This window comes from Sprattus sprattus (assembly GCF_963457725.1).
Source record: "Sprattus sprattus genome assembly, chromosome: 11".
Taxonomy (NCBI): Eukaryota; Metazoa; Chordata; class Actinopteri; order Clupeiformes; family Clupeidae; genus Sprattus; species Sprattus sprattus.
This window is the reverse complement of record NC_137909.1, coordinates 17,617,666-17,689,754: the sequence shown is the minus strand read 5'-3', so window position 1 is coordinate 17,689,754 and position 72,089 is coordinate 17,617,666. Positions and strand designations below refer to the sequence as shown.

At 41.6% G+C, this 72,089-nt stretch overlaps 3 protein-coding genes across 6 annotated transcripts in view; 1 reads left to right on the top strand and 2 right to left on the bottom strand.

The window, feature by feature from the left end:
- mast4 (microtubule associated serine/threonine kinase family member 4) overlaps positions 1–28,680 on the bottom strand; it is a 105,243-nt gene extending 76,563 nt beyond the window's left edge. For all 4 annotated transcript variants that reach the window (XM_080847752.1, XM_080847753.1, XM_080847754.1 and 1 more), the window contains exons 1-3: positions 28,202–28,680; positions 7,192–7,345; positions 2,322–2,446 (exon numbers count right to left, since the gene is read on the bottom strand). In XM_080847752.1, coding sequence (XP_080703878.1) covers positions 2,322–2,446; positions 7,192–7,345; positions 28,202–28,486 — 564 coding nt within the window. In that variant the 5' untranslated portion in view covers positions 28,487–28,680. The remainder of the gene's footprint in view (positions 1–2,321; positions 2,447–7,191; positions 7,346–28,201) is intronic.
- A 23,847-nt stretch (positions 28,681–52,527) lies between these two features.
- Positions 52,528–64,240, bottom strand: srek1 (splicing regulatory glutamine/lysine-rich protein 1). Its single transcript, XM_080848196.1, has 12 exons — positions 64,005–64,240; positions 62,890–63,023; positions 59,576–60,009; positions 59,045–59,215; positions 58,545–58,723; positions 58,259–58,389; positions 57,672–57,795; positions 56,110–56,217; positions 55,763–55,900; positions 55,561–55,632; positions 55,250–55,376; positions 52,528–54,316 (listed from the first exon to the last, which is right to left on the bottom strand). Exons 1-12 carry the CDS (start codon positions 64,130–64,132, stop codon positions 54,158–54,160), a joined length of 1,905 nt encoding a protein of 634 aa, XP_080704322.1. The 5' UTR covers positions 64,133–64,240; the 3' UTR covers positions 52,528–54,157.
- A 2,602-nt stretch (positions 64,241–66,842) lies between these two features.
- tmc2a (transmembrane channel-like 2a) overlaps positions 66,843–72,089 on the top strand; it is a gene marked incomplete at both ends in the record, with an annotated part of 13,184 nt that continues 7,937 nt past the window's right edge. Inside the window, 12 exons of the mRNA XM_080847494.1 lie at positions 66,843–67,255; positions 67,396–67,542; positions 68,223–68,313; positions 68,405–68,486; positions 68,826–68,932; positions 69,020–69,118; positions 69,313–69,455; positions 69,585–69,732; positions 70,051–70,239; positions 70,433–70,612; positions 71,105–71,263; positions 71,809–71,937. Of these exons, the coding sequence (XP_080703620.1) occupies positions 66,843–67,255; positions 67,396–67,542; positions 68,223–68,313; positions 68,405–68,486; positions 68,826–68,932; positions 69,020–69,118; positions 69,313–69,455; positions 69,585–69,732; positions 70,051–70,239; positions 70,433–70,612; positions 71,105–71,263; positions 71,809–71,937 (1,887 nt within the window). The remainder of the gene's footprint in view (positions 67,256–67,395; positions 67,543–68,222; positions 68,314–68,404; positions 68,487–68,825; positions 68,933–69,019; positions 69,119–69,312; positions 69,456–69,584; positions 69,733–70,050; positions 70,240–70,432; positions 70,613–71,104; positions 71,264–71,808; positions 71,938–72,089) is intronic.

Genomic DNA, 72,089 nt, shown 5'->3' with positions numbered 1-72,089 from the left:
CACACACACACACACACACACTGATCTCATAGTCATACTGCTTCCTTATTAACTCAATTCAAATGAGCCAAATGCAAAGTGTTTCACCTCCAGCATACTGGAGCGCACTGAAGGCATACTAAAACATAGGGGCTGCTTAAAGGACTGAACGCATACTAAAACACAGGGGCTGCTTAAAGGACTATCAAAGGAAGGCCATGGAATTTTACAAGGCCTGCCATTCTCCTTTATTTAGAGTTCTGCAAACTAATGTGTTGCTGGTAATATTCAATTTGTATCTAGGCTATCCAATAAATGGCCATATACAAAATTCTCGGGTAGGACTGGTTGTGTTTAAATGACAAAAACACAAAGCTTAGCGTCCCACAAAGACAAAGCTCAGTGTCACAGATCTTTGAAGAAGAAAATAAATGGCCCCCAAACACATAGAGTGAGCAGCCACCAAATAAAGAATCATAAAGAGATATCTACACACAGTCCTCTCATTTAGATGGGAAATCAGACGGCTTCACACACACTGCCCACGGACTATCTGCCTTTATCTTCCGAAGCATGAAAGTGCTAATGGGAAATGAGAGGGATGAAAATCTCGGCCACATACAGATGTGCTCTGACTGGCTAACAGTGTTTTCAAGAGACATGAAAACACAACTGTGCTTTGTTTGTGACGGAGAAAGTATCTAACTGGAAAGAACATATCTATCCTAGGCCTTTAGATCCCTTCACTAACATAAATGCTCATTAAGACAGAATTACATGTTGTCATGTTCTCATACATGGCTCAACCGCTCCTCTTTATCTTAAAGGCAAAGAGAGACAGATGTCCTGATGCATCCACATTTCTCTTCAGACTGTTTTTGTAGTGAATGCCACACCAAGTGCCTTAACAATTGCAAAGTGTTTGAGCAACAAAACGCAGCACTGCCCCCTAGTGGCCAGCTGTAGAAGGGAGTGAGTTCACGAGTTCACTGTAAACAAACAGCAATTGCACTATGTGGAGTGAAGTCAGACTGAAACCTCTCAGACTACACTTCATTCCTCTGAGTAACAGCCACGGAGACAAAACATGACATCAGCTCCTGACTGGGCCCCTGTGCGCTGGCAGAGTAGTGCCAAGGGACGCCTTTGCAAATCCTTATTTGTCTCAGACTCCAAGTCCTCCGCAACCATGTCCAGATGGCCCCAGTGCACCCGGGCAGTGTCGGGGTGGATAACCGTGTCGGTTTACGAGGCGAGGGACAGAAGGTTTTATTCATGGAGTGTCAGACTGCTCATTACTGTGGCCTGTCTGGCCCTGTGACAACCCCCAAACACATGGGGCAGCAGTAGCATCAGCCTCAATCTGTTTACGGCCTGCTCCCTCTGACTCAGGTTCACAGTTAGGGGCTGACACATGTCCATTGTGTGCTCACACGCCCACAGACACGCACATACATAGTTATTTATCACAAACACACACACTCAGGCAAGAAACGAAAAGGGCAATCACACAACTCAGACGCACACTTGTACTGGAACACAAGAGTTTCATTAAATATGTTGTGTTGCCGGTCGTGGCAGCAATATCCTTTTTGCACATTGCATCGTGTGCTATTGGCATCGAGCCTGACTAATGGAGCAACTGTTTTAATCTCTTAAGACATTTCTACGTGACGTCTCTGGGGTCAACATTGTGTTTTTCCTGCCTGCCCCTACAACGTGTTTGTCAACCTTTTCGATACAAGCATGGTGCATGCTTATTGGCTCACTGACACCTTAGGTAGCAAAATTTGGTACTGCATTTTTCACTACAATAAAAGTATCTAAGTTTGCTACCCTGCACTAGTGGGGGTTAATAACTCATATTCTCCCCTGGTGTGCCAATTTAGCAAATCGTCCACACTCACACAGTGGGCAAAACTGATTGGCTGCAGTCGATCCAAAACGCTGCGCTGAGATAACTCCCAAAAACAATCCCTTTTTGTCTTCTGTTTACACTCTATCTTATCACTTTACTAGTTTGCCACTAGAGGATTGATGGAAGTTCAGAATGGATGTAAACTTCAATCGAAAGGAACATTAACACACAATGATACACTATTGTGCATTCACAATTTCTCAGCAATTGTGAGGTCATTTGACCAATTTTGACCAATCAACCAATCATATTCCTAGTTTCCAACCAAGCTTAATCACAATCCAATCACATCACAGTATCCATACATCTGCCTCCAGTACATTTTCCCACAGAAGATGCCAGAACTACAGCACGCCCATGAAGAGGTGCCAGGCACAGGTCATCCAAAGAGCATTGAGGAAGGCAAGGAGGGGAGTGGACGTACCAGACTGGCAGTGAGGGAGGGGGCCGAGTTGCCCATACTCTGAGAGCGTATGCGCACGAGGTTGGAGGTCTCGGACGGATGCTGCCATGCTGGCTGGCTCGACACGGAGGGCAGTAGGTACTTTCCTGTGGAAAAAACAGAGAGAGACAGAAAGAGAGAGAGAGAGTGAGCGAGAGAGAGAGACACACACATTAATGAGTGTGAAAGTGTGGCTATGACCAGGTTGAGGGTGCAGAGATGTGGGGGATTGCACAACAGTTGAGGCACTTCTCCACCCTCCACATATCTGTCTATTTTTGAAGGTCGTTGAAGGTGGATAACTATAGGTACGCAATCACTGAGCTTTAATCTTTTAATCGGTTAAAATGTTTTTTTCTGCAAAAACTTTCAGTGCAGACATTTGTACCACTGTCCTCAGAACATTCTGATGATGGAACAGCCATTCTCCCATTAAATTAAAAGGTCATTAGGGAATGAAAATTTTAAGTGTTTATCAATTCATGTTGACAGGCTAGATACACCAAAAGAGGCCACCGGATAATTCAATTACTCTAAAATCAAACATTTAATAAGGGTTTAAATAAGTGAACTGTTCAAATTACATAGACAGTTTCTTTTTACCCAATTACAAAGCTGTAACTCTAAATCACTCATCACAGTCTCAGCACATGAAGTGACTGTTGGGACAACACAGACTAAAAGAATTAAATCGGGTCACCGTGGACACAAGCCACTTACATCACTGCAGCGACACTCTCGGATGTTACACAACAGTCACACTGTTGAACATGAGATGAAGTCAACATTCATTGCTCAAGACAGGCATTACAAAGATGAGCTTAGTGCAGTATACATTTCGTTTGAACTTCTGCCTTTTCCCAAAAGCAACGACATTGAGAAACATATGTAAAAGTTTGTTATGCAATATGTGCAGTAAAATATCCTCAGACATCATCATCTCAAACTCAAATCAATAATCTTGCATGATGCTCACACATGATAGCATTTAAAGACTTCACAAGAGCATACAAAATCGAAACACAATATAAATGCACTGCCTGTTTTTGTATTCAATTTAAACAGTTTTAGAAACCTACAAATATGAAATAGCTTTCTTCATTTCTATGGCTATACCAAGGACAGGCAACTCCGCTCAGCTCAGAAGAGGGGGAGTTACAGACTCCTAAAGCTAGGTGGCAGCAGCAAGACAACCAAGCTCACAAGCCAACATTCCAAACAATTTCCTATTCTAAGGATAGAAGAGCAGTTTCTCCTGCCAACATTTTATATAAACACCCCGGCACGAGGAGGGAAACCTGTGTAGGTAATGCACTAATGATGAAGCACATTGGATTACCAGGAGTAGTATAGATAAATGACACACGTGGTTCAGGAACATGTTGTGTCTGTCCTGATTTAAAACTTAAATCAGGGAAAGCCATCTCTCCGTAAGCTCTCCGTAAGGGCTTTACTGCCCCCACTTCCCTCCCAACCTAACATTTCCGGATCTATTAAAGGGGATCCAGCTCATGACTTTGGCTGCCTGGATAAGCTAATGATATTTTAATTAAAAACCCTGATTAAGCCTGCATACCCCCAGTGCCAGTGAGGTGTACAGGGCTGTGCGGATTAACACACACACACACACACACACACACACACACACACACACACACACACACACACACACACACACACACACAGTGTAAGGCCTAAGATTATTCACCATTAATTCCTCCTCATCGCCAGTACAGTTGGGCCTCCGTATCTACTTACTTGATAGTAACAAACACCATATGTGTATACCGCCATGTTTTTTGTGCATACCTATGTTAACGTTTAATTTATAAATTACACACAATAAGGTGGTCTCTTATTCGAACGAACGAGATTCTGACATTGTTGCTTATCCCTCAACAGACGATGAAAAAAAAACCTTTTACCTTTTCCCTTCCTTCCTTTCTTTCATTAAATCCTAGTACCTCCCTTTGATTAAAGCATGAAGGAAATAAGGATAGAATGCAACAAGGAGGATTGAAGGACAAGTGTTTTGGTGCTTAGAGACACAATTAAGCACAACAGTGCGGAAAGGCTACTCAGAATGGTGCAGAATTTAAATCTTATGAAATATGTTTTTTTGTTTCATTTTCCACTTAAACCGCAGATAACTGAAAATAAATAAGCGGTTATGGCGGTTCCACTGAACTGCAGGGATTTCAGTTCCTGGGGGGGGGGGGGGGGGGGAGACAGGAAGATGTATTTCACCTCGACATGAACTTCAAACCACAATACCCTTTTTCACGGAATCCCCATATTGGTCCTCTGTGTGTCATCTCCGAGCCTTGAACCATGCTTCAGTGACATAATCCTACTGCAGTGTCAGCAGAGGGTTAAGATGTAGGAATGTTTGAAACAGCAACAATGATCTAAGCCTGGCAGTGGAGCCAGTGAGAAGTAATTCGCATTTGGTCTCCATCAGTGCAATGAGTCTTCCCCTGACAAGACACACTTTTCAAGCACGGCATCCATATTATGATGTCAACTGCCTGACAAGAGGTTTTTCCTGGAGAGGCCTCAGGGCCTGTAGCCTGGCAACGAACTTTCACCTTTCATTTCCAAGGGGTGTAATTATTACGAGCGCGACCTTCAGCTAGAACCTCAAGTAGATACAGCCTGTCTGTTCTCTTGGCATCAGACTAGATTAGGTTATGGCAATCAGAGAGGGACATTTCACCTGAGGTGACCCAATCGTGGCGATAGCTATAAGGTTGCATGCTCTTTTCGGGGCAGAGCTGAAGATTGAAAACATCATTAGCTTGTATATTTGGTGCAGTCATGGTTCAGAATGTCATTTAGAAAAGGTGCAGTGAAAAGTCAGAGCAAATTAACTCTGCCCAGCAAAATAATCACGTCCCTGGTCTGACACTAACAAGATACAATTTAAAGCAGTGCTAGATTCTGTAAAATTGGAAAGGTACAATTTGTGGGGAGGTAGTTAGGCCACTACATCATGCTCCTCATTATTTTGGTTCAGTTTGAGGTACCTCATTATGCTAATATAGAATACATTTTTTTGATTGCTTTTACTGCTGAATAGGAACATTACATTCAGCAACTACATTTAGAAACAGACAACGGTTCTCTAATCGCAGTTACAATGCAACATCATCTTCAACTTCCAAATATAAATTTGTATGTATACTCTGATTCACGCCTCAAATGTCTGATAGTAGCGCATAATATAGTTCCAACCGGACTTTGCTTATCTGACTGATCAATGATTGCTTTTTCTGCTATGTCTGCTACTCATCATTATAATAATCCTGACCCTCATCACCCTTATCTTCCTCATCCTCATCACCAGCAAAGGCGTCATAGTCATAGTCATCCTCATCCTCTTCCTTCATACTCATTGTCATTGTCCACAGTTAGTCAGCAGCTGGTCATGTTTCAGTTTCATCTCCTCCACCCCAGCCAGGCCTCCTCAAGCACACCCAGCAGCTTGATTGCCAAGAGGCCCTAGAGAGCCGCCAAGCCGAGCGCTATACAAGTGTAAATTACCCCAGTCGAGGGTTTGTGACGTCCACAGAGCACTGCACGTGTGCGGGTCATAAAAGCACGTTGATCTGGCAAGGAGCATCAGACGCAGCCGTCTGTTTTTCGAAAAAAACTTGAGGACTAGGGGATGAATTTTTTTTTGTCTGAACCTGCCACGGCAATGGAATTCAGTAGCGGGAGGGCAGGCAGAGACGCACCACACCATAAAGCCTGTGTGTATCGGCTGCACTCCATTCTCTCTGTACACACCGAGAGAGACTAAGACAGAGACTCATTTTGATTCATCACGCCGCTTTTCATCGACAGAGATGTTTGAAATTCATCTCTTTTCCAGCGCCTGTCCTCAATCTTTGATGAGTGTTTTTCGATGCTAAGCAATTTAAAGTGCGGGTAAGATGCATTTTTATCAGTGTGAGCTCCTTATGATAACCAAACTCATAATAGCACCTCTCTGCAGAGAGCAGGATGAACCAACTTTACCCGCCAAACATTTTCTTTTTCTCTCTCCCTCTCTCTCTGTCTGTCTTTCTTTCCTTCCGTCTCCTTCATTCTCTCTCCCTCGGGGACAGCAGGCCCTGCAGTTGCATCCTGTGCAGTACCGCGACCAAAGAGCAGCACAGAGCAGAGAGAGGGCAAACAGGATATGTGGTAGGAAAATAGTAATCCTCTCACTTCGTGAGATGGTTTCCTCCCAGGCATCCTTTACAAGGGGCGGGAAATGCCTACTTACTGCATCACATCAAATCAGTCTAGCTGTATGGCAGCCTGGGTATCTGTGTGCGTGCATGTCAATTTAGGCCCCCAAAATACATTTGAAGAACTTGAGAGCACATCCTCTGTTGCATGAAGTCTACATCTTGCACGCACAGCATGACTTTTTGTCTATGTGTGTGTTCCTTTCTGTCTGTCACTTAGTCTCTTTAGCAGAATTGTGGTTATATGTACCTATGAACATGCACGTCTGTGTCTGCCTGCAAACGTCAAAACATCTGTCCCTCACACTCTCTCTCACACTCTTGCTCCCTCTCTGCAAGCAGCCTGTCTATCTGTGAACAGCAGCTAGTCAGTCAGTCAGTCAGTCAGTCAGTCAGTCAGTCAATCGGTTCTGTCAGTCAGTCCGTCCTGTCAGTCAGTCCGTCCATCCGTCCGTCCGTCCATCCGTCCGTCCATCCGTCCGTCCGTCCGTCCATCCACAGCCGCTACCTGTCTCTGTACATCTGGTTGACTGGTCTGTCTGTGTTTGTCTAACTGACTGTCAGTGCCTCTGTCTCTCTGTCTGTCCGTTAGCACTGATGCCACTGATGATCCGCACCTGTGAGCGCTCCCCCCAGGCTCCCTCTGCGGAGCTGTCGGCCGTCCTCGCTGATCTGCCGTTTGAACTTGAGGGCCACGCCCGAGCCGTACGACACCTCCGGGTTGCTGGACTTCCGGAAGGGCATGGAGGGGGGGTACAGGATGTTATCCAGCTGCAGAGGGGAGAGGAAAGAGTGGACATAAACACAGAGGTTCATCAGGGATCACCACTTAGCAGCCCTCATTCAACGGAATCTCTGATCATTATCACACCTAACCCACATGACCATGACCTAGTGGATCATTCCTGCTATCAGTGAACTGGGATATGCAATACTGGCGTGCACTGGCTCCATAAAACACCAAGTAAACTCACATTCATATGACTGTCATTAAAAAAAAGCACCCTACCAAACTGAAATGTCTTCATGCAAGCGAACGCTGAGAATGTTGGCTTTTACTACGTTATATAAAAGGCAGAGGTAGTTGTAAGTTGGCTGACGGTGAAAGCACATAATGGCAGAATCAATTTAGAGCAAAGAAGTGAGGGGATTGGGCTGCACTTCCTTATAGCCTCTCAAAATGTTTACTTGTTACGTAATCACCAATTTCCTCTCATTCAGGCTTGACAGAGGCTTTCTGCAGAGATCTGAACATCCTCAAATATCGCACATGTATCACACACACACACACACACACACACACACACACACACGAGTGAGCAAAAAAGATAAACAATCCTATTCCATGCACATCGCTGCCTCTTAATCTTTGGAACATAAATGCATTTGCCATTATAATGGAAAATTGAGTGCATTGTGGGAAAAGGGGAAAACGGAACATTTCTAATTTTATTTTATTGTGCTTCTGAGCGAGATGTTCGCTTGGGAGAACTTTGACCAAAACAGTCACCACATTTATCAGTTCAGGCAGACTAACAATAATGTTATAGTGTAATATGACTAAGTCAAAGTTCAATCATACCATAAAGTAAAACTTAAATACAACATGTGTTGATACTCTACAGTTACATAATAGAATAGTGTGTATTACAATGCATACTAAGTTGTTACTTTTAACATAGGCATGTATTCACCAAAATATATTTCCACAGTCTTTACAAAAACAGCAAAAAGTGTGAATTAAAAAAAGGTAAACATCTTGTTAAACACAGTTTAGGTAAGTAAGTACAAAGCATCAGAGTTTTATTGCACACTATTATGTCTGTACACTCTAGATAACCATTAGATAAACCATTAAAAGAGCAATGTAATGGTGTCACCCAAAATGAAAATGTGTTTATACCCATATTTATGTCTACAGGCCAAATGTATCAATCTTTCTATACAACTTGCCGTAAGACCGTGTACACACAATCCCACGATTTCTGTACAGAGGTTTTTTCAGAGGAGTTATCAAACACAACAAATGCACAAAGTACACCCATTCTCTTCATCAATATACATGGGAGTCAAATCAGTGTAAAATCTGGTGCACATGAACGTGGATAAAACCAACAATTACCATATGGGTCAAGACCCATAGTTGGTCGGATTACCATGTAGATCTTCCAGGTAAACCTCCCCAAGGAAGGAGCACCTATAGATAAAGTCTCTTGTTAAATCCTTTTTCTGTGCATCCTTCAGGGTTTATCAGGGAAATCAGCTGCCATATGGGTCACGTATGTGTTCAAAGTGAAATTAGGACTAATATGAATAATAAAGCAAAGGATAAATGATAATTGACAATGTATTCGTAGAGAGATCGCATACTATTCTGTTTTGTAATCCGTGCCCTGCTTAAACAAAGAATGAATGAATGAATGAATGAATGAATGAATAAAATCACTCAGGCAGTTGCAGTACAACATTTGTCAGTGTCACTAGAGACTTCAGTTTGATCATTTAAAAAATAACAACTTATCATCCTCTCTTGGTGTCTGTATTTCAATAGAAGCATAATCACTTACAGCAATTACGTTGGGAAAACCTGGCATGGCTGCAAAACCCATCTAACCAGGTGATCCTTTTTCATACAATTGGCATGGTAGCCATGTTGACAGTTTAGTTACGGCAGTAATAGGCCTACACAATACACATGCAAGAATTATTGACGGCAGAAATTTAGCCTACTTGCCTTTTTTATGTATAGGAAAGTGTTCAGCATGATTTAAAACATGTGGGCTATGTAAATTGGACAGTTAAAGAAAAAATAAATGATCAACTTTTATATCCACAAAATGTACTTCTTTATACGGCGACGTGAGTAACAAGTCCGACACCATACCCCCCCTCAACCCAATGTAGGGCGTACAGATGGGAAGAAAGACTGAGTTTCATGGCATCAAGGTCATGTCCTGGAGGCTTCCGCAGACCTCCAGGTGGTATTGGATCGTGTTGCCTGGAGCCGGGCTGATGTCCCCTGACTGTGCCATTATCCGGCACAACAATGAGTACTATGACACAACATGGCTGACCGGTCGCAGGCAGGCTGCGCGGCAGCCAGGAGGGACAATGTTCCAGCTCGTAACACCTCTCTGAGCAGAACAATAGTGGTGTGGAGGAAACGGTCCTCCCAGCGAACAAAAACACTAGCAGGGCCCAGAGTGCGCTTACGACAACTCGGACGGGGAAACACCCACCAGTCAAGAGGGACTGATTCATCATCTCGTTTCTCTGTGGAGCGAACACACATTCAGCCACAGAGCAGCAAATGCTGCTGCATAGATTAAGCTGAACAGGACACATACATAGACACAGACACAGACACACAAAAAAAACTTCCCAGCTCGAAAATAAGAGCAAAACATTCCTATGTTGACAGATGACATAACCTTCAGGGTCAGAAGGGTTCCACTACAGAACATGTTCCTGTTTCAGTTTTGTTAGTAAGTGAAGAGGGAACCATGTCTGGTTTTTGGTTTCGATTATGACTAAACTGCCCAGAACCGCACCAGTAAGGACAATAGTGTCCTTGGAGCCTCCACATTCCCTTTAGGGTTTTCTGCATGATGGAGGAAAATGGAAAGCCCTGCTATACAATAGACTATCTCTTCCCCCCCGAGGCTGGTTTGCCCTGGGGGCTCTGGAAGCCCAGTCAGGAGACATTTCCTCCCATTCAAACGGGCAACGTCCTAGTGATGAGTACACAGCCAATGACTGGCTCTTGCCACGACTTACTCACTACTGCGCTGGCCGTGAAAACAAAGATGGCATTGTTAAGACACGTACATCAAAGAGGGAAAAAATAAAAACACGTCTAGCGCAACGTTCATCCTCCTCACCCACCCCCATCCTGCTAACCGTCGACCTTCTCTGAAACTCATCAGTCCCTGAAGTTCACCCCAGGCCAAAGGGAAGACTAGTGAAGGTGTGTTCCTGCCTGTCTCTGCAAAATAGAGGACATAATCCAATCTGCACTGCCTTTCCACTGGTGCAACCCAAAGAAAAAAGAGAAAGAAGCCAGGCACGCAACTAATTCTATTGACATCAAAGGAAACCAGCTGTAATATAAACAGAGGTGCCCCTGACTGGTTCAGCTCATATCAGCTGGGATTGATATGACCTGGGGCTTGGTCGGGAATGGAGATAGGTGCACTTTTAGCATGCAAGCAACAACTACAATGCCCTGCAGTCAGGTTTCAAATGGGTGAACATAAGGCCGTTTTATACTTCAGGCTAGAATAGCAAAGTATTTTTTTTTTTTTTTTTTAAAGAGACAGGAAACTCATATCAGACACAACACAACACCAACTCTGTACTTACATATATTAACAGCACACTAAAAAACATCTAGGAAGATAAAGAATGCTGAAGGTCATTTGATTCTGATTTATGACAGTATAATCCCTTTTGCAGCGATAAAATGAATACAAATCAGTGACCGTCAGCTAAACAAAGTGATTTAATTAGGCAGAGTAAGCCAGTGGCACAGTGCAAATGAAAGCTCGACCATTGAAAGAGTGCGAGTTGTGCCGGTCCGTGGCTAAAAGCCTGTAGGTGTCCAGGTTTCAACTTAAGTTACTCTAATCATAAACGAGGACTGAGGCCAACACTAAAACTGGACTGCTGATTTTGACATAAAACAGCCGTTTTACCGCGGGACCAATCAGTGGAACAAATACACCCCCTCTTTGGGAGCTCTCCCCTGGGGGTCCCTACCCCTGGGTACCAGCATGCAGTGTTGCCTAACTAGTGCACAGACTGACTTGACTGACCAGCAGTTCATAATCATCTTCATCATCATCATCATCATCACCACCATCATCCTGACTGGATGGATCTGGATCGATTTTCTTTGTTTCTTTTTGCATCACTGATTGTACCTTAAAATTGATTCATGGTATTCCATTTAAAAATACCATTCCCATTCATACATTCATTTGCGCAGAAGACACTGGAATATGACATTCTACTGGACATGGGAACAAGAGTCACACACTTATCTTTCCATCATCTAGTGATACAGTGCTTCTTTGTCGAGGAAGCATCACTGCGGCATGCTGGATTATCATATTGTTTCCCTTTAGATTCTAACCAAATCTCCCATGGTTTCTAACCAAAGCAGCCTAAAGGCTATGTATCTGACTACCAAACAACCAACCAACAAAGAGCCTTTAATCTCTTACACCTAAGCAATGAGCTCATCACCTGGCCCTCTGCCCATTCCCTGTAAATATCTCCCTTATGTGTTCAATAAAAACAGATGGGGAGTCATAAAGATAACATCATGCACTGGAAGCTGGCACGGTGGCTCATGTGCTGACTAAACGCCATCTCGTGTTTACACTCAAACAGCTCTGAAGAGCTCTGGGCCAAAGCTGAAGGCCAGCGATGATTCATGGGCTCTAGGAAGGAGAACATGCTCCTTCTCCTAAACACACAGGTGTGACCATCGCTCCATTCATCATCGAATGCGATCAGGTTTCAATGACATAATCTCGTATGAGAATGGGTGGTGTGCGTTTTGATAAATCGTCTAAGCCGCTGTACTGTGCCCGAACACCACCACCCTCCCCATTGAATCGCCAGTAATGACTATTTGAGAGCCATCTTTGATTACTCGTGCAGCGTGACAAACGAGAGTGATCCATCATCCAAAAAGTAAACAAACACTGTGAGAATTAAGTTAAATGCAAGTATCACGCCACTGTTCTTGGCCAATACATCAAGACAGACCGCCCTCATTACAACCATCCAACCATGTGATTAATCCTGAGCCTCCCACGACACAAACAAAACACATCAACGAGGTACATCATACTCATAGATCCCAAAGGGATAAAACCAGCTTTAAATAGACGGCTCCCCTGATGAGGACTGTTTTGGCAACCCTCAGCACTGTGGCTCCAATTTGGTGTTGTTTTTGGTGATAATTGCCGTCCTGCCAATTGTGTCTCCTTGGAATATAAGAGCAGAACACCTTCTGACTACCCCCGTGCAGGAATCTGTCGTATTACTATCAGTCTCCTTCTCTCAGGAGGCTCATCCAGTCATCAAGGAAAACAGTGCACTAGTGCCTCCTGCTAAGCTCCAACCTAAGAAAGATCCAAACACACTTATGTAAGTTAACATGGAAGGCCCGGATCAGGACAACTGAATGATGACCCCTGTAAGCGGCTTAAGGGAAAGATGCTAAAAACAGTATGAGGGTATCAGTTTCATCAAGGAGCGACCCAGACAGTTCAGAAGTCTGTTGGATTAAAATGTCCAAATGGCACGAACCTGAGAGCCCTTCACAAGCAGACACCACCATATGGCCAGGAGTGGGCAGAGCATGCTCAGAAAGTAGAAGTCCTGTCCAGTTTTGCATTGGCTGAGCCACAGGTCATAGGTGAAACATGCTCAACTGGTAGAGCAAGGTGCTTAGAACAAGAAGGTCAGGGGTTCAATCCCAGGGGGCACACCCACTTATTAAATGTATAGCTTACCTAATCTGTCAAATTAAATGATGTAAATAAACAAGTTCAGCTGATTAAGTACATAGATCTACCCAAAATATGGCATGAACTTTAGCCTCTGAACTTGAAATATTCGACCTCTTCAAAAAGCAAAAACATCACAGGCAAAACGTCACAATTCTCATACTCAATCATTCACACTATTATATGGAGACACAGACTTAGGCCTTGTTTAGACGGAGCCGAGTTTGTCTGCGTCCGAAATTAAACTAATACAGATAGCCCTATCATTTAGACGAACACTCTCTATCCGCACACGGTATCTGCAACGATTCAAATCGGGTGTAGAAGGTGAGTAGATTTGAATCTGTACGGGGGCTGGTGTTCATGTGCACGGATTCACGCAACCTGATGATGTCATTGTCCCACTTGATCGCATCGCAATCTCCAACCAATATATATATATAGCACTTGTTGTCTCTCTACATCTCACTCATGGTGTGTCTCGAACTCACTCTCATTAATCCAGCCTACTGATTTTTGTTTAGCCTCCTATCTTGATCTAATTCTTTTTATTCAGACGTTACAGAACTTTCATGACCACAAATATAAATTGGCCAGCGATATAATTAGCTTTTTTGTTCATGAATTAATGTAGAATGGTCGGAGCAAAGCATCATGGGAAATGGGATGACCGACATGTCATGTTGCATTGTTCCAAATTCTTTATTATAAATAGAAAATAGAATTCATTTTCGCATAACCTATAGTCTGCTCTGACAACTGATTTTATTAACCACCATAATGTATTACTGTGCAGATAAAATGTAGGCTATGTGGTTAGGCTAAACGTTGCTAATTGGAGCTTGAATGTCTTGTGTAATGTGTTTATCCGTGTGCTCTGCTCCTGTCTTTACTTCTACGTTGTCTGTAACACCGTTAGAGCGCCACCAACAGGCGTGGAGGATGTAATACAGTCGGTTCATTCCAATTGGATGGGTTCGTCCTTACTCAAATCTCTCGTTACCAGGCTCCATCTTTATGAAATTAAAAGATTCAATTTGTGTGAAAAATGAACCCGATTCAGTGACTCTAGGCTCCGTCTAAATGGGGTCTTAGACTAAGCATCTACGCTATTTAAATAGTCTTCATTAACACGTAACTGGCTCTGTCAATGGACAGATCACCTGACCTCTTAAGACTCCTTTAAAAGCTGCCTGACCCTGTGGGCCATTCATTACCTACAACATCATTCAGACACCAACAGTCTCAGTAAAAATCCAGCTGGTTTCCAAGCTGGCCCATAACTTGTACTTAAATATAAGTGTTTGTGGGTCTCATACCTCAGATCAACTAGAACTTAGCACAATGTGCTATGTGTTTGCCATATAGTTCCTTCTAAAGAGAACAATAGGAGGTGTGAACTACAGCATTACCAGATTTAATTACAACATTCCATCTTCCTATCCCACTCCTCAAAGCACCAGCCAGGGCTCTCATACCTGACATGATCAAAGTCAATGATCACAATGACAGGTACAGCTTTGAGATGTATTCATTCACAGGTAAAGACAGAGAGAGAGAGAGAGAGGGAGAGAGAGAGAGAGAAAGAAAGTGAGAGAGTAGAGAGAAGGAGAGAGAGAGAGAGCCTACAAAAGACTGCAGAGAGAAAAGGCTTTTTTCTGGTTTCCAGCCTAACCTCAAAACCCCAAAAGAACCACATTCAGCTCAAAGGGAGAGCTAAAAACTCAAAATACAAAGCCCAAAGTCAGTGCAAATCTCTCCACTGGGGGCTTGGGATGGACATAGCTTTGATTCTTCCAAATGCTCAGAGTAAAGGTCAGTGTTCAATCTTTGTCATTGCTGTTGTCCAGAGCAATGCCAAGCCTCCCGGGCAGGAGGGAGGTTTCTCCTCTCTTTACTGGACATGCTTCACCAACAGCCTTCTGTATAAGGTATAGACATGGTATGTTTATACACCCATACACCCATGCACCCCTAGACCCAAAACACACTGAGTCCCTTTGGGTTCAGAGTGGGTAGAGGGTGGGCGGATACATGGCGGACAGACCACAACAAGCTACTTGGTCTATACTGGCTTTTCCGGTGAGGTCACTGGCCAAACGCCGAAGGCATTTTCTACGAAGCGGGGGCTTGCTGTTTGAAAAGCCTTGTTCAAATCTTGGAGTTGTGCAAAGTCAACACCTTCCTAGGCTTTGTGTAGTATGGAAGCAATGTCAAAGCCTTATCTTATTTTCACACCCAGAAACAGAGACTCAATTGCCGTCAGACGAGTGTAACGCAGACATGGGTATTCCCTATGAGAAGTACATGTGAGCAGTGTAGTGAGTAAAAACAGGACAGGGAGTAGTGTGGAAAGAACATACTGGTAGAGGTACTCTACACAAACAAACTCATTTTAAATCTACAATGAATGCATCTGCATGGCTCTCCAGGTTCTCCAGCAGACATCATAGTATCACAGAGACTGTAAATGATGAAAGGAAAAGCAGTGAAAACACCTTTCTGATCTGAGGCAAAGAGACGGAGGTACTCTGTGTGTGTGGTTGGGGGGGGGGGGGGGGCGCTGAAGACTTTAAATCCCTGTAAGGTACAAATGGAAAAGGAAGGTTGAAGCAAAAGGATGCCAGAAGGCATCGAGGTAAGTGCAGAAAAAGGTGATAAAGAGATGACAGTAAACCAATGAAACTATGGAAGACAAAGGGCAAGAAAGCTACAAAAAAGAGAGAGGTGAAAAAGAGAGAAATGATAGAAAAGGAAAGAAAATTAAGAAAATAAATTATGGAGAGGCAAAAGGCTTGAAAGAGCAAAGCATTACAGAGGAGCAAAGAAAGAGAGAGGCAGAGGGAGAGGGCGTCCACACAACAACAGTTTTGGCCTAGTGTCCACATGACAACAGCGTTTTCGGGGTCTGAAAACATCTTTTTTTGAGAGTGGAGACTGAATGCAGAATGCAGCCCTTAAATCGCCTTGTGCACAAGTAATGGAGGAAAGGAAAACTGAGCTTTTTTTAAAACGATGCCGACATGGTGCCAACTTGATTAAAACACCTCTCATTCTCTGTGAAGCTTCAGGCTGAGCGCCGTCAACCAAAGCCTTCCTACCACTTCCTCATTGGCAATGAATAGAAAATCTATTTTTTTTTATTGAAAAGCATCATGGCTGTCAGACAATTGGCTCTTTTTAAGGAGGACTAGGAGGACATAATCTATCAGACACATCAGCGGCCAAAACCTTATCTGGATTTGTTTGAAATAAAATGACGCTAAACGCTAGCAACTTTAAGCAGAAATTCTGTTCACCCAAAGCGGATGTTGAAAAATAAACTGTTTAGACGATTTATCTTGTCTTGTAGTGACATTGCTTTGATAACAACCTTGTTTAGCTGTATGCTATAATTTAGGATTTAAGAATGCCCTAGCAAGCAACAGTGTTTTCACTGGTTTTTGCATTTCCGTGTGGACACAACAAAATGTTGTGTGGCTGGGAGTCATTTTGAAAATGCAAAGCACAAACGCTCCACTGTTGTGTGGATGACATCTGAGTGAGAGAAACTCATTTTCTGGAAATAGTTCTCTCACACCCATCAGCACCCCACAGAGAGCAGAGCAAACACTCAGTGGTGTCTGCAGTGGGGAGCGGGACCCCCCCAGGGCCTCTGTAAGACTGCTCACCCCATAGGGAGTGACACCCAACCAGACATGCGGCGGCACAGGCTGCTGCTGCCAACAATCACAATCCACACTGCTAGGGGAATCCACCCATTCACTCGCATCTTCCTCGCCACCATCTTCACAATTCCCCCCCCCCCCCCCCCCCCCCCCCCCAACACTAAAAGGGGGAACCACAATCCTCCGGTCACATATTTTGCTAAAACCAAACAAATACATAAAATCACTAGCTTTTGCTGCCACATTTTTAGAGGGAGATATTGTATTTAAAAAGGCATGCAACCACTTTATTGCTCAATGCTTTATTACTCATCATCGTCTTATCGTTGTTGTTGTTGCTGCTGTTGCTGCCAATGACATCATGATCAGAGTTCACCTGACCCCTGGTGAGTTTTTCATTTTATATGGTAATATTCCCTGCCTCGATGGGCCACCAAGAGGAGCTAAACATAATGGCTGTATTAACAGCACCTAATTATACATGTTCACCGAGCAAAAGCAACACGCTTTTTCATCTGAAGTGGCCATGAGTGCTGTTTTTGCTCTTGTTGATTATTTTCATCATCATCATCATCAACATGAGCATATCGTCGTGTAAGCCTGTGACGGCTTACATTAAGTTTTCATACACCCCCCCCCCCCCCCAAACATTGAAGAAAGCAACACATCAGCGAACAGACAGCATCTGTGGGCACCAACCGACCTCTGGCTTGACAGTGCTCCCTGGCCTTTGCATTTATGACTGTGATCCAGGGAAAATGAAAATGCAGTATGTTACATAACAGTTAGATAATTGTTTGATCAACAGTCTGCACACAGATGAAAAGCATCGGATCAACTTTAAAACATCAACCTTTAAGGGATTTGATGTTAAGCTGTTTAGCTGAGATGGATGAAACATCATTTCTTTTTTTTTTACATAAAACTGCAGTAGGAAATGTATATACCGGACAGTTAAAGTTAGAGACCTGAAACCATTCCATTCTGTAAAAGACAAACAGAATATATGCCTCAGGGAGAATAGCCTTTATAAATTAGCCTTTCAACAGGACCACCTCACATACTGTTGCTGATTCAAATCTATTACAAACTGATGTATTTATGTATTATATACACTATAATGTACCCCAATTTAAATCAAGTAGGCTATAACTATTTTTCAAGATGGAAAATTCAACAAATAGCATTGTGTCAGTGTTGTCAGTCTAGTAACATGATGAGGCATTTATTTTCATGCCTGTGACGCTAAGGGTAGAAGTTAATTTAATCACCAGGTGCAATTCACTACTTGCAGATTGATCAGCAAAATTCAAGTTGCACCACTTCATTATATCACCTTAAATCAGATGAATCACGCAAAAACAAAGGCCAATTGAATTAGTGTTGCCTTTTAATAAAAAATTGTCTTAGCAAATGTTGTGTAATGTACTTCGCCTACTGCTCATTCAAGTTTATGATTAGCAGTCAGCCCCCTCATAATCTGAATATATTAACAAAATCTTAACTGTGATATATTGTGTAGTGCAAACTGAATCCGTTGCTACTGGTAACCCCATGGTTGCCCTACAGAAAACTGTAGTATTTTAGATGCTGAACAGTAGCAAGGCAGTGTCTTGCCCAAAAGTACAAAATATAACCAAATATAAACATAAAACTATGTTTTGCAAGTCTTTTCTTTGTGCTAATTTTCCCCATATAACCATTAACCAAATCACTGTGAAAAAATGCTCCTCTCTGATTGATGTTGCCGTACTACTGTTTCCTTATAAAGGGGCAAAGTCCTTGAGCCATATATTCAAAGGCAGATAAGACTTGTGTGTCCTTCTGTTATGAGGAAACATGAGAGCATTATACTCAGAAATTATGACTTTAGGGGAGTCACCATGTGGTCTCTTTTTTTATTGTTAGAGCAGGGGCAGGGGGTAAAGTTTATCTGTGAATTCATAAATACTAAAACTATGATCATTTTTACAAAAACCCTCAATGGAACTACGAAATGGATTCCTGATCAAAATTTGCATTTTGGTTAGAGCCAACTCCTGGTTAGAACTCCTTCATCCAACTCTGGAGATTCCCAAATCCCGTTTTGTAATGCTGTAATTTTTCTTACTTGACCAGATAGGGTTACAAAGTTGGCATCCCTCACATCCTTGTTGATGGTTAGTAACACTTCAGGCCTGAAGTGTAAACGGCCAGCACTCAGCTGATCCTTAAGCCATCAGGTTCCTTTCACCAGAGGAAGTAAGCAAAGACCCTCAAACAAATTAGCACAGGAGAAGGCCTGGCGACTGTTATTTTCCGTAACACGAGACGCATTGCCGCTGCTGTGCTATCTATGCTATCGGCCACTTGCACCATGTTCGGCAACTGGGTCTCGCACAACTCTCACATTTCCTCCCCTACCATCACAAATCAATGACCTGACACATGAGCACCTAGGACACGTGCTCATCACTTGGCAAGGGTCAACTCAGAGTAAGGCCTACTAACTCTACTGCCTACCTTGCTCTCTCAGGCCCTCTCGGTAGCTCTCTCTCTCTCTCTCTCTCTCATCTCTCCATTTTCCTTGTTCTCTCTCTCAACCCAGAATAGTCCATGCCTGCAAGCAGAGCAGTAATGTGAGAGAAGGAACTGGCAGCTCAATCCATAGCAGCCCTTAAAGACCAACCACATGGGTAGATTGTTCCAGAATGAAAACCCAGAACAGACTCAAGACGGTACGACTGAAGGGGTCTGAAGGGCAAAGAATCAGTGGTTTATCTCACGGTTTCACAGACTAAAGGGAGACAGAAACCTGGCTACCTTTTTACCATTAAGCGTTTACCTCCATTATAACATCATATTCATATTGTATTCTCTCTCTGTACAGTGCAAGGCAGTTTAGAGTTGGGGGGAGGGGGGGGGCATTATGCAGGCTTTGTCCATTCAACCATAACATCCATTATGTCCACACTCATATCTATTAAAAGCCGGATCTTGCGGGCTCATGGTGTTTAACCTGACAGCAAAGGGATTGATGGCTACGCTCTCGCAGCTGGGAGCAATGAAACACACATCAGCTGTTATCTTCTCATCCATCCCTTCCCAGAAGATCCGTCTCCACGAAGAAAAAATGTACCCAAGGGTGCACGAGGTCTGGGATGCAAAGCCTCAGGTGCTTTCCAATGGAGGACGCTCTTTCAGAGAACTCAGAATGGAAACCAAACTGAATATCTACAGTGATTACTCATCTGCCGGTTCAATAGCCACCCAATTTCTTCTCGCTCTGCTGATATGGGCAAATGATAATTGTGAGACAATGCTATGCATGTCTATGTGCAATCAAACATGATGAACATGAACCAAAGCAATTGTGTGAAACTAGATTTCCCCCCTAGTCTACAAGATTACAAAAAAAAAAAACATTAATTTTTTTATCTAGTTTCTGTCATGTCACACATTGTGTGGGAGCATGACAGAATACAGCAATGTGAAATAGGTTGCTAGCACTTGTGTGACTGAGAAGACATATCTCACCAACTTAGATGTAGATTGAGTGTGGGTAAATCAGTGTAAAAACACTCAGACAATGGCGATTTAAATGACGATAATTCCACCAAGAGCCTCCATCCCCATGGCCTATGCTAGGATCCATGGAAACTAGCGACTCTCAGCCGTGGTGCTGCCTTCTGGAGCCACAGGCCGCCGCATTCCTTGAGGGGTTTTGGAAGAGTTATGGCGGCCAAATAACAGCCTGCCTCCACAGTGCATGCTCCGAGAGACTAACTCGTCGTCAGTGTAGTAACCAACCAGCCCTCAAAGAATCGGTCCCCACAGGCACCAGGGGGGCAAACACCCATTAGTCTTAAGGAATAAGGTCATGAGCCATTGTCTGCCACAAATACTACAAAACATTCAAAGTACTTTCTTAGTCAGCATTCACATTAGGATGCATTCACAACTAAAAAAACTAGAATGGAAAGTTGTGTCCACGGGTCGAGGGTGAGTAAGAGGTGAAGAATTGATGATCTATATCCAGTCAAAAGGTTACGAGATCTCATTGCTCCCTTGGCACCCCTCACCAGGGCTTTGTCGGAGATTCTCAGCCTCGTGAGCCAATGACTTCACAGACCTCACATCTGTCCGACCTCAACTTTCCCCCTCTTCCATTCCCAAACTACTTCACCCACGTCTAGAAAAAAGGTCAAAACTGTTTACACAACACAGCCAAACAGCAGAGTCTGGCTGAAGAACAACATGGCCTCGAGAGGCAGAGAAGCTTGTCGGGTGGTCTCCCTCTGCTCTAAAAGAGGGCTGGGCAGTACATCGACTTAAGGTATATTGATATATTTTCAAAAGATAAACAAGATGAGACACTACCATTTAATATCGATTTACTTTGATATATTACATAACCTCTATCACCCTAAGTTGTAACAGTGTGTCATCTTTCCTCTCACTCTCCGCGCACACATTCTCTTTCCCTCCCAATAGAACCCATTGTGGCCATTGACAGCAGTTCTATATTTCACTGTCTCACTGATGGCCGGCATGCTTTAAGTGTTTAAGAGTTGTAAGCGGTATTCAGCACTTACATTAATACGCCTAAAGACTACTTTAGACCCTTGTCAATAAAGTGAATATACAATAAATATATGTACAGTATCTACATAACTATAACTATGAGAATTGTTCATAGTTTTACATAATATCGGTGCTTCTTGCATACTTGAACTTGCATTTTCTGTGTCGGATGCCTTGGAGACTAAAGTGAGTTATAACATAAACCTTGTGGTAAAATACAGCTCAACTTAGGCACCAGCAACAGGTCTATTTAGCTAACTGTTTGATAGTAAAGCTAACATGGCTTGTCAGCTAGCTTCTGTTGTGAGCTGCACAACTGACATTTTTAACAGTATAACAGAGTAAGACTTTTTTTTAAATGAATGTACTTCTCAGAAAGACAGAAGACATTTACCCTACCTGCTAGGGTATCTTTATGATTGTGATAAAACATATCTGGTTTTGTCCAAGGCACTTGCAGTGGTGATTACTGCAGGCAATACGGTTACAAAACAAAAACAATCTGACTATTGTTGTGCTGCCCTTATATTGGCCTCACTACACGTTTTGTCTGTGGTTAGGTTAATGAAGGTTTTAATGGTAGATTAAACTCACAACAGGTCATGATTATATAGGTTTTTATTGGTAAACTAAGTCACTGTCAAGAGTAGATCTTCTTTGCTCTCTCTCTCTCTCTCTCAAGAGCGTGTTTTACAGCCCGTGCTTCCTCCTGATAGTTCAACAAATGAATATTTGTATATTTTCCCAAGAGCAGTGATGTAGATTGTAAATTATATTATGCATATAATGTAAATGCTTGAAAAAGCCCCCCTTTCTGTACGACAAGCTGAGATAGACTCCCACCTCCCTGTAATGTTTTTGGCAGGCTTTGAACCCGGCACCATTCAAAAGCCCCTCCATGGGGGCTGGAGCTTCCTGTGTTGACATAAGTCTGCTGCTGGATAAACGCAACGAAAGAAGCATTTTCGGAGGGTAAATAAAAAAAGACAGTGTTTATTCCAAAAGAGGGACTGAAAAATTGGATAGGACTTCCACCAAGATTTCAAAGTCTTGTGAATTACTGGATCATAACTTCACAAGGAGAGCTGCACCGACGATTAATGCATGTCACTGTGTGGCATGAGATGCTGCAAAAATATCAGGACTTACCAGACAGATTTTATTTGCATGTCATGGGATAGGAACCTAGATACTTGGCCTATTTCTTATGTAGGTCCCATTCTATATTGGTATTTGGGCAAAGGGAGATCATGATCCCATAGAACAGTGCTTATAATAGCATATGCATCATAGAAATTTAAAACCCCATGTGAATATATACCAACTACATTTCTTGACCTGTGTACGAGTTAGCATTAGCACCCGCCAAGTGCCAATGGCGTGTAGATTTCTGTGTTGGCAGGTGAATGATGGTGCATACTAGGGCTGAATGATTAATTGCATTTGTGTTTTAATCGCGATATGATGAGACGCGATTTTCAAACCGCACCTTAAATAACTTGCTTATCACTAACGAGATGCTAGTGGCTCAAACTAGCGAAATCTCTTGAAATGTGCTTACCTTGACACTATGACCAACTAGTCAACAACTGTCCTAACACAGCCAATCATCAAGCAAGTGCAACACAAGACGGCAAATAAGTTACTTACTAGTTCGGCAGACAGTAAAAACCAGGCGGCTTCAGGCACACCTACATAACGCAGTCATTTGCCTACGGAGCCTGGTATGGCAATGGTACAGAGGCGATTCTCCATATTAAAAGTCATTGTAGCGCCCCAATTTTCAAAGCTCTTATTTTAAGGTAAAACTGCTTATCCTAACCCTAACCCTTAAGTACAATTACTGCATAAGGCCAATTTAAAAAGTGCATGCCTTGTGTTTATACTTGACTTTGTTTAAATAACTTAAATGCATAGTGGCAAAGCCACCGATTTGTTTCTGTAATGAGCAGTTAAATATGAATGTAAAATGTGGGAAAGAATATTTCACACTAAATGTATCTAATATTGTGTCAAATCGCATATCGAATCGCATTCGCAATATTTTGGGGAAAAATCGCAATTAGATTATTTTCCCAAATCGTTCAGCCCTAGTGCATACAGAGCCTCTCTGGCACGTAAAATACGAGCGCAGTTCATCTTCGATGACTTTGATAGTCCGTCACTTCAATCTAATAATGTTAAAAACTGCTTTTTAGAGTAACATGGAAAACAGAAGACATCAAATCTCTTTTGATGAGATTGATTGATGACATCTCAAAATCCCTTGATGGCACAGGTTGGTTAACCATTTCAGTTTCTTAAGTTCCTCATGATGGTAGTGAATATAACATACAAATTATGTTATGAAAAGCCCTGTTTAATTTTGGCAGATAAAAAAAAATACACCTGGCCATCTAGCCTACTTTGGCTAATTGGCCAAAATGAGGCCAAGGAGTGAAAGTGATGAAAACTGTCTATCCACCAACACCACTTTATGCCATGGTGTGTCCCGTCAACATTATTTGAAAACACTATTTTGAGTTCTGTCTATGTCAGACAACATCTCTAGTCCTCTTACAACAGAGAAACTGCTCTATTCCTTAACTTACATCTCTGCAATCAACAAAAGAGACCAAAGGTCAATAGCAAACATGTGAACACATACTTTCCCAAAAGAGTAGGGTCTGAGACATCGCAGAGGGACTTGTACTGACAACCAGCTAAACATTTCTCTGCTGACACATCCACTTTCTCAGGCTCTAGTGTTAGGGTTCATTAGAACTGCGTACTGGACCAGTTCTCAATTTGTGTCCTTCCGCCAGATACACTGATTGCGGCCACCTGCTCCCAAAGGATATATTGTCCATACACATTCTCTCCCACAGATATTTTTTCCCAGCACCCTAATAACTGAAGCTGACATACACATGACATCATTTCACTGACACAGAGGCCAAGAGAAAGTCATTCCTCTTATTATTTGAAGGGGCAAGATTTTTTCCCATCTAGGGGTTTCCCCTAAACATTTCAGGCAAGTTGTGTATCCAGGAAACTCATCTACCACTTCATTGGGCCTGCATGGAAGAGAACATTTCTTACACTCAAAACATCTGTTGGGTTTAACAGAATACAGAATTGATGTCTCTCCAACAACACCTTCCGTAATCAATTCACATTAACAGGATTTAGGCTATCCTCTACACAGACATACTCGTCATGTGTGAAATGTTAGCCAATGATTTACTGATAAAATTTCACAACAACCTTGATGGAAAAAGTAGTTACTATCCACATGATTTATTGCTCTTACACATTGATCAGCCCTTCAAAAACATAACAACTAATACTTTTGCATGACATCAATGTTTGCATAACAAAGAGTTCTATAAATAAAACCGATAGCCTTTCGTGATTGGCAGCTCCTTGGATTTCTTTATTTTGACAGCATCAGTCAAAACCCTCGGGCTTTGTTTGTTATTAAACAGTCTCAGTCTTAAACAGTGTGATTCACTGACCTTATTTGATAATATGCAATTCAACAGTTAAAATAATTCCTTGGAGAGATTTTCCACAAACGTTTGTTCAACCACAACACTAGACTTCATATATTGTCTGCGGTGAAGAATTTACAGTTTTAACTAAGACTTTAAAGGAGTGTGATCTTAACGCAATGATTGTTTACATCTGATCCATGATCCCTTACAAAAATGACAATTCATTTTACATTTACCTTGAAAAAATATGCCACAGACGAGGACGAATCTAGCAAGCTCAAGGAACTAGGTAGCCTGCTTCATTGACAAAACATTTCAAACTAACCATAGGTACTCAATTGTCTTTACAGACACACGTGTGCAGCCTTATTAAAAAAAAAGTGTCTCACCTTGCAGCCGTCCGAGGATGCACACGGACCCACTGTAAGATGACTGCGAAATGCCATTTGTGCAAGATTCAAATTTGAAATCACCACTGGTAATCCTTACGAAAACCACACTACCTTCCAACCATTGTCAACTCTCACTCTCACAATCATATGAATGGACCAGGAGCGAAAACATCAAAGCCACTTCCTGTGATGACATCGTCAGCCACCACCATAGATGCAAGAGGAGTCTTTAACAGATTAAAACTCAATCCTCTTACTTACTAAGCCATTCACCGACACTGAACATCCCCTTTGGAAGCCCACACGCCTGAGAAAATAAATGTTCTGCTTATTTATAACCTTTAGGCTTCACCTTTGATATTTTGTCATGGAGAATGATAAGAGAGCGTCAGGTACAAGGATGCATCAGTATCAATACAGGGTATTATCCCCAACTGCTTACTGGTAGTATACTGACAGATGAGGTACATACAGTGAAGTGGATATAGTTAGTATATATAGTGAAGTGGATATATCCCTGTGTGGCCAAGTATACAGGCAATGTAGGACAACAAAGGACTTTGTGAAATTAAACAGAACACTAACACTGCAGGGACTGTTATGCAAGGGCCAATGGGTTAACAGGATCTTGACCCATCCTCACTTGAGAAAAAAGGAGGCTAAATGAGGACAGGGCAATTAAAAATAATCATAAAAAGGGTGCCAAAAGGAGAGAGCGACCGGCATGGAGAGAGAAAGAGAGAACATGCAAATGCTCTAGTAACCTCTGGAAGTTGGTTATATTGATGAATGCAAAACATCCACAGAGAGCAGTGTATCGAAGAGGTGGGAGGGGAAAAAAGTGATAGAGTATCACAATATTTTTTGGCACAATGTGATATTGATACAGCGGCGCCAAGTATCACAATATTTGTTTATTTATTATTATGATTTTAAATGTGTTTTTGGTACATATAGCTACACTGATAACAAAGCTTCTGAAGTACACAAGGTGGTAAAAGATCTTGTTCTTCATTTAGGTCACAGCAGACAAGATGGCTGCAGACACTCCCAGTATACAAAATCTAATATATGGGAGAAATAAATCACAATGTATTGCAGAATCAAATCGCAATACTTTCTGTACCAAACAGTCACTATATATTGTAGCATAGCCCAAATAAAGACGCTGTATCTTTTCTCATCCCTAGCGCATTTTTTCCCTTCGCACCACTATAAGCAGAGTGCGTCCAGACACAAATCAAGCGCATTATTTTGAGACCTGCTGAGTTACAGCTCATCTTTCAAAGTGACAGGATGAAGTTGGCCAGACAAGTTATTTGTGGATAGATCAGAATTCAACCTCATAATTTAACTCAAAAGTACCATGACAGAAAGTGGAGGCAAAAGCAATGGCCTGGCAGTTCTACTTCTAGCAATGCTCTTTCCTCCCCACCTATAATCACTGTTATGCAGATAACAGAGTGTCTCTGAATTGCAAGAGAAACATCGCATTTCTTGACTATTATCCTCAACAGGCCAAAAAACGCAGGCTTATGTCAAGAAGTGCATTATAGACTTGACGGCATATAATATAGGACTATGATAATCCTCTGGCCTGTAAGAGCTCAGGCTACGGTAAACATTACCCCCTCCCCTCCTAACCCTCAATCCCATCCAAACATAAATAGCTGAGGAGGCCTCTCAGTGGCTATTCTGGCAGCGTGCCAAAGCAAGAGCTAGGGTTCTCCCAAACACATGGAGTTTAATCTTAATAAAGCCATTTATCTAGTGCCAAACACGTCAGCACTATCTGAGACTCATTCATTTGAACACAAGTCCACGAAGAAGGGCTTCTCCCCTGACTGCATGGCTTACATCACACAGGTATAAACAGACAGAGTCCAGATTCGGCATGCAGCCAGACCCCCAACGTCTTGTAAACAAACCAGGGGTGAGATCTTGAGGATATGCCACCTTCACCACAGGCTGTCCGGTGTTTATAGTAGGCTGACTAATGCCTGATTCAAGGTAAAGGTCAGGTCACAGCTACCTGCTGATGAGTCAAGACCTTCACCTCTCTAAGAGCTTGACCTAAACACACCTCCTCACGCACTGATATGCATGGAGCAGAAGAGAGCCAGGAATCTGATGCTGCTTGAACTGCCATTTTTAAGAGACTTTAATGAAAGCCCATGGATAAACCAGTCATCTTTCACTGGCGCTTAAGGAAAGTAGTGTGAGCTGAATGCATTTTAAAGAGACGGGAGCTCTATGAAGCATGTGAGACCAGTCCAGACCTGGCCTGGCAACTCAACAAGTTACTCAAGCTGCCATAACATGCAGTGCCTTGCTATAGCATAATTCCCTTTGTCTAGAGCAATTAGACATTATTCAGTGACACAATCATGCGGACATAACATGGCAAAGCATTTCAGATTTATTGGAAGCATTTGCGATGCTCCCTCAGAAAAGTGTCTCTACACGTTTCATGGGTATAAATTCAGAGCTGTCAATGTGTTCTCTGAGATTTGCGTTTGACAAGCATTTGTTAAGTTTTAAACAACTCATAGAGCCATCGAACAGAGAAACTTTCATACTAACTGTAGAGAAAAAGCCAGAATGATTAGGTTATCTCTTTGTCAACTTGTTATTTCAAGTTATATCAAGTATATGCCTAGAGAGATTGCTCATGTATATTGAAAAAAAGAAAACAACCCAATACAAGGGGTTTATGATGAACTGCTATGGCAGACAAGATTTGGCAGGGTTGGGGATTTTGTGATTGGGTCTGTGATTGAAACGTGCCTCTGCACGTATTTAGAGTGAGCATAACAGGCTTTTGGTGGGTGTGAGTTAAGTGAGTATCTTAATTATGTGATTCTAATATCAAGCAGCTAACTTTTATCCAAAACTTTCTCCAGACTGCTTGTTGATGCAAGAAAACAAACACACCTGTCGCTGGCGAATCCACTGAAAGGACCTCAGAGCATAAACACATCTTTTGATGTCCGCAATTGCAACTTACCAGTTCTTGTTCATCTTCATCTGCTTCTGATTCGTCTTCTTTTATAACCTCTATAAGCTGTAGAGTTGGCTCATAGCAATCACACTTAGCCTCGTTCGTTATATCTTCCTTCCCCTTTCCCAGCTGGATGTCGTAGTCTATTGAGTCTTTCAGTTGAAATTCACCAAAATTTACGTTTTCACATTCCATGTCCTCTGGTGTCATCTCGTTGTCAGATATTGTGTCGGAGCTCAGTGAAGAACTCATTCCACCAATGCCATATGTGTCGTAATGTTCCTCTTCCATGGCGTTTAATTAGCCCTGCCGACAACTTGAATGGTTTAGAGATGCGCGCTTATTTAACTTCTATGCGCACTACACCTCGGAGAGACATCAGTCATTAAGCCTGAACGTTGCATTCATCTTTTAGCTAGAGTTAAGCTAGCGAACGCAGAGGGAGCTCCCATTGAAAAGACGTGAGGCAGCGTGGGTACGTCTCATCATAGCTCCTTCCAACTTTGATACTGATACGATGTCGCTGGTGCCTGAAGCTTCACTGTGAGGAGAACTCCTCCCACCTTGACCCGATTGCCTGCGCCAATCATCGTAAATATACCACTGACCTTTGCCCAAACGAGGTCATGAAAGGGAATAGCACAGTATTTAAAAGTGCATTGCTCTAAACATGTAGTGCTCTCTCTTAACACTGCAGCTAAGCACACAACATACGATGCCCTTTACTTCCACGATTGTACTAAAAATGTGCGCGGTGTCACTACGACATGGAAGCTGAATTGTCATGTAGGCTACATGACTGAATCATATTACAAGAACAGATGCAACACTTGCTGCTCATATCTGTGACAGAATTAACCTGAAACTATTTTATGAGAGTTTAAAATAAAGCATCATAACCTTTTTAGTGAATTAACTAATTTGAATTATGTAATGAATACATATTCATATTTTGGCAGCTAGCCTAAACTATTCAAAATTACAAGGCTGAATCAAACCAAAATGAAGTTTGACATCTATTACGTTTTAAAACATAAAGTTTTGGTGGGGTTTCAGTTTCAACTACATCTGAGATCCAACTCAAATTGGCACATTCGGGTCCTGACTAGTTTCTTTGTTAAACCCTGTTCTCTAGTCTGCAATTAGAACAGTAAGATATCAGTGTGTGAACAACTACACCTGGAGAAGGCTGTTGCGCAATGGCTGCTGGGGTAAATGGTCGGATGAATTACTACATCCATGGAGCTATTATACCTGCAGACTGGAAAGCAGGGAAATGCTATAGATGCAATGGCCGCATTGCCTCCTACTGTTTTCAGTTTAAACAGTTTACATTGTCAGCAACATATCTGTATTAAGAGAGAGGGCTTCTCTTGAATCCTAGTTCAATTTGATTCATTAATCATATATTAACACTGCATATATCCATGTGTAGGATGTGTAGGCATCTGTGTATTTCCATATGCATATATTTGTGTGTGTGTGTGTGTGTGTGTGTGTGTGTGTGTGTGTGTGTGTGTGTGTGTGTGTGTGTGTGTGTGTGTGTTTGTGTGTGTGTGTGTGTGTGTGCATGGGTGGTCCTACTGTGCTCACCTATCATTTTTTTTTATTCAATTATTCTTGGCACTAAGTGGTGTCTCATAATCAAATTCAGAGAAACAGTTGGAATTCTTGAAGGCGAGTGACAACCTTTCGAACCTCCCTTTCCAATGCTATCAACTCCATTTGCATTTGATTCATCTGCTCATTCATTGTCTTCACTTATATGAATAAAATGTCAAACCGGGGGCAAGCCACGACCTCTCTCATGCCGTCTACAACATGCACGTGTGCCCCTGATACCGATACCAAAACCTCAACTGCTGTGTGTTCCCTTCTTCTGACTGTGGTTTCCGGTCTGTCTACCCCTTCCTCTTTCAGTCAGTAAACATGGCTTTTAACAAGACCCATAGTGCTACTGTAAATAAAAAACGCAACTAAGCAACACCTTTTAAACGACTGGAATTTAAGCTAACCTATGCAGGATATGTGGTGCAGCATTTACAATGTACACAATTGAGTTGTATTTTGTCAGAAATATCAGCATTTCATCCAATCATTCCCCATTTCTACTTGCATTAACTTGGTAACTGTTTGTCAATTTTGTAAAACACAAGAATAAATTAAAGCAAACAGCCAAAGTTTAGATAATGTGTGCTTCAGCTGAATATGGAAGGAGCACTAAATTGGTGTAAACTGAGTCCATCTCCAAAACAGTGTAGAGCCCTAGATTCAGAATCAAAAACAAAATAACAGCCCTGTTGCCCCCTGCCTGAAGCAGTGGAAATGAATATTTCTATATTCATTCCTGGAGCATTTATTTTGGCTTTGGACTTGTTCAACGTGTGCCTGTAGGGTAACTACTAGTGTGTAGAAAAAGCTTTCGCCGAAGGCTTCGCTGTACAGGTATTCTCACAAGTAATTTACATGTGTGTAAATATTTTGTAAACTAAATCAGCATACTCACATGGTCTTTTGTTCTCTGTGCTCTCTATTATGCCTGGTCAGTGCAACGTTTCTCGTCAAACTGCTCGGTGCCCACTTGGACACTTGTGTTCGTTTCCACTGAGGTCATGGCATCTGGCTGCTCTCCTCTGTGTGCGTCCTATCCTAATGATGTCATGGTCGGGGCTGGCCACGTTGCCATTAAAAAAACATGAAGTTCTGATTCTGAAGTTCTGAAAGACTTCTTTTTATTTTTATGTAGTCTCTTGACACACAAACAAAACCAGACGTATTTTTTTTGTTTTATTGATTTGAAGTGCATTTTCAGCTATTACGTGGTATTTTTTTATTTGTGTACAAAACGTTTACCACTTGCCCTGGTCCAAAGGCCGCCTATTATCAACAGAGCTTGACAAACCAAGCAACAGTCCCTGGAAGCATGAAATGACCATAACTTTTTTAACTACCATAAACTTTGGTCAAATATTGGAGAGGTCTGGGTAATGAGGTCTTGAGGTGCAAAGTTTTCAGTAAAAATATTATACATATTTAGCATTGACTTAGTGAAAAATGTTCAGCATTTATTTCTTTGTGTCAATAAGTCTTTAGAATGCTATGCCTTCTAGTCTTCACAATTAGTTGCAATGCCTCAGCATCCATATCTATATTATATATCTTAATTTTGAATGTATCTTGTCGGAAGGGTCTGAAGTTCACCATTATATTGGGCTGACAAACACATTCAGTTACCTTTCAGTGTATTGCCCAACAGGCTCTTCATCTGCAGAATAAACAAAGGCCAGTGCACCCATGATCACCACTACCAAAACAGCCCAAAACAACACATGTTTGAAACACGGAGCATGACTCACAAACAGATTTTAGTTGTTGATTAAGTACTTTGATAATACACTCACCCTGCACACACCCTCATGTGTGCCTTCTGTCATCAGCCACTCTAGTCCCAGAGAGAGAAGCTGATTCTGGAACAGATCAAGCCCAGGACAGTCCCGAGTGAGACCCCGATCAAGTCCAATCCAGGCCCAGATCCATCAAATCTGTCCCTACATCAGACAGCTGATTACTGGATTCACATAACCGAACCACACTACACTGAGAACAAGGCCCTAATGTCGCCTCCTGTAAAAGTTATATATTAACATGGAATATTACAAATACAACACTATGCCATCCAAATTACCATTCAAATCTGATGAAGAACATTGTCACGTCTGGCGTCTGACCGTGGCCCAGATCTGGCCCTGATCATTGCAGAGTTAGATGCTGTCTGGGGAGAGATGTGTTAATGTGGCTCAACTGGTAGAGCAACTGGCAAAGCAAGGTGCTAACAATTTACTGATGTATCTCGAAGGTCACGTTAGATGCGGGCATCTGATAAAACAATGAATGTAAATACAGAGAAAAGGGTGTACATCTTTTGTTGTCCACTAGATGGCGATCAAAAACACGAGCTGATTTTATGACAAAACGGAAACAGACCGGTGCCTCGCACACGCAGGCTTGCAGTGATGAGTAATATAATATATTTACTCAAGCACTGTACTTAAGCACAATTGTGAGGTACTTGTACTTGACTTGAGTTTATGCTACTTTATACTTCCACTCCATAACGTTTCAGAGGGAAATATTGTACTTTCAGCACCACTACATTTATTTGACAGCTTACTTTAAAGATGAAGTAGGCTTTTTACACAATGGATAATGTAACAAGCTTTTAAAATACAATTGTTATAGATAAAACCAGTGTTTTCAAATCTTTTGGTCTCCTGATGCCTTACAAAAAGTGGTGTGTAGTCGGGGTCACAGTTCAGATGCTGTGTCTGTTTATCTTGTTTCTGGCTCAACATGCCTGCCATCAGCCTGACCTTTCACAACCAATCAAACAAGACAGGCTTCCTTAACATATAACGTTATTTAAATCACATTCATTTGATTGACATTTTGGAAATAAATATGCCTGTGTCAAACATTATGATCTTCTTCTTTTCAGTTTCATTGCCAGGCATGATAAAGATTAAGAAGATTACGCATAATTATAGAATCAACAATTTATCCAATCTGTTATTTAGTGTTTTGAATGCAATTTCTTTCGATGGATATTCAGGTATAACCATGACACCACTCAGTAGGCTATGCTTTTTTATCCCAATGTAGCCTATATGTTTCTGTTTTGTCCCTTATGCTTTGGCAATACTGTTTCTTATGGTCATGTCAATAAAGCAATTCTTTTTTCTCTGAATTGAACTGAGAGAGCGAGAGGAGAGAGAGAGAAAGAAAGAGAGAGAGAGAAAAAAGTTTCACTTGACAGACTTGGCCGTCAGTTCACCGTAGGCAAATTATTGGTGTAAGGGCTATCTAGCTTTTCTATCTAACAAAAGTTTCTTTGGCATCAACATAATTCAATGCATTGTGTACGTTCCCAATGTACATGCCCACGCTCAATGATTTACCTTGACATTTCTTCTTGAAATAGACAATAAGGTTAAGCTCTGTTGTTGTTGTTTTTTTTAACCAGTGCTTGATTACTCCCCCCTCCCTTAGATGCTACAAGTTCCCCTTTGTTCCACAGTCTGTCTGTTTGTTGTTTTGCTATAAACCACACAGTTTTCAGGCCAAATTCGCTTGGATTGGATACAAATATTCAAGTTCAAGTGTATTATAATGTACTCATAAATAGCATTTATCAGTAATTCAATATTTTTTGAAATTCTGGGCTGTAGCCCAGAGTGATGGGACTTAACAATGCCACTGGATCAGATTATCTTAGACGGACTTAAAAGTTTGTTGTATGTCTTATTCATACTGAAAATGTAAGGAGCTATAGTTTGGGAAATGGTGGCTGTACACTGAAAGGGCCTTCACAGGCATGTATTGGCTGCTGAATTTTGACTGGCTGTTGGCAACCCTTTTGTTGAGCAGGCCAAATGGCCAAAAAGCCAAAAGCAAGCCTTATATTCTATATTAGCCATGTGGGGCTACAATCAAGGTTCATGGGGAATGATGAAGTCTAAGTACATATGATTTAGGCAACCAAAAAAAGGTAAATTGGTACTTTGGTAGGGGATATATTTGCAGTAATGAAATATAGAATTCATAATAATGTTATAATTAGAGTATAATAACTTGTAATTACCAATCAACGTGTTTTTGTTAGCTTAGAATGAGCCCTTCATATCTACATAGGGAGCGGATCCTCCTCGACGGAGTCCGCCATATTGCACTGCCATGTTTCAGCAGTAGCCCAGAATGGACAAACCATAATACTGGCTCTAGAGAGGCCCTTTCGTGTTTTTGACAACTGATGGCCACTGTAGGTTATCCAAAACACTGAGGGGTGATGAAGGGGTATTCAGTTGGTTGCAATTTGCAACCTCGCTGCTAGATGTCACTAAATCCTACACAATGCACCTGTAGGGAGGATTTTCCATGCAGGCCTTTAACCTGTAATGGAGTATTTTTATATTGCTGTACATTGAGAATTTTTACATCGCGATACATTCCTCAAGTAAATAATATAATAATCTGAATACTTCTTCCACCACTGCTGGCTGGTGATGATAACACGTTTAACCCTGTTACCCTGACGACGGTCTGTTATTTTTCATGCACACCAAAATGTATCTTGGGGGACCCTGAAATGTTTGGGTTGGGGGCTGAAATGTTCAGCACTAGACAAAATACTCCAGACAGTTTAGATTTCTAACAGAGATTTTCAGTAGACCTGTGACCCTATCTACACCTTCAGTGGGCCGTGGACCTGGCAAGTAATGCACAGATGACACAGATAGGCACCATGCGTCATTCAGAGTACTGATCCTCAGTGTTATCTGTGACCATCAGAAGCAACTTTGGTGTCATTTCATCTCAATCTGTCTTGCCTCGCAAACACTAATGGCATTCTGAAGGTTCAAGCCACTTCCTTTAGCAGAGATATGTGACAACCAACTAGCATGCAGCACATCACACATCAGAGAGTCATGATCAAAGCTACTAGTTCAGAGCTAAGTTTCCTTACAGTGACTTTACCCCCCACGGAATTCAGATGACAAAAAAGCCATGACTGATGGTGGCACTAAAAAAAAATGGGGTTGGGGATTTTTCAGAGCGTACCTGCGCTTTACATATTTCTGTCATATTTCCCAAAGGTTTTCCTTCCAAACAAGAAGTGAAACACTCATACAATTAAGCTACATTTATCTTCATGCAAGTTCTATCGTGCAAATACACTGTCTATGACTGTGAAAAATAACATGTGGGAGAGAGGAGGATATTTTTGGTGGCTTCCTCAAATCTTATCAGAGTTGCTGATCTCAGGCTGCAAGTAGGTGTCATCTGCAAATTACTTACACGAACAGAAAACTGAGGAAATGAAAGCGTTTCCCCTACTGAACTTCGTGTCATCTAATTGAAGTGAACTTAAAACAGACAGTGTGTCTGAGGGAGAAAGAGAGAGAGAGAGAGAGAGAGAGAGAGAGAGTTTTACACCCACTCACACCCAAAAATGTGACAATTACAAAGAAAAAGATACGCACAGCCAGAGAGACAAGGTCAAGATAACGTATAACTTCCCTCTCCAAAACACATATTGTGAACATTTTAGACTTGAACTGTGAAACAATGAGAATCTCGGCGAGAGACACCGTTCCTGGGCCATGGCGTCCGCGCAGCAGGCGTGTCCACTGACCCTGCAAAAGTGGTAGCAGTGAGACACTGGCCTGTTCTTTGTGACATTAGGGAGCTGCAGAGATTCCTGGGGCTGGCATCTCACTACCAACGCTTTGTCAAAGACTTTGCTAAGGCAGCCATTCCAGTCGGGAGAAGTCTGCATGACTGCATTGCACTGGAGTAGACTGCAAGACTGCATTGCACTGGAGAAGACTGCATGACTGCATTGCACTGGAGAAGACTGCATGACTGCATTGCACTGGAGAAGACTGCACGACTGCATTGAACTGGAGAATACTGCATTGCACTGGAGAAGACTGCATTGCACTGGAGAAGACTGCATTGCACTGGAGAAGACTGCATTGCACTGGAGAAGACTGCATGACTGTATTGAACTGGAGAAGACTGCATGACTGCATTGAACTGGATAATACTGCATTGCACTGGAGAAGACTGCATTGCACTGGAGAAGACTGCATGACTGCATTCGACTGGATCCATGCTGCACTTGTGGAGGCTCTTGTAATGGCGTTCCCCGATTCACAGCTGCCATTCATCCTTGACACAGAAGCTAGTGACGTGGGACTTGGGGCGGTGCTCTCTCAGGAGGAAGAAAGGCCAGGTGGTTGTCCACCGCTCCGTAACGGCCCCTGACTCACCCCGAGAGAGAGTGCTCCGTAATGGCCTCTGACTTACCCCGAGAGAGAGGAGGGGCCTCTGACTCACCCAGAGAAAGAGGAGGGAAAAAACTGAAGACTGAGGGCACGGTGCCCACCCCTGTGCCCTCTTCATGTCTACAGTTTTTTTTTAGTTGGCGATAGTAGAGTCGCTGTGTTAGAGTGCACTACTGTAATTCTCCTTGTGGTTTAGCGTCTTTGAGAACCCCTAAGCTGTCCTGACCTGTCCAAGTATAATAAGACATCACCACTTGCCATGCTTAAACCAGTGTTAAAATGCCTGTGAGCGTTAAGTGAACGGCAGAAACGCCAAAAGTTTTACCTGACTTTGCAAGATCACTGCATTGGTATCGATCAGTGGGATCCAGATGATCACGCTCAAGAGAGCGGTAGAGCGGTTTGAAGATCAGGAGCTGAGGCCATGACTTGAAAGCCTTGTTGCAAGGTGCCTGCTGGATAAGTTTCTCTTAGCTCAGGAGCAGTAACCAGAAGTGGTAGAAAGAGCAGCGCAGGATCAGCGCAGGAGGGCAGACTGTCGGCACTGGAGCTCTTCTGTGGACTAGAGACGAAAAGACAAAAAGATGCCCACCCAAGGAACAACACCCGCCCCCAGGCCTGATTACCAACCAGCAAAGCCCCAGTGCCATGATGACGGAAATGCCAAAGTGGACAACCATGAAGCTGCCACGCTTTAGTGGAGAGGATTAACCTCATCCAGGTGTAGCTAGTGGCCAACTTAAAAGGCTGGTCAGTGGAAGAAACCGGGGTCCAGGCCCAGGCATATTAGCCATCCTGAATTGCCATTCTGTAAAATCAGTGTTTAAATGCTTATGCCTATTCAATAGTGTCAAGAGTGTTTAATAAATGAAAAAGCAAGACAAAAGCAAAACAAACTGAATGATAGTGAGGCAGCAGATGTCTCTGAACCCCAAATCTATTTTGCGAGTCATTTCTTATAACTGGAGGTTTCTGCGAAGCATTCTAACTCCCAACTTCCTATTTTGCAAATATATGAACAAGGCGTATGGGGAATCTTTTACTTGAAAGCAAGACAAAATGTCTGACAGTTAGTCCGGCAGCACAAGTCAACCTCCTGAAATGTGTCACAACACATTCATCTCAGAACAGCGCATTCACTGAAACGTGTTTTGATACTATACTTTTAGTAATTGCTTTCTTTCGTTTTTTATTGGATTGAGTCTACTCAATGACCATGTAAAGCCATTAAGATTCAAAATGACATACATTTGTGGCCATAAATAAGAGCATGGCTTGACTGTACCACTCTGGTCTATACACCTGTTATCCTCTGTGGAATTATGATTAATGCTATTCCATCAATAGACCGCCTAATTCCCTAAAATAAAAATATGTTAAACATACAGTAAAGCGCTGCAACGTGAAGCAAACAACAGTAAAAACAGTCTAAAATAGTATATTTCAGCGCAAAAAACACAGTTAACTAGCCAAATGAAACAAAATATTAAACGGATTCAGAAATCCTACTGAAAATACGACTACAGTCGCTATTCTGTTCCCTGACAGCACGCATAACGGTCTACCGGTGGATTTTAACCCACTGTCGGTCAGCCACTTTTAGTCCACTCTTGGACCACCTTTATGACCACACCTAGGCAGTGCCCACTAATAAGGTGGAATAATTGATTAGGTGGAGCTTAATGAATGCTGCAACCACATAAATCGGGGAGGGCGAATCCCATTCATTACAATCTACCGGAGTCCCGTCAGTGCATGTTAATAGCGTATCACTAATACGGTGGCTGTCTCACTCTGGTCACTTTTCGTGTGGTGTGTGTGCTTGTTCTCACAAGGTTTGTGTGAGCCCTGGAATACACCTCACAATTAACCTGCCTCCCCTTAAGTTAAGCCCATGCCTGCCATAGCTTTTGTTTTAATTTGTTTTAAATCGTCCCCTCCCTTTTGCCAGTAATGGTATAACAGTGCTGTCTGTTTTGGCCCGGATTTTAAAGGTAAACTAACAGTAATAAACATTTTCTACTTTTTACTAACCCGTGTCAAGTCTCTCTAGCATATCATTTTATTTTTAGTCTGTTCACGTTTGTCTCTAACTAACAGATGGTTGTGGGATTCACAACTCCTGTGTGTTTCAAATGCTGGATAGGGGCTCTAGCTTAATTCCCTGGGGTGCGTTAGTCTGGCTATTTGTGGGGTTCCCCCTTACAGCTCATGCTTCAAAAGCAAGACAAACTGAATGACAGGCAGCAGATGTCTCAATATTGTTTTCTGAACCCCAAATCTGTTTAGCTAATCCCTCTCTGCTGTATTTTTTTATATTGACTATAACCTGCAGACACACAATATGCGTTTAGGATTCTTACGAAGCATTCTTAGTTTTAAAGTATGGGAAGTCATTTCCTTGAAAGCAACACAAAATCTCTGACAGTTAGTCTGGCAGCAGATGTCTCGAGGTCAACCTTGTTTTCTGAATCATGAAATGTGTCACAACACATTCATCTCTGAACAACGCATTCACTGAAACAAGTTGCGATACACGTTTGCAGTTGTTTTCTTTTTATTAGATTATGTCTAATCAATGAGCATGTATAGCCGTTAAGATTAATTGCATCCTTTACAGACATAAATAAGAATATGGCTTGTGTATGTAGCTACCGCTCTGGTCTATATACACCTGTTATGCTCTGCTGAATTATGTGAAAACTGTCTAGTGGAAACAACAATAAAATCAGTCAAAAATAGTCAGCGCAAAACACATACCAAATGGAACGAAGGGCACATCATCGTATTTTATGTAAACCTCACCAAAATCCTACTGAGAATGCGACTACAGGAGCTACTGTTCCCGATAGCTGGCATATCGCTGGATTTTAATAAGCACCCCACTATGGTGTGCCACTTTTGGCCCGCTCTCGGGCCACCATCATCTTTAGGTTACCCGCCAGGTGTGGATATTAAGTGCTAAAAATTCCTGGGATTTCTAAATGATATCCTTGACAAAGTCTATTTCAAATATTATCCACCGAAAAGAAGGATCTTGGTACTGAATGCTTTCAAGGTTAACCATGGGTGAAGTAAAGGCATAGCACCAGGGGCGTTTCTAAGATTTAAAGAAAGGGGGGGCTAAGCCCCAAGGGGAGTTTGATGCTTTCGCGCGCATAGCGCGCAGCTATTTTTTTGGGGGGGGGCCCATTTGTGGCCACGGATATCCATTGTTTCAGACAGTTCATAGATTGGTTCAATCAGAACCAAAAAACAGTGTTATTTTGCTCTTTAGTTTTGCTTGCATTCAGTATATGATAACACAAGAGACAATAGTGAAATTTGACAACACAAATATGAACTTTTTACAAATAAAGAGAGAAAGGAAAGACGGATAAACTAGCTTTCATATCCGCTCCCAATTCCTAATTCTTAATGGGATAGTGTCAACTTTTGAGTTGTTTACTTGTTTTATTATGAGCAGAAGGGAATACGATTTTCATCAACATTTACATATATTTTGTTGTCCGTGTAGTTTTTACATACCAGTGATATTTTATGCTCATTTGGAGAGTATGGATGGAGAAAGGACCTGACAGTGTCCACCTTTGAGTTGTTTACTTGTTTTATTATGCCAGTATGTTATGCTCATTTGGACACTATCACTGAGATGAAGATGAACTAGTTCAGTGTCAAATATACCATTCAATGGGGGGGTGGAAACATGAATAACAAAAATGAAAAAACACATTTCAAGTACATCTTATTATCAAATGATAAATATTGTATGAGGGGCTGAAATTGAAGGCACCCAATGCATTCATAATCAAGTCAAACTAGGATTCACTAGCATTAATTGATAATAAACAACAACATTCCCTAGGAACTGATATAATGTTTTCAACATACTAGAGAGATGTATTAATGCAAACAATAGAGAGATGTCGATAGTTATTTCTTGTATTTCGAATTCGCTCGTTTAGTCTTGCTCACTGGAGACAGTTTCTAACAAAATAGCTAGCTAGCTAGCTTAATGGTAACATAGCCCACTACAATATTCCCTTTCAATTCCCTCAAGTAAACCTAAATGTAAGCAGCTAACAATCGTTAACAACTACAGATAGCCACATTCTGCAACTAGCCTACCTGTACTTACAATTTCAATCCTTGCATCATTTACTTTGAGCTAAACTCCTTGGCTATAGTCCTGACTGTCGTTGAAAAGACTTTATTTTGCAGAGTGAGAAAGCCAGCGCAGCAGCCTCTGCAAGATCCCGGGGTTTATATCGTTAAGTATGATGATAGGCTATTGGATTGTAATTTGAAGGGGGGGACATACAAACCAGAACGCACGCACATTTGTAGCATGTAAGAGTTATAAATAACTTGTCTATGTGATAAACAATAGTTTAATTTAATGTAATCGCCAAAATAAAAATTTAATTTTTTTGTTTTTGTTTTTTGTTTTATGCCAAATAATTTTGGGGGGGCTGAATAACATTTCCCCCTGCATAGCACGTTACATGTTGTTAACGGTAAGTGCAAATGAAAGAAGTGAATAAGGAAAAAAGCGAGTGGCAAAGCGAGAGGCCGTTTTAGTCTGTAAATTGCCAGTAGACCGCCGATGGGCAAAAATGCCAGTAAACCACTAGGGTTGTCCCCTGACCTTTTGCTATCAGGGTTGAAATCTCCATTAGCCTGCGTTTAAAAGGCGGCACATCTTCACCGCAACTCAGACGTGCGCCGCCCCGCAGTTTACAGTTGCTCCTTGCCCTACTGCATACTCCCACGAATGCTTCTGCATAATACATAGCCTAATACAACTTGTCATTCTGTGCTCCGGTAGCAGGCAAGAATGCTGTGTTAGCCATGTGCTGTCTGTTCGTCTTTAAAGGCGCTAGAGTGTAAGAACATCTGCCCCACAGTGTGTTTTGGGTGTGTCAAGTGCGAGGACGTCAACCTGGCAGTTCTTGAGCACTGCGAAGATGCGTCTCAGAGACAGGATTACTTCTAATGTCATCGCATGTACGTAAGATTGATTTTACAAATGTCATATAAGATTTATTTTCAAGACAGACACTAGCTGGCTTTCTATCCAACTCATTCCCATATTTTAAGCACATTCATGAAAATTTGGTTGACGAAAATGCAGGTCTGTGCGCATCTTTCCGCTGTGTTGTGCGAGTAAAAAGATAGAATAGCCTACATCATTGTGAGGAGTAAGGGTTATTCTCGGATCTAAATGTACGTTTGTGAGGGCAACTATATATAATAAACCCGTTTCCATCAACCGTAGCCTAGGCTACTCTTTGCGAATCGGGAGTTAATCCTCCCCTGATAGACAGTCGATTTATTATTCGAGATTTTACGAATTTCAAGCATTTTCACACGGGATTTCCTATTCTAATTGCTCAAATTCACATGAAAAAAGTTGGAGCACGATATGCGCACCGATTTGCGATTTTTAATTTCCCGCTATCACTTGATTATTCACTCCATTTAGTAAATTCGGGGAAAACTAAAATGTAGCCTAACAGTGTTTTTCTCTCTCTCTCTCTCTCTCTCTCTCTCTCTCTCTCGCTCTCAGGTCTGCTATTTGTATTTCAGTGGTTACCCTGTGTTATCAGCGCTGGTATGGTTTATTCATTTTCAGTCCTCACAATCATTCATGAATTCAGTTTTCTGCACAACGTTCTTATAGCATCTATGTCTTATTTTATTTCCCAGGCTGCAACTGGAGCCACGTTCCTTCATGCCCATCATACATGGGTAATGTTGTCACTTTGCTATATCTGTCTCTATCAATTCTCCCAACTAAGCGAAACAGAGCCTAATCCACTCTAGAGAGTCAGGTGCTAGCTAGAACATATCAGGGCTAGACCCCATGCCGTCTGCTATGGATGATGATCTTTTATTATACCTATCTTCCATGCCTATAGGCTACATTGTATTTAAGGTTTAGCAGCCTACTTCCTGGGGGGAGTCATCTGTGGCAATTCTTATAGGTAACTGACATGTTAGTCTGATTTCTAATTGATATTGGCATGTTTGTTTTTTAATTTCTTTGCATTCAAAATTATTTAGAGGAATGGTGCCTCATTTCCTGGCATTTAAGAAAGTAGCTTTCAAATGTGTTGAAAAGCCAAAGCATTTGTACAAAGAAAAAAATCTAGGTCTTAACATAATCACATATCCTCTCAAAGTCAAAATTCTGAAAAATAATACTAGGTATACTTAAAGCTTCTGTACATTCCATGTCATTGCTTATCAGAGCTGTACCTGACTATCTCTATTTTTTAAATTTTCTTTAGAACATTTCTGGTGCTCAAGGCAACAAAATTGTATGGCTACAATAGAGACATTTTACAGGCATGCTTACAAAAGCAGAACTGCATGTGTGGTCCTGCTGTTGTGTGCTTATAATAAGCACAGTTCATGAACAAGCTGTCCTCTGTTAAGCGCACCCTTTTGTGACACTGGGTGGTTAATGCCTTGTTTTTTGTACAAAATGTGTTCCCAAAAAAAGAACAACATTTGCATACAGCTGTTTTTGCTGGGTCTAACCTACAGCCAAGTATGAAACCTTTTTCGTAAGTTTTTTAAAAAACTGTCATCTCATGTTATGTCCTTTGTTTATAAAAGCACGTCAAGAGAGATCATACGTATGCTTTGTGTGGTTGGAATTCTCTTCGCCAAAGTGAACTTCCTGTTCTCAAACTCTGGGTGTTTTGACCTTACAGGACAAGTTAATAAATTGGATTGCTTTAAGAAGATTGGTAAACACACTAAGTGGCAATGTGTGTGGGAGCCTGAGAAGACCCTAAATATCTCTAGATTCAAACTGCTTGTAGAGTAAGTTAACCACTGTTAAATTCCCAAAGAGGGCTAAAATCATGTTTGGTGTAGTGTCAGTTTTCAATTTCATTTCATCCATCAACTTAACTTTTAGTAAAGAGACTTCATAAACATTGTTCATACTTTCATACATCAACATGTATTTTTAATTTAATTTAATCAATCATCAATTGAAATATTGTATCAGTTCAAGATGTTTGATTTGATTAAAGCTCTTTTTTAAACGGATCAAATACTGGCCATCTCAAATACGGTTTTATGACTATGGCTATGTATTTTGTTAGGCGCATGCCTTTGTGTTAATTAGGCTTGTTTTCCCAGCTATCCCTGGCTATTCCTAAATGAATAGAAGTAAAATTGATGGCTGATCAAAATCAAGTCAGATATAGTGTTTTAAAACACTGTTAATACATACATTGTTGTGCACCAACAGTGTTGTTTGAAAGTGCTTGCGCATTTAATGTATTATCATTGATAATGATTTCCCAGAGCACCATCAGCCTTTTCCAAAAAACTTTTGTGTAAAGAGTACAACATGACCGGAACATCTGTACCTGTTAAACCTGTAACACCCAAAAAAGGCAACATGGCAGCCTATGTTGTTGCCAATGGGTTGAATTGCACTATGGCAACTTTCAAAGGATCTCCTGACCACATGGGTAAGTTCACCAGGAAAGTTTATAATGTAATGGAAATTAGATGAAATTACCATAGTTCTAAATATCTTTTTTTAAGTTGTCTGAATTGTCTGGGTGTGTCAGATGGCACTTAAATATTTTCAGTTTTGTTTGTGTTTCTCTGGGTGATCTTGCAGTTCGCTGTACTGCTGTTGATGTTGAATTAAAGCGGAGCTCAGGACAGCTGCTTGTCAATGCATCTTGGGATGTTGAAAGTGATATCACAAAGTATTTTGTGAAGTATCGAGAGTACTTCATGGACAATTTTGACAATGCTTCATGGACAATGGTGAGTCATTGACTTTAACAACTTCACAGATTCAAATATAAAAACACTTGTGTTTCAACCAATATCACTTCAACTATGCTTGCATTCATATAGTGTACCACTTTCTTCTTTTAGTGATTACCACCGTTTTCGTTGTGCTTTTAATAGTTCTCTGTTACACGAAAGTTTGGTTTCATTCTTAGAAATGTATCTCTTCCCTTTGCGTGGTCACTGTCCCTCAAACTTCAAGCTTCGTCAGCCATGTTCGGTAACATTTGAGTCACCACTCCCACTCTTTCCTGAAAGATATGTCTGTGTGCCACCGTCATATGGAAAGCCAAAAATGACATAATTAAAAATAAATCAATAAAATAAGTCATAAATAAATAAAATGACTTAAAATGCACCAAAGAAAAGCATTAGAAAAAATATGTCATGCAGTTATGAGAATGGAAATGGAAAGTGAGTCCTTTTTATTTACTGTTACATTTATTTACGCTTACATTAATTCCCAAATACATTTCTTCCTCCTTTTATTTTTCTATTTATTTACATATTTTTAACCGTACTATTTCCCCTACCGTATTTATTTCTTCTCGCGCCTTTTTACATTTCTTTCTCCTACATTTACATTTCTGGCTGCATTTTTTTCTGGCTGCATTTATTTCTGTATACATTCTTGTCTCGGTGTGCAAATGAGGTGGGCTATCATTGGCCGGCTTACCGTCTCTCTCATTGGTCGAGCTGCTTACCCCACTCTCCCCATCTGTATTCTTATAACCAAAGCTATGCAAGCTAACCAGCTAACTCACTTTAGTCACCTTACCACCTTCAAACACACATGTCACCTTCACACACACTGATCATACCCAAGCTGTCAACCTCAACTTTACACGTATGAGGTTTATCGTTTTGTTTGTCATGGTTCAGTTAGTTTAGCTAATGGAAGCTAAGCAGTGCACAGTTAGTTTAGCTAACGGAAGCTAACCAAGTTAAACAGTGCACTGTTAGTTTAGCTAACAGAAGCTAAGCATGTTAACCACAACCAGTGCACATCAGCAGTTGAGATCCTTGTCCGCTCTCGTCAGCTCGGTTGTAACGTGAACTGCAGGACGTGATATATAGCTTTTGCAGAGCTTTGTCAACACAATATTCCCCCTAATGACAAGTGAGAAAAAAAATCGCTGGATTTGTCACCCAAACTCATGAAATCAGGCCACACATAACGTGAGGATTGTAATAACTCTAAGGCAATGTGTGCAGCTCTTTTAACTTTCTCAAAAAGTTGATAGATAGTCTCTTTATTGATCCCTCGTGGAAATGAACTGTCGTGCATCTACAATTAAAGTACTATACACCAAAGCTATAAAATGAGACGTTTGGGTCCCCTATTTTGTTGCTACATCCCACAGCACAACAGGTAGCGGGCATCTTAGTTTGAGTATGGCGTATTGTAGCAAGCGAGCAGGGTAAGAAATCTGGAGTCAAGGTCTCAGCCACATAGACATCCTATTACGCTCAGCCATCTCTGCGAAGCCTCGAAGCTCCCTCGCCGCCATGCTCCAAGTGATCAGTGGATTCATTAAAAACAATTTTTTTGATTCAAATTGCATCAAAATAGCCGATCTCTCCATACAGCTTCTCAGTTCTCACCTACACTTAGGCCAGAGGCCTAGCGAGACCAATGAGCGAAACGGTGCGCTGGCCAATGATAGCCCACCACATTTGCATACCGAGACAAGAATGAATACAGAAATAAATGCAGCCAGAAATAAATGCAGCCAGAAATGTAAATGTAGGAGAAAGAAATGTAAAAAGGCGCGAGAAGAAATAAATACGGTACGGAAAATAGTACGGTAAAAAATGTGTAAATAAATAGAAAAATAAAAGGAGGAAGAAATGTATTTGGGAATTAATGTAAGCGTAAATAAATGTAACAGTAAATAAAAAGGACTCATTTTCCATTTCCATTCACATAACTACATGATATATTTTTTCTAATGCTTTTCTTTGGTGCATTTTAGTCATTTTATTTATTTATGACTCACATTTTTACATATGTATTTATTTTTAATTATGCCATTTTTGGCTTTCCATACCGTCATAAATACTTATTTGGCATTCCACCTACTTTTATTTCAAAAGCAGTGGCGGCTCCTGAAAAAATTCTCAGGGGGGGCAATTTTTTTGATAATGATTAAGGTGACCCATTCAGTAGGGACATTAAGTTAGCCGATTTACTGATACAGCCATACCTTTTTGTCCACTATTGGCAACAACCAACAGTAATATTTCCCCTCTTTCTACATAGCTAGAGTAGCAAGTTACGGTGGAACGCTATGGAAGAAAGTGACATTCAGGAGCCTTCATAAGCAAACATGATGTGGCTCCACATTAAATCATCCCACTTTTCCATTATCCACATGTCTCAAATGTTGTGAGATGTAACATAGCTGAACAGGACACATGATATGTTCACTAACAACATAAAGAAGGCGGCAACATACGTCAAAAGCAACAATATTTATTGGCTGATCTTGAAAGTATTTGCTTACAAAAGCTAAATTAGTCATCACATAAAAAAATATTCATAGTTAGTTCACACTGTGAAACCAATGAAAAGTGACAGTGGTATATAGAAATACAGGCCGCGTTATCCACTTCACGACCGCGATTTTCTTTCGTTCCAATTTCCCTCCCTTTGAAGAAACCTGTTGAATGGATACATTGGGTCTAGGAAGTCCTAATTGTTTTTTTGGTCAATTTATCTTCATTAGTACGCTGACTAAAAATAAGTTTCTGTCAAAGAGCGGGTGGAGTTGTTGTACTGAACAGGTGTCATCTTGACATGCCTCTGTCAAAGCTGTGTGACGTCCTTATTGAATTTTTCCAGGCTTTTACGTCCATTACTTATGACACGACATGGAGGGGCGAGCCCTCCCGGACTCCATAGAGAATGCATTGAGAGCTCTGTTTTGTGAAAAAAATGGATTTAACACTGGAGTCAATGGGGGAGGTCCATAGGCAGTGCGTCGCCCCAATCGCCCATATGGACGAGCGCCCCTGGTCAAAAGGTGCTTAGGAATTATAGTCTAAGGAGTGATTTCCAAAGGTTCACAAGACAAGGACAAAGACCAAGACATTTGTAGTGGCAACATTTAGCCTGCCAAAGTACCAAGCCACCCAACAGGGACTCTGAACTAACCTCACAAGAATGATGCATATTTAGGCTACACAATCCTCACACACTTGTTTACCTACTTCAGGTGTTTCTTGTGTACATTTACTGTCACATGTTGCTTACCTGTTTTAGCTATACTGGATATGATTTTGTGGGTGTAACAGTACTATATGTACAAAGATGGTGAATGGAATATCGATGCTTTCTCGGCTGTGGCTTCACTATGCAATAAGTAAAGTAACAAACTAGCTTCACCATGCAATAGGCGACCTTGGGTGTCTTGAAAGGCGCCCTATAAATAAATAAATGTATTAATTCATAAGGTTAAAAACTAACTTAACTACGCATTAAGTACATAAAAGAACTTGACTTCGCCTAACCAAATTAGGATTTTATACTATTACTAATAGCAAATAGGCCTATGCAAAAGTCAGTGTCCTTTTCGCTCTGGATTCACTCAATAAATCAAGACCATTTTCAGGAAACGGGATTACGAATACCTTACCTCTAACAGAAAAGATGACTGCGATAACTATAAGACCTAGTGGATCAGAAGAGTCAAGATCAGGCTTATGAGGCTCAGATATAACACAGGGGTTCCGAAATACTGTTAAGTGCTTTAGGAATGCAAATCATAAACTGACACCTGTCATCTCTTTCCCCAGGCTTTGCCGTTGCATTCATCAGACTTTTCAAAGTAGTGTCATGACTTTATGTCTTAGCGCAGTCAGACTAATAGTTCCACGAATACATTTCTACGGCAGTCACGCTATTCATGACTAATTATTGTGTTGCTTTCATGCCTGTGTTGACACCCAGTGTTCCTCAACAGCAAAACATGACGTTATACATGTTTTTCATATGTGTAGGTGCGGTCCCAAGAGAGGCACTTTCACATCGTAATGAATCTCAACTCATCCATGTCATATGAAGTGCAAGTGCAGTGTGTCAACACATCAAAATGTACCCAGTGTGCACGTAGCAAAGTCTTCATTGTGCCTCAGGGTAAGCAGCACACCAGAGTAAGCTGAAGGATAAAGACAAAAAAAAGACAACACACAGTAGATTGGTTAGATATGTTTACAATTGGTTAGATATGTATTAAATATGTAATTGTTGCCTATCCATCTACACTTTTGTTTGGTTGTTTGTGTATCTATTTACATGTTCTAGTTGATGTATGTACATATGCACAAACACACTCAGGACAAATCATTGCCTTGTCAACAGAACTTACCAGAGCGCCTATCATAGGTACTACGGCTAACTTTCACCAGGGGAGAAGGAAAGTAACCATATCATGGGAGGTAGGACACTCAAAACTGAGGGAGATTAAGCTTTACAATAAATTAAAAATAATGAGCACATATGTGTACTTCTAGGGAGTTTTATATGCTTTTGGAAAAAGAGATGCTGTCTAGGACTATCTAGAGATGCTATCTAGATATGCTATGTCGTTCTTAATTAATCATCAAAGGTGATGTAATGTTACATAACCTATGAAAACAAGCCAAATAAACTTTCATTGACCACAGTATATTACTGAGAATTATGCCTTTTTGAAGGACAGTTGTACACAAGACATATTTCAATTGCAGGATTCAGACCCAATAATACTTGGCAAATATGTAATTTAAGATTTAATCCCCCCAATGTGTCTTACACATGAGGACATTTTAATAAGTTATATTCCTTCTGTATTTTGGAGGCCACACAAAGCCCAGATCTCTCTACCTCACATGCTTATCCCATCATTGCTGATAGATAGATAGATAGATAGATGGATAGATAGATAGATAGATATATAGATGTATAGATGTACTTTTTTATAATATACTGTATATTAAATAGCATATTACAGGTTCTCTCTAACACACTTTACAATGGCACACTAAGCTCATAGTGCACAGCAGGCTCTCATGTGTCTGTCTTATTTCCACTCCCACCGTGACCCATCGCATGTAGTCTCCATCGTCTCTGGGTGTGAGTCAACACAACGTGAGAGTGCAGAAGGTGTCTAAGGAGTTCAGCGAGACCTTCACATTGGACAGCAGGGACACGTCCATCAGCCTCCTTCTCTCCCACTCGGCCTATAATATCAGCATCTACTCGAGCAACAACATCTCACAGTCGCCATGGACGCCCTGGGCCATAGAGCCAGCCCTGGAAGACACGGGTATGTGGCATACATACAGCTGTCTACATACTTCCTCCCTTTCAGAAAAGGGGCCTTCGAGGGTACTGTGGTGAAGGGGGTAGAGAGCGAAGGCATTATGACTGTTTGGGTTGTCTAGTGATTACATGCATGTGAGCATGTGTGTGTGAGCATACGAGTTTTTCATTGATGTTATTTCTGCTCGAAGTACAAACACAGGAAAGAACTACTAGTGTTGCTGTCTTTGCAGAACGCAGTGGGGCCTTGGGGGTGGTGTTCAACAGCAATCACAGTTTTAACCTCTCGTGGAGTGACAGCCTGATAAATGCATCCGAGTGTTACACTGTGGAATGGTTCCTGAAGAGGGGAGACGGCACAGCGGCATTCAAGTCCTTCTTCTCAAGCAAAAACCATAGTACAATTGACATTGAGGAAGGTACTGGGCCATTAAACCATTACATAAAGTGAAAACTTATTTGTTCAGTATTCAGAACACTGTGTAATAGGCTAAACTGTGTAATATGCTAGTACAAAACCTCAATTATGCAAGTTTTGTAAATGTGCTGTGCAACAACTTCATAGAAAACCAACTGAATCATTAAACTGACCGTTGTCCACACATACTGTATGCTTGTTTTATGCCCCATTAGAAACATCTTTCCATCCCTACAAGAGATACATATTTTTCCTGCACGTTAAGCCATACAAAGATGATACCTGCAACCTCAGGCAACTTAACAACAGTGACATCACATGTGGATGGACAGAAGGGTACTTACTGGAAGGAAGTGAGTAAGATATCAAAGGTGTACAGTCAAAGCACGTAAAATAATGTTATATTTAAGGATTTGGGTCAGTAAATCAGTACAGTTAAAGTCTGGGATAATGTGCAACCTCCTAAGTAACAATACAATAGGGCAACAATCTTAACAGTTACATAGATCTTTATGTTATGTTACACTTTCATCTTAAGATACCATCCCACCCCTATTGGCTCTGTTCATTTTTAATGTATGTCTTTTTAAAGGAATATACTGTTTGTTTAAGTCTTTGTGCAGGGTTGCATGGCGGTGGAGAGACTCACAGCCTGTCTCTCCAGTGCAACTTCCACTGTGACCATTTCTTGCATGCACAGCATTCTTGCCGTTCCTGGAAGCGAGAGCCACAGCTGATTGTCTCTCATGTCTTGCTTGCACTGCAGCTCCGATCAGTGCTCCACAGAATGTCAGCCACTCGCACGTTACGGACAGCTCCGTGATCATCACATGGCTCCCGGTACCAGAGGAGGAGCTGCATGGCTTTCTGCGTGGCTATATCCTCCACTACACCAATGGAAGCATTAAGTCAGGTGAGAATGAATTTAATTGGTTCACATCACATAGACGACTTAACATACTTTACCTACTCACATTAAATAACTTACATTACTTCATACATACATTACATTCTTTGCATGACTTTATAATTGGGCAGATTTGAATACAAAGCCATACCTGGTTTCAGTTGTAGCCTCCTTCCTGAAGGACTCAAACCTCAAGAGGAATGATGAATGTTGGTGTTAACTGTAGCTGTGGTAGTAGTAGATGTCCCATCTCTAGTGCCACTGGTACACTGTCATCGATTGCACTGTCATCTCGTAGACTTCACCTTGGGTCCTGTGGTCTACAGTTGTAAGCTCTCAAGTCTGAAGAGTGGGAGAGACTACCAGGTTGAAGTGGCAGCCTACACATCCAAAGGAGAGGGAAAGCGCAGTTCCCCCTTGTACTTTGAAACTAATCCATCAGGTAATTCTAGCACACCATTGGAACATTGGGGTCATACTTGAGTTAGACTAGACATCTCTTAAAATGTTTACCGTCATTAGTTTATATAGTTTATATTATACATATATAATAGTCATTATATATGTATTACAGTTCATACACAATTCTAACACACAAAATGAATCCATGGGAACCTCACAGTTGTATTGAAAATGTCCCCCTGGCATAGCTCCTGTTGTTCTTAGCGGTTGGATCTTGGCAGGAGTCATCACCGTAACTGCAGTGCTGCTGGTTGCAGTTCATCTCTGCTTTCGCTTATTCAATAGGTAAACCTACAAAAACCCTGACATATCTAGATGATTCTGTCGTCTTTCATCTGCTGTGATAAATAGCTTCCACTTTCTATCCGTTTACTCACCCTACAAGTGAAACGTGGACAGGTTTTGTATAATTTTAGTGCCGCAACAGTCATTCTCTTACCATCCTTCTAGGGTCAAAGGGGTTTTGTGGCCAAGCATGCCAAACCCGGGCAACAGCAGTGCCATTCAGAAAATCAACAGAGAGTATGAGCTGGTGAGTGGCAGGGGGGTCAGTGAAAAAAAATAAACAAAAGCAGACCAAAAACATGACATAACGGGGTAAAACTTTACATCATTCTGTCCACAGGCACCAATGGACGATCTGCAAACTCACGAGCACTGGGACTCTGGGCCTCTGTACCTCATGGAGATGGAGCAGAGACATGCAGCAGCATGCTCTCTCCTGTACGGATCAGGTCAGGGCTTCAGCGGTGGCGATATGGTGAGGAGTCCGACTGGTGGGACAGAACACCAGGAATGTCTTCCATCTACTGGGATGTACGTCGCTGAGACAGGCTCCACACCTCTGGAGGGTACTGGCACAGACTTGGGCGTGACAGGCTTCACAGATACACCCTGCCAAAGGACAGAGACGGCTGTAGCTGCAGCCACAGCCCTGGCTGGTTGTGATCCCAAGCCAGCAGTGGCTTTCATGAGTGACTACACCACCATGGAGCTGTTCCAGCAGGCCACCATCGCCACCCAGGCAGAGTGCCATCCTTGCAAGGCTGTGAGCTTGGTGCCGATCTGCCCTCCACCAGCAGGGCTGGACTATGTCCACCAGTCCGATTTCGACATGTCACAGCCAAGCAGGGATGGGTCACATGAAACTGGGAGCGAACAGACCTCTATGCTCTAGTCAGCTCTTTCTAGCCAATTCCAAGCTGCTGGATAAGGCAAGGGACAGATGACAGGAGTAATCAAGATTGTGAAAGCTGTCGGAAAAAGAAAAAACAAGATTAGACTATATAATGTATGCAGAAACGTTTCCCAAGCATTCAGTCACTGTGGCCCTCGCAAAGCTTAACACTGACTGAATAATGCCTATTGCCTCAAAACAGTTTAAAAACTGACCTTTTCACTCACACTCCCTAAATGAGTGAGACTTCTGCTTTTCATCTGAAGTACATATCAACAAGAGCTGGTGTTGTCAGAAATACAGCAATAACAAAGACCAAAATGTCACTGTTAAGGATAAATGTGTGTTGTGTCAAAATAAAGAAGCACTTCATTTAAATCAAAGCTCTTTATTATAATTTTAATTAGGAAAGTCCATTCTGGTGACAGACAGTATTTTTTCACTTTTTTCTCAAAATGACAAGGTTTGGGAGGAGCACAAATCCCACACGCTCAAGATGCCATTAACTGTCCTAAACCATGTTTACCTCTGGGGAACTCCCCTTTGTAGTATCCAATGGCAAGAGTCTCAAACACCTCTGCAAATGTACAAATGGCAGAGACAAACAGAAATGCCCTTACAACACCATTAATAGTTTCTGCTGACAAAAAAAGAAGAAAAATCTTTGCTGAAACCTTGGTGTGATCCGAGTAAAAGACTTTCTTTTAATGCCGCTTCAATAAAAAGTACTTTTGTAAAAATGTCTCTGAGTATGCAGAGTATGCAGTCTGATTGCCATACCAACGGTTCTGTCTGTTTGGCGTTGCAGTCAAGAGTGTAGGTTAAGTCCCCCGTAGTCCCAGGTTCAAAGCTGGGTGGGGTGATGGCTCGCTATAGTCTCTTGGTAATTGAGTGCCCCTGACTGTATATGAGTCTGCCATGTCCTGGTCTGTCTCCCTGAATTCACAAAAGTAGAGCCAACCACACTGTTCTGGTTCTCGTATCAATACTCCACACCCAGGTAGCAAGAGCATAGTAGTACTATAATAGTAACAGAGGGGAGTGACTGAATTAGCTGAACACAATACTGTATAAAAAATTAAAGGATTAGTACATAAAACAGCATTAAACAAAACATTTGGAGATCGGGGGACCTTGACAGTCGTGATCCAAGAAAGTCTCTCAAGTTTGGGGGGGGGGGGGGAGAAAGAAAAACAAAAACAGAATCCTTAAACTGTGGCCCTCTATCTTTATTTATGCATTGATTAATGCATACAAATATATGCATTCTTAAAAACTAATGTTAATCTTCACAGATTTTTATAGCAGTATATTATTTTATACAATCTTGGTCTAGGCACTTTTTCCTTCCATACCTCAACCTCATATTTCAACATTTTCTCAATATAGAATAAGCCTCTTCATGTTGACAGCCTGGTTACCTGGCATGCCATTAAGATTTAAAGGTCTGTCTGAAGTTCTGAGAACACCATTCTGCTTCAAAAACACAGAAACTAAACTCTGATATTAACACAGACTAAATATCTGTCTAGCAGAGAACCACATAGACTCAGTTACAGTTTCAGTAAAAAAAGGAGGAACAAAAAAAAGCTAAGGGTAAAGCCAGACAGATCTTCAGAAAACACACACACACACACACACAACATAACTGCTTAGAATAAAAGTAGGAGAAATAAAAATAAACATGGGGGAAAAACACTTCAATAGAGTTCATACAGTAAAGTTCTACCCATTAACAACAAAAAAGCTGTACATTTTCAGGTCCATTTTTCCCATATGAATATCATATGACAAGGAGAGGATTTCACAGCAGCAAGAAGCTTTGGGAAGAAGGGAGGAGGCCGCTTCTAACAATTCTCACACGGGCATCATCAGTACAGTACTAGGGGACGAAGCAAGGGACAAAGCACTTCACAAGGAGTAGCAGGGAACTTCTGTTTGACTTTGTGCGTATGTTTGTGTATGTATGTGTGTGTATGTATGTGTGTGTGTGTGTGTGTGTGTGTGTGTGTGTCTGTTTCACGCAGTCGCCTCTGCCATGGGCAACTCATCGTCGTCATCACCATTCCGGCTGCCGTAGCTGCCGTTGTGCTGCGCCGCGGGCGACATATCCTCGCTGGCCGATCCCGATGCATCGCTCTCGTACTCCTTCTCCTCGTTGTCGTAGTCACGCTCCACCTGAAACAAACACCAGACACATCACCAACCTCCTCAAGTCCTCAGACCCATAAGTGCACTACTCAAAGAACAATGGTACATTTTGTAAAAAAAAAACTATATTAGAGACTATATAAGTCTGATTTTCTTTTTTCAGACTTACAAAGTTAAGGTTTTTCTCTTTTTCACCCTTTGAATTAACTTTTTTCTGTTTAACAAGAATGAACAAGAACTCATAAAACTGTAACAGCAATGGCACACAACAAGGGTCTACTGAAAAGGGACCCTTCACGGTTATGAGCCAATACGAGGACAGTCATGATCTCTTCTGGTGCGACATGACAAAAGCTCATCAATGCAATGGAGACAGGTGACAAAGACAGCATTTGCAGAAAGCCATTTCAAACCTGACAGACAGACAGGCAGACCGACTGCGATTGTGGTGAAAGTCCCCTTAAAGCTTTCTGTTTATCAGTACATCTTTGTTTTTTTGTTCCCTTTTTCTTTAAAAACTGAAAACTAGGTCACTCTTCACCATCGACCACAACTGTGACAGATTTTTCCTTACAATGAGGCCATGAGTAAAGAGACCTAAATAAGACTAGTTTCATACTTCAGCGGTAAACAAGACACTGCTTAAAAACGACAAAAAAAAGGTGAGGCTCACAAATGCATTTTTGTACATTTTTGTAAAAGTACATTTTGTTGAGGCCACATTCAGAAATCTGCTGAAGGTGAAGTTGTAGTGAAACATAATTGGTTGCTGATTCAAAGTACGGGTACGACCAAGGAAAGCTCAGCTATGTTGAAGATATTCAATCCGATTGTATTCCTACATTACTTTTTACAAAGACGGTTGCCCACAAGGGTCTCCAGTGCTGGTCTATGGGCCATGAGACCTACTCCAGCTCACTACTCATCAGTCCTGCAGCAGCTTTAGTGTGCTTCTCTCACCTGCACAGGCTTGGCCTTGTTATCCTGTCTGTCTTTGTCTCGACTGGTCATCCGCCGGGAGTTAGAGGGCTCCCTCTGGTCCCGGCTGCTGTCTCGGGTCTTCTCCCGCTTCTTGTCCTTCTTTCCTCTGACGGAAAAAGAGCAGAGAAGACATTAAACATTACAGCAGTGTATGTGTAATGGCTAAGGACAGCTAAACATTAGTGAGTTAATACGTAGTACAATGGTTTGTGTGTTTTTCACACACATTAAACATATTTTATTAGGCATATGTCTGGGCATTATAACAGTGTTCCATCGCCAGGTCTTACCTCTTTGGTGTGGGGGATTTGGCTTTCCTTCTTGGGGACCTGGATCGAGTTCGGCTTCGTTTTCTAGGGCCTCTGAAAAACCAAAGACAAGGCAACATTTATGAAAGCAGACTTAATCTGACCAAAAGCAGACAGACAGGCCACAACACAGTCATCATAAAAGAAGCACCAGGGTTATGACATTTTCTTCAGGTCTGCGCACCTGCTTGTGCTGCGTGATTTTTGGGACCCGCCGTAGCTTTTCGGGGGTGTTCGCACGCGTTTCTCTTTCCGTCGGTCATCCCTGTTCCAGTCGACATTTTTATTCCGGGCCCTCCCGTCCTTCTCTTTCCGTCTGTCCCTGATATCACCGTGGGAAGCATTATATGTTACTTAGGATAACACAATTAAATGAAGTCATGTACTCTGAATGTTGTCCCACATCACTGAGACGTTCATAATGACAACTCATTAGGTTTAGGCAAGTTAAGGTTCTGTCTAAGAATATTGTTTGCCTTTCACAATGCCATAAATGTCTAGATAGAAATTAGATTGTGTAACATGGCGGACCTGGAGCGGCTGCGGCTGTGTTTCCTGTCTCTAGAGCGAGTGCGCCTCCTGTGGGAACCGCGGGAACTGTGTGAGTCCCCATGACGCGACTTCTGGGACGTTTTGCTCCTGAGCAAAAGAAAAAGACAAAAACTATTAGTACAAGCTAGTCACAAGGACATCTGTTGTTATTTTCAACCTCCACTTTTGCCTTGTAAACATCTAGTAAACTTCCAACATATTGCCTGAGCTGCATGGCTGCGGTCGGATAGACTTTGGTCGGATATCACTTTTCCTTGACATTGATGGAAAACGTCATGAGGTTAAGGAAATGAAAAGAAAAATTCATAAAGTCTTAGGAAAAGATAACCGCGGTGTTAAAAGAATCCGACTGCACTAACACTAGGTTACGTAATTATGCGCCGGTGGATGTTCCTGATATGAGTCTTTAAATGTTGTTGCCGTAATGGACTGTGTGACGATGTGCCATCACTACAGATGAGTATGACCTCTGACTGCCATGCCATCGAGCCTATGGCACCCGGGTTCAAGTCCAGGTGGGGTGACTGCTCTTTCCCTTCGCTACAGGCTGGTAATGGAGCCCTATTGGTAGGGATACACGATATTGAATTTTAGCCGATATCTGATATGCCGATATTTACAAGCTCATTTTGGCCGATTGCCGATGCCGATACCGATATATACACCTCAGCTTTTTAATTATTGAAAAGGCTCTCCTGTACAAAAATGTATCTGTTATTATGCTAGGGTATTGCTGTAAATACAGGACATTACAGACTTGATTTGTATCATTTTAGAAATAGACATTCACTCATGAAACTAAAATGGTTTCAAATATGGCAGATTTATTTATATTTTCACGTCACAATTTTCATACTTGAACAGTACCTCCTTGAACTTGAACAACTACACTCTGGAAATGCAGCTTGGCTTACTAACGTTGGTTAACTGACTTACAGTTTAATAACGTCCCTTCTAGGATTTCTAGACTAATCTATGTAACGTTATTGCCAAGTTAGCTGTATAAATTCCACATATGGAAAAGTAAGCCATGTAGATCGAGTGAGCTCGTGACATAACGTTTCACATCGGGTCAAATGAGGCATCATCAACTTCTCTGGTGTCACGTAGCATGCTTGGCTCACTTTGCAAGCTAACCTTGGTTAACTGACTTACAGTTTAGTAACGTCCCTTCTAGGATTTCTAGACTCATCTATGTAACGTTATAGCCAAGTTAGCTGTATAAATTCCATAAATGCAAAAGTGAGCCATGTACAGATAGCGTGGGCTTGTGACATAACGTTTCACATCCCGTGAAATGAGGTATCATCAACTTCTCTGGTGTCACGTAGCATGCAAGCTAACAAGCTAGTGTTGTCTAACTAACTCTGTAACTTAATAACGTCCAGTGTTTCCCCTAGGTTTACAGCGATGCGCCGCTACCGGGTCATTTCACCCAGTTAGGAACATTCCTGAACAAAAAAGACTATCTGAACACAGCCCATGATTTAACAGGATTAAATTGAGCACCTTCCTCCTTAACCCCAGCCAGCTTATCCTACCTGTGCCTCGACTGTGAGCGCTTCCTTCTGGTACGGGACCGTGAGCGAGAAGGTGACCTGGACCGGGACCGAGAATGGGACCTCTTGGAACGTCTGGGTCGACTCGAGGTACACTCTTCAACTTCTGCATGAAACACATCAACTATCAAACCACCAACACACAAACCAATCAACCAACCGGATAACATATATAGCACTGAAACCGTTATAGAAGGAGTTAGTTACAGTTGTAGATGTAGTTAAAGGTACCATGTATTTATAAGCAAAAATGGACTATAGTATTCATAACTATGTTTTTGATGGTGTATACCTGTAACTATGATTGTGATTCAATGTTATTGTTAGCTTAAAATGTGCCCCTCGTATCTACATATGAGCAGTTAGAAGACAAAGAGGGATCGGTGGTTGCTGGTGATGGCTAACCATTTTGTGTTTGAATTGTTTGACAAATTGAGGATGTTTTAATTTGCTTTAACTAGAACAAGGCCATGGGCATGGTTACCAACACAAGTAATGTTTTTTCCTGTGTCAATGTTGAAATCGAATTGCTACCACTATTGTAATTTTAGAACTTATGTTTGTGTTACCTGGTTCGATTGCAGCAACGATGGCTGACTGGGCCTCGCGGACTCGCTTCATCACGTCCTCCAGCTCTTTGGCGGCTGCCTGGGGGGTGAGCTCTGGGGGCTTCACAATGGCGTTGTTGGAATGGTTGATCCTATGGAAGGTCACAAGGCAATGTAAACTAACCAGTCGCAGTTTAAACCAAAAATAACAGCAGAGACACAAGCCTTGTAATGAACTTTATAGGAAAGGTGGGCCGTCAAGGTCACACACAACTACAAATTGAGAACTATGATTGGATGCACTTACTTTAGTGGTCTATCTCCAAACATGACTCCATTGAAGGTCAAGGCCCTGGAGACTGAGTCCTGGTCAGAGAACTCCACGAAAGCGAAGCGCGTGGGCTGCGTCTCATCGCCGGCCATTCGTACAAACTTCACCTCTCCCACCTGCTTGAAGTACTCCAGCAGCTGCTCAGCAGTTGTAGTCTGCATTTGCAAGAGTTAACAGTACTTTCAAGCCTGGTCTTCAAATTTAGAACAGAAGACTATTTTACAATGAAAGCTTAAGGACCAAAATCGTTCAAATTGTCTGTTTGAACAAATCACGCCACTTACATCTCAGTTGGTTCAGATGTATGGGTTTGACCAAATTACCTCTTTGTCGCAGTACAACTGTCTAGTTAACACAAAAAGGCTACCAAGTACTACAGGGATCTACTTCTACAGTTTTTTCATATCATCACTCCTTAGAGTACATTTACCTAGAACATTCAAAGACTAGGAGATTGAAAGACAATATCCACTTACCTGGGAGTTCAGGTTTCCCACGTAGACGGTCCTCCTGATCTCGTCGACTTTGGATGGGTCCACATTCCCCATGAGAGGAGCCTGCGAGACGCCCCCAAGGCCACTGAGAGAAGGGTCCAGCACAGCCTGCAGCGCCGGCGCCAAGCTTGCCACAGGGAGACTCACTGAGCGCTACCACCCCCCCCCCCCAAAGTCAGACAAGTCAGTCTCAGATCATCTATTAGATCGATGACAATACTGTGCACACAAATGGACACTGTACATGACCTATCCAGAAAATGTAGCCAAGTCAGAAAGGATGGATTTAATATAACTTTTAACTGTTTGGGGGCCCGCTTTAAGAGATTTTTGTTTTCAAGTGCATCATTAAAAAAAAGGATTTAACGTCATAAACATGGAAGCCGGAGCCACACAATCCTAAGTCTTGCCAAACAAAACCCCCTTTTCACCCTGACCCTTACCAGTGCATGAATGAAGGAGTGACTGAACAAACAAATAATTTAAAGAAAACAAGCAAAAACAAACACATACATTCTGGACTGGGGTGGGGGCGGGAATGGGCAGGAGCCCCCCTCCTCCTGACAAGAGACCACCTCCTCCTGGCAAGAGACCACCTCCTCCTGGCAAGAGACCACCTCCTCCTGGCAAGAGTCCCCCTCCTCCTGGCAAGAGACCACCTCCTCCTGGCAAGAGACCACCTCCTCCTGGCAAGAGACCACCTCCTCCTGGCAAGAGTCCCCCTCCTCCTGACAAGAGACCACCTCCTCCTGGCAAGAGACCACCTCCTCCTGGCAAGAGTCCACCTCCTCCTGGCAAGAGTCCACCTCCTCCTGGCAAAAGACCACCTCCTCCTGGCAAGAGACCACCTCCTCCTGACAAGAGACCACCTCCTCCTGGCAGCAGGTTGGTCACTGGAGCGCTGGGCGCCAAAAGCGAGAGTGCCTTGGTCTCTTCCGGAATCTTCCCTGCAGGGCAAGAGCACAGGCGTTAGCACACGACACTGGAAGAGGCGTGAACCCCCCAGTTCTTCTGTCTGCTCTACTGACTGCACTGACAGAGAGAGAGACAGAGAGAGACACAGAGAAAACAACAACCACCCTCCCACAACCCGAAACTCTATTGGCTGAGGTCTACTAGTGCAGCACCCGTGTTAACCATCAAGCTGAAATCTCCAATCCCTCTCACTGAAACTCAACTTTTGCCTTGTATTTTGTATTATATTCCAGACAAAAACGTACGACAATGGCTAAGAAAAATACATTTTTTTTTTTTTTTTACCTAACTCTTTTCTCAGCCATTTACCATATCAACACAAAGCACTACTTTAAATTCAAATTTTTTCTTTTTCTTGTCCCAAAAGAAAATCTGGATTGCCTTCTTGTTACCCCACATCATCTTTTTTTAGAAAAATAAAAAAAAGATCAAAACAAACGTGGAGAATGAGATGAACACTTGGAGGTTAAGGGTCACCTGTACTGGAAACTTATTGGTCATGAACCATGCGATATCAAGCATGGGCGCTTTTCTCCCTGGGGCGATCGTTTCGCAGTGTTGGATAGGGGGGTGTGCAACACAAGACAACCGTTCATGTTGGCTGCATCACTAATAGCACACAGACATCAGATACAGAAAAGAAGAACATTTTTAAAGAGGCGTTGGTGGAAGGGTTCGGAAAATGTCCCCCCAAAATCTGCAGTTAAAAAAAGGAAAGAAAGAGAAAAAAAAGGAAAGAGTAGGATATCTTTTAGCCCTAACTCGTCAGTTATCCTTGAAGGACAAATGAAAGTGGTTGACGTGCTACAGACTAAAGAGTTATTTTTGTTTTTTTTATAGCAGTGAAGAATTGCTACCACAGCAATGGCTTTTGGTGGAATTAGGAATTAGGAAAAGCTAACAACATGACAAGTTGGGGCTTAAGAAGAATCACATCTAAACAAACTCAACTACAGCAACAAGAGCAAGTGGAGGACAGACTGTATTTGTGAAATTTATGAAAATGACCATACTATCTCCCATAGCCCTGGGTCTATATTAGGAGAAAGATCATGCAGTCGATCAACTTAAATGTGTCAAGACAACACATTTGTTAAAAAGTGCATACAGTCAAATTTTGTCCCTAACACCAAAGTGAGTTCCAAAGTGTTGAGAACATGTATCCTACCATAGACTATTTATAAAAGACTGTAGCGATGTTTGTTAAACGTGGGGTTATTTATAGATATTTCTCTCTGATAAAATCAAGTGCAATCCTAACCTTATTATTGCTAACAGTTCATAAATAAATAAATAAATAGAGAAATTGACAAAGAGGGAGAGAGGCAGAATAGAGAGATGAAAAGAGAGATAAAGGAAGAAAGACAGAGAGAGAGAGAACAGAGTGGGTTAGTCATCTCTTAGAAGCCCAGGTACGACTCAAACACCCACCCTAAGTACTGGGGTGCCAGGTCAACCTAGACAGCATAAAATAAAAAAAAAATAAAAAAAATAAAAAAACCACGATAAAGGTTGCAACGGTGGGATCGGGGAAAATCAGGATTGGAACGGATGGGAAGGGTGGACAAGGGGGGGGGGGGGGGGGGGGACAGAAAGAGAAAAACAGAGGAAAAAAACTAAAGAAAAAAAAACACAATGAGGAGAGGTATGCAAAAGAGCTGTCTGTACCATAGGCAAACAAGGGACAACATGAGAAAGAAGAGAGAGAGAGAGAGAGAGAGAGAGAGAGAGAGAGAGAGAGAGAGAGAGAGAAAAATAACAAAACAAACAAAGAAAAAAAAGAAAATAAATAGAGACAAGGTGTCCATCTTGGAAGGTTCGGCAGCTATTCTCCTGGTCACATCCCCCCCTTGAAGGCTGCGCTGGCCCCAGCGGGGATAGTGGCTTGGAAAACAATGCCTGACTCAGGCTAGTGTAGTGTAACAGCTGGGCCAGTCTAGTCATCTGATATGCACACATAATCACACAGAAAAAACACACAAAACCAAATTAATAAACTCAGTAGCCATCTAGCAGCACCAAGTCACGAGGACAAGCATTTCAGGGACGTGAAGTCATGATAACTGGGTGAGATTTTGTTGTTGTTGTTGTGGTTGTTGCTGTGGTTGCCTGAGTTTTCTTATCACAATATGCAATTGTTGTTTTTCGGACAGAAAAGGCAGAGGAATTCAAAGAAAAATGTAGAGAAAAATAATAAAAAGAGAGAAAAAGATGAGGTTAGCTACATGTTTTGCAATGAGTCATCTTCACCAAGTCTAAAAACGCACTTGTCTGCCTTTCTAACGCAATAAACAGTAAATTGCATTAAAAACAGAAAAGCAGAAAAAGGTTGTGACCTTGGAGATCATTTCACAGGACAGAGAGTAACCCACAAGCTCCGGTCTAACTATACTGGTCCATCTACTTCACTTCAACATTAACAGTCCTTTAATACTGATGTGGATTTTGTGCTGGGCGCTAAAATATCATATGAAAGTCAATTGAACAGTTCCAAATTAGACGTAGCAATAGATACTAATACTGTATGGTTAAACCTCTGATTTTACCTTAGTATGGTGATTACAAAGCTTTCTATAGCAACTAGTCATCCTCTCAAAGAAAAAAACAAAAGCTATGGTCAATGAACCCATCTCTGACCATAAATAGGACACCTCAGAAAAAAAAAAACGAGACCATACATCCACAGAGACGAGCAAGCCACGTCTCTGCTTGATCTGCTCAAGGAGTGATAGAGAAAGCTGATAGAGAAATCTAGAGTAGAAGTAAATACATCACTGTTTCAGAGACTGAAAGTTGAATACATTCATTAGATGGGTGATTTATAAACCCCATATATACTCAAATATACTCACCCTCGGCACATGGCACAACAATCAGAGCTCTGTCAATAAACACAGTGTTGGTTAAATGTTGTGCCACACCAACACTGGAAGGATCTTGATACTTTATGTAACACACTTTGGAGGAAAAAGAGAGTGGGGCATTGCTGAAAAAGACAGAAAAAAGTTCAATCAGTAATATAAAAGAAGCAGTTGTTGACACTATCTATCCACAGAGATATCAGTAACCTTGAAGTCAGCGTCTCTCAAATGTCAGGACACTCATGGGACATTTTACAAACCCCTTGTTCAGTTATCTCGTATCCTTGCTAAAACAGGAGATGTTATCAGTAATATAAAAGAAGCAGTTGTTGACACCATCTATCCACAGAATATGTACCATTGGGACGTGAAGTCGTTCCAGGACCTGACATAAGGATAATTAGCTAGCTAAACTAACTTAAACCAAATGACTAGTGTCTGCTAGTAGGTAAATGACGAATCTACCCGCTCGTTCAGTTATCTCGTATCCTTGCTAAAACAGGAGATGTCAGTAACCTTGACGTCAGCGTCTCTTTATGTCAGAGCGACAGACACTCACGGGATTTTTTTTACATACCCCTGCCATACTCCTCATCCCATTATCTAGTAGTGAAGCCTGCAAGCTAGCTAGCTAGCTAGCTAGCTACCTCTCACCAAAGCCAATGAATGTGTCGCTGGAATAAGAGGTTCAGTGACTGAGATAAATCGGACAGATATGTTAATTTAAATAATACACATATTTCTGTCATTTACTGAAAAAGGTAAATGGTTATCGAGGCCATAACGTTGGCAAGATAGCTTAGATATCTCCATAAATATAAAGAAAAGCTGTCCAGTTCGTTAAAAAACAATCAGTAAGCTATGTGGTTGGAGTAGGTTGGTTAATGTTAGAGACGATAACATTGCAAAATCAGGTTCGTTTGACAACGTTTAACTTAGATGCATTCGGACACAACCTGTGTAACGTTAAATTGAACTACAAAAGCAACTGGTGAGTACGGTCGGAGCCCTGTCTACTAGAAATTCTCTAGTACGGCCTACAACAGTATGTAACGTTACAATCCCGGATCTTTTCTGATTTTCTATGGCGCTATCGTCACACTTACTCGGGGGGATATAGGCGCAACTCTTCGATGTCACCGAGAAAACCAAAAAGAGTCCTCATTTGCTCGCTGCTCACAGCTGATGAAAGATTGGTTATCTGTATTACAGCGGTGCCTGGAATTCCACTCATTTTTTGCACGAAGGACCAATATATAACCTGCTTTAACAGAAAATTTGATGAATAAATGTAAACTAGCTAACTAGCAAATATCGTATGAGCTTATGGCATAAATGCTGTCCCAGTGGTGGAAGAGGCCAGATGCATACATCACAACTCAGAATAGCGCCTCTATCGTACTGGAGGTTTTTCTGTTATGTGAAAGATCTGCTTGTTTTGAACCCTTGAGTGATAGGATATGAAATAGGCGTTTGCCACTTCAGTACAGCAAAAGGTCAGTCACATGCATGTGTTGTGTCAATAAAGCCAATGCAACGGGCTTATTTTGTGTAAGAGATCGTAGGCTATTTAATTATAAAAGTGTTAGACTGGTTTTGTCAAGTAAGTTTAACACTGTAAGCTTGACTAACAGGTCCAATTAGAGGAAACATACACAAGGAAACATTTTAGACTTATTGTATCTTACCAGTTACATCGTTTTAGAACGTTATAGATATTTTGCAATATGATCTCTGACTCGTATCTAATTTCTGTCTCATTCCAGAAAGAAAAAGCACTAACTGTCATTACTTGGCAAGAGTTGGTATGCTATGTCATGGTAATATGATCTGTGTTTTTCTGGAATATGGTAATATGAAAAATTCTCCAGGTTTGTTGAAGAATTCAAAACCAAACTGTGCATAAATAAGAACATTTAAAAAATATCAGAAATGATTTACCGTTTAATTTGTATTTCATTTGTTGTATTATGTGGTTAAATAAATGAAAAATAAACTTGTGGAGTTTATTGTTTGGCCAGACAGAATACATTAACTTTTAAATACTCATACACAATGCATGGGGAAAGCATTAAATATTAACCAAGAATGATTTGAGAAGTTTCCAAAAACATGTTTCAAAGACACTTTTTTTCTCAAACTCTATTATCATGGAATTGTGTTGGCAATTTATATACAACGGCCAGTCACACAGAACAGTTCTTGTGTGGACATGGTGTGTGTGTGAGTGTGTGTGTTTGTGTGTGTGTGTGTGTGTGTGTGTGTGTGTGTGTGTGTGTGTGTGTGTGTGTGTGTGTGTGTGTGTGTGTGTGTGTGTGTGTGTGTGTGTGTGAGAGAGAGTGTGTGAGTGTGTGTGTGTGTTGCAACTGACAACCGTGTAATTCGGCTGTGAAAACTGAGATCAGTATAACCATGCACACAGCGGCAGGTGCATGGGGACAAACGTGTGTGCGTTACACACAGAGTAGAGCAGGTGAGAGATAGAGAGAGGAAGAGCGGTGAAAGACACCAAGAGGAAAATGGAGTGCCACAAAGATAGGGAGAGATATTTTTGGTCCACTTGGTACTGTCCACTTGGTACTGTAGCATTCCAGTTTCAAGTTTCTCCTTCATATTGCACAAATTACATGCTGTTTTTACATGTGAGGAACCATTACCCCCCGTGTCGTGTGAGACTGAAATGTGCTGAAATCTAACACAGGTGCCTTTGCACTGAATATCTTATCTATACTGGTTAACAGTCTCTGTGTGGAAACCCAAGCCTTCATTAAATCTTTAAGGAGGTCTTCTTGTGACAGTTGTGGTTTTTGGATTGTGTGACCAGACGAGTGAGAGTGGGTCTCCAGGTTTAAAAGATCAGGTGGACCGTATAACTGTTTTGGAGGGCTTGGTGTGGAGTCACTCACCGTGGTGTTGCCACTAAGTAATGCCTATTATGCCTGGTCGTCTCCTTGATTCCAGGCCCTTTTAAGCCAAAGAGAAATACTTTTCATACCTTTATGCTGACACGTTTCAGGTTGCTATTCAAAATATAAACTGGTGTTTGTTTACTGTTTTTGGAATTTTCATGAAGCGCCGGCGAAAGAGGTTTTGCAAACTCTTTTGTGTCTGAGGTCATTATGCGTCGTCATGGTGACTGGGAGTCGGTTACATGATGGCAGAGAGGACCTGCTGAGCCCTGAGGTGTCTCATTGAAATTCCAGAACAGATCATCTGTGAAGACACGACACAAAATGCCACGAAAAGGGGAAACAGCAAGAAAAATGGAAGATGGTGAGTGAAGATTTAATATGTAGTGAAGCCTGAGTTGAAATAAGCATGTATAATAACTTGAGCGAAAAATGTAACACTTTCATATTGGTTTAGGTACTTGCTGCTTTCCGATTTGACTTTTGAAACTGGTAGCCTTTATTGCCATGAGTGTGTTAGAAATAATAAATAATTGTAAATGATTTACGAAATATATTTATTATAGATTTTAATTTAAAATTGGAATTTTGTAATTGGCCATTCTAAACTAATTTCTTTGTGTACAAAAATACTGCATGAATTTGCACTAGAGATCATAGACTTGGCTAGGCCTTGCTGACCCTGTATTGGCATTCTGTTCTGTGTTCTGCTTAACTGGCTGCAGTGGGAATAGATATTGATGATGAAGTGGAAAGCGGGAGTGAGGGTGAGTTGAGATGATTGGAGATAAAAGATCCGGAGATAAAATACCTTATGGATTGTTATTGTCTTTGTATGTGAATGGATGAGTTAGTGAATGAGAGAAGCACTGCATTTTATGAAGTGCTATGCCTTTGTGTGTGAGAACATGTTTCTGGAATGAGTTTACAAATGTGTCTCAGTGACAGTTATCCGATATGGGAGGTTACTTCATGATGACTTTGCATTAGTTTAAGTGTAAGTTTGCTAAACGTAGTTGGTGAATGTCCATTTATATGCATGCAGTGGAAACCAAGCCCAGGGGCAGGGGTAACAGAGGGCAAGGCGCTGGCAGAAGGGGCAGGAAGGCAGAGAGCGAGGAGGCAGAGGACGATGAGGACGAGGACGAGGAGGCTCCTCGAAACAAACGGGCACCCAACAGGAGGAAAGCGGGGAAGAAGGCCCAGGACACTGAAGAGGAGAGCGAGGACGCCCCCCCAAAGCGAAGACGTGGCGGCAACAACAAAAGGAAGAAAGGTGCAAAAGACACAGAGGACGAGAGCGAAGAGGACACAAAGGGCAAAGGGAGGAACAAGAAGGGAGCAGCTGCCGCGGACAAGAAGGGAGCAGCTGCCGCGGACAAGAAGGGCAAAGGGAAAGGAAAAGACAAGGGTGATGACAAGAAGAAGAAAAAGGGCAAAGGAAGCAGGTACTACAACACCATCAAACTGGGTGGAGTAACAGGTGCTAGACAGAAGTAGAAGTAGGCGCTAATTAAATGTGTGGAGTGTTTTGTGCTGAAAGGAAATATGTGAAAGTACTGACCTCGTCCTTTCCGGTTCTCCCAAGCTCGGACTCCAAAACCGATTCAGAGGAGGAAGAGATGTCAGAGGGAGAAATGGCCAAACTGATGGAGGAGGTGGTGGAGAAAAAGACTCTAATGGCTACCCTAAGGAGCAAGCCATGGCGTATGAAGCGCAGATTGATAGTTCTCAGGTGATGCACCGATGTGTTAAAAAGTGGAACATTGATACAAAGAATGCCTAAACCCTATGGCCAGTATTAGTGGTCTTATGAATCCATACAGGTTATGGTGATGGTGTCATTATTAAATTCCTTTTTCTGTTCAGAGAGTGTGTTCAAATAACACTATTTGGGTGTAACTTGTATATTTCAACGATGATTGAATTGTATGTCAAACAGTAAGCCTCTGCAGTGGTTGGTCCAGGTAGCAAGTACATTTAACAGTTCCACAACCAATAAAGAAACCTTGATATGTGTGCAATATATGTTCTGAATGGAATGATGCATACCCTGTGTGCTTCTGAGAAGGAATTTATAAGCGGAAACTTTTGAAGAGATAGAAACCTCAGAGAGTAAAGTCAAATGCTTATCTCAGAACATCACGCATGCTGACAGAAAGCGGAGGAAAGGGAAAAGAAACTGGGTATGTGGGAAGACAGATAGAAAGAGAGAATAATGACTGAATGAAAGAAAGAAAAGAAAGAAAGAAAGTCACATGCAAAATGCAAAGTCACACACACAATGGAAAATATAGTTCCACATGCAAACCCTTGCCAAGACTAGATAGTATCAAAGTACCCAAAGTGATATTATTGCAGTAGACACTGCACAACATTGCTCTAAATTTAATTCGTTTAATCATGTGTTTCCAGAGATGCCCAGGAGTTTGTGGACAAATTTGAAGGCGCTTTGGGGAAGGGCAAAGGCAGGAAGTGGTTTGCCTTCAAAGTGATGATGACGAAGGTAACAGGGAGTCTGTCAAAAGCAGATTTATATTTTTTTTAAGGACTGAGAACTTTGATTGGTAATTTCCCTTGCGATCTTGATTTTTCAGAAATGGATCAAGTTTTCCAAAGATTTTGACAATTTCAAGACAGAATGCATACCATGGGAGAGGAAAATCAAAGAAGTGGAAAGTAGGTTTTTTCCCCAAACCTCTTGTGCAGCATTTCTCGTGCTGTTATTGGGACTGAAATGGCAGTGCACATGTGTCATGGAGTAACAGACAGCCAATATCCTTCTCATTTAAAATAACTGATTCACTTGTTTGTAAGACAGGGAAGGGAAAAAATATGACAGGAAAAGAAACACAGTCAAAATACACTGCCATCTTGTGGATAACTGTGGAACATCAAATCATGTGCGCTGTCTTCTAAAATATTTGTTGTTAAACATTTAGCTAATTAACAGAGGCAACTTTGCTGATATTGCCTCGGCTGTAATTCAATCTTATGTATTTGTGACTGTATTCATAGGTCACTTTGGGTCATCGGTGGCCTCCTACTTCATATTCTTGCGGTGGATGTATGGGCTGAACCTGGTGCTATTCGCTCTAACGTTCGGGCTTGTGGTAATCCCAGAGGTCAGAAGTCATTCATACATACTGTTGACCTGTGGGTTATGTAGTTGTGATAGTTGTGACGATTACTAATGGGTAATGTTACCGCAGATGCTAATGGGGCTACCATATGGATCCATACCTCGGAAAACAGTACCTCGACCTGATCAGCCTACGGCTATGGATTATTCTGTTCTTATGGACTTCAATGTGAGTTAACTAGTACAGAATACTCCATCGCATCCTTATACATTCACCAAATGGGATTTAAATATACGTATACAGTATATACTGTATATTTATGTTATGTGTGATATATTTGTCCTATGTATTATTCAAAAAGCATAGGTCAAAATCATATTGATTAAAATATACATTATTTGATTTATCTATATGTATCGCAGGGTTACTGCAAATACTCAGCGCTTTTCTATGGGTATTACAATGACCAAAGGACTGTTGGGCCTCTGAAATTCAGACTGCCACTCTCTTATCTGCTGGTGGGGATTGGGACCTTCGGCTACAGCCTCATGGTTGTCATTAGAACGTGAGTCCACATAGTGCTGAAACAGACTCTTGAATGTGTAGCATTTTCCTGAAATGTACAGTGACGGTAGACATGAATTGAAGAGAAAAACATTTATTTATTTATTTTTGTCATGTTATTCCATGTCAGAATGGCTAAAAATGCTGATGTTGGTGGAGGGGATGATGCGGATAGTGAGTTCACTTTCTCCTGGAAGATGTTCACCAGCTGGGATTACCTCATTGGCAATCCTGAGACAGCAGATAATAAATTTGCCTCTGTTACCACAAGTTTCAAGGTAGCATGTCCAACACACTTACATTATCTAATATAATTCAGTTACATACTCTAAAGACATCTGAAATTTCAGTTCCACTTCCAATCAGTATCAGTGATCAAACTGCATAGCTGGATTGGCAAATTATTTAAAATCCTTTCTTTACTGTGTCATTTTATACACAAAATTAACGGGGGGTTGGTTCAGTTATAATCCCTCATTTTACAAAGTATCCTACCTAAACAAACTCATTTGATGTTATTTTAAATGGGCGGGAATGTCGTTTGGGTGTTTATACGGATAGGCCATGACGTCATTCTCACGGTTGGACTCTTGCAGGAGTCAATTGTTGACTTGCAGGAGAGCCAAAAGGACGAGAACATCCACCTGAGAAGGTTCCTGCGGGTGCTGGCAAACTTCATGATCTTCTGCACTCTGGGGGGCAGTGGCTACCTCATCTTCTTCGTGGTCAAGCGGTCACAGGAGTTCGCCCACATGGATGACCTTGGGTGGTACGAGAAAAATGAGGTATTGAGGAAAAAAATTGGTAACTAAAAAACACATGATCTTAAAACTAAGCAAGGATACCTCAACAGCTATCTCAATTGTAAATGAAAATGAAAGTTTCCAGAATGTAGAATTGATCGACTGATGATCAATGAAGGTGAATGGAAAAACAAAGCTTCATGAATCTCTTGAATCTGTTCTTCTGACCTGACAGGTTGAGATCATCATGTCTTTGCTGGGCCTAGTGTGCCCTCCCCTGTTTGAAACTATTGCGGAGCTGGAGGACCACCATCCCCGTATTGCCCTCAAATGGCAACTAGGCCGCATATTTGCCCTTTTCCTGGGCAACCTTTACACCTTCCTCTTTGCTCTGTTTGACGAGGTCAACAACAAAGTAAGCCACAGTCACGTTTGTGTGTGTGTATGTGTGTGTGTATGTTTGTGTGTGTGTGTGTGTGTGTGTGTGTGTCTGTGTGTGTGTGTGTGTGTGTGTGTGTGTGTGTGTGTGTGTGTGTGTGTGTGTGTGTGTGTGTGTGTGTGTGTGTGTGTGTGTGTGTAGAGCACTGAATGTGTTCCTTGGGCCCATGCAATTCTAAAAACAACAGCACAGAGAATGTCCCATTACTGTGAGTGATGAGTTAGTGTCAGGCTAAACTGTTACTGTTAACGGGCCAGAACATTGACAGGACTGGTGCTGCTGTGTCATAGTTGACATGACCTATGCTGCTGCATTCATTTATCAGTTAATTGTTTATCGTATTGTTTACAACGTTGTGTTTCAGGAATTGTGTGGCACGTTTCACTACAAGAATTCCCAGTGACTTTTGATGATGTGGCAATGACAACTTTACTATTCTATTATAGTTCAATATATTTTGTATTGCAGTTGGAGGATGAGGCGAACATAAAGAATAACTCCATTTGGTTCCTGAAGGAGTACCACGCCAACTTCTCCTTGTACAACAATGACAGTGAGGCCACCCCTCCCCCCATCCACCCTGCTGATGCCATCCGTGGACCATGCTGGGAAACCAGCGTTGGAGTTGTAATTCTAACCATTTTGTTTACCTCTGACATGTTATCTATTATGTTACCTTATCTGTCCATCAGAAGAACATCAGTAGCATTCTCATACCAGACCAAGTCCATTACCTTGTCAGCACTGAAAGGTGATATGGTTTAAAACTAATGGCTGTCGCTAATATATAATGCACATTTATGCTTTGCAGAAGGGACAAAACAAAAACATCCATCTTGTCTGTCTATAATAGTGTCAACTTCAGTAGAGGAGAACACATGCATGTGTCCACTTACACAGTCACAACCAGAATGAAAAAGGCAACAATACCATAGAAAAGTGCTTTCAATTTTCAAGTGTATGGTTACATGGGTTCACCTCATTGTCATGGAATAGAAAATAGTCATATGGACAGTAGTGAACACCCCTATATGATTATTGTACTTTATTTAACAAAGGCCGAATAATAACAAGCTTATTGGACATTGCAAAAACAAAATCCTACATTCACTTAATCACATTAATAAGCCTTTTATGTATGTGAATATCATCTCACTTGGTGTCATTCACAGGAGTTTGTGAAGCTGACTGTTTCAGACATCCAGGTGACCTACCTGACCATTCTCATAGGTGACTTCCTAAGGGCCTTCATCGTGAGGTTTCTCAACTACTGCTGGTGCTGGGACCTGGAGGCCGGATTTGTGAGTGTTCTTCATTCCTCAGCAAATTCTACTCTCCCCTAAGGGTATTTTCTGGCTTGGCCACATAGGAACACAAGTAACAGTTCTGCAGAAACTCTTCAAATCCTTCAAGTACTCTGGCCTCTTTCGAGGGTTTTAGCACTTTTATGAAA

Bases quoted from the DNA above. Each gene is read 5' to 3' on its own strand.
- srek1 (XM_080848196.1), bottom strand. From the start codon at position 64,132: ATGAGTGGAATTCCAGGCACCGCTGTAATACAGATAACCAATCTTTCA. The intron at 63,024-64,004 runs GTAAGTGTGACG...TGTCTTTTTCAG, and splicing joins TTGCGCCTATATCCCCCCGA to CAATGCCCCACTCTCTTTTT. The intron at 58,724-59,044 runs GTAAGTGGATAT...TTGCAAATGCAG, and splicing joins TGGGAAACCTGAACTCCCAG to ACTACAACTGCTGAGCAGCT.